Source organism: Protomyctophum parallelum (genome assembly GCF_964188405.1).
Source record: "Protomyctophum parallelum genome assembly, chromosome: 4".
Classification (NCBI taxonomy): Eukaryota; Metazoa; Chordata; class Actinopteri; order Myctophiformes; family Myctophidae; genus Protomyctophum; species Protomyctophum parallelum.
In genome coordinates, this window is record NC_139700.1 from 156990 (window position 1) to 229078 (window position 72089).

Consider the following 72089-nt stretch of genomic DNA (forward strand, 5'->3'; position numbering starts at 1 on the left):
AATTCGTTGGAAATGGGATGCAGGCTTGAACAATGTCTTCTCCAGCTGGAGAGGGACGTGTGGGGGAGAGAGTGGCCAATCAAATCGCACCAAAAACACGGCCCCCCTGACCGTTCAGCCGACTGAGTAGTAGTGATTTTTTTTCAGACTTCGTAGTGTTAAAAAGCATTGGCATATACTCTCCAGTGACCCTTCTATAGGTAAAACCTTTTCTACTCCTCCTATCTTTGCAAATAAAAGGTCTAAGAACCTAATAGACAAACTTGCTAAAAATGATATTTATGTACACAGCCTCAAAATTTCATGTCCTCACTACCCTCAGGTAACTGTCTTAACTGCAACACCATGATCAAAGGGGAGGATTTTTTACATCCTCACACAGGTAAAAAAAATAAAGTAAAAGGGAGAATCACTTGTAGAACAAAAAAAATTGTCTATCTCCTAAAATGTCCCCGTGGCTTTTGCTATGGAGGAAAAAATAAACGAGAATTAAGAACTAGAATCACTGAACATAAAAGCAATATCAGGACAAAAGAAGAAAATCCCCCCATAGCTAGACACTTCAATAGCACTGGACATGACATATGTACACTGAGGTTTCAGGGCATATAATTTATCGACCCTTTAAAGAGAGGTGGGGACAGAGATCAGGTATTATTACAACGCTAAGCATTTTGGATCCATTTCTTAAACACTATTTCCTAAAGGTCTAAATGAAGAATTGGTGTTAAACTGTTTTCTATGAATAACCTTTCTTGTAATGTGGATTCTGAAATAAGACAATGATTCCTTATAATAATATGTATGTTCACTACTATGTATGTCTTTAATAATGTGACACGGCTGTATAGTCCCTTCTAATTGAAAAAAATAAATCTATATATCTATGTCATTTCCGTTGCTACTGCCAATTTTGACACTGACGAAGGCCTGCGCGCCGAAACGCGTTTGTCTGTCTGGTATATGACTGCTGCTGCGGAGCACTATCTTTATTAATAAAGAAGTGCAGATTTAATTCATTTTCTATACTGTATAGGTTTAACTGTTGTGAGCTTGTAGATCTGCCATTTTCAGATATCCGATGCACAAAAGGGGGAAATAAAAACAACAAAAACTAATCGTATTTCGGTATCGGCTATCAGCTAAATTGGTCCTGCACGTCTGAAGGGCCACCCTTCCTGGGTCCTAGATGGGATCGAGTGACACTCCTTTTTGGGGTCTGTCTGTCGGTCGGTCGGTCAGTTCAGAAACCAGTCTGTGTCTCATAGGAGGGCTGTGGACAGTTCAGAATCCAGTCTGTGTCTCATAGGAGGGCTGTGGGCAGTTCAGAAACCAGTCTGTCTCATAGGAGGGCTGTGGGCAGTTCAGAATCCAGTCTGTGTCTCGTATGAGGGCTGTGCGCAGTTCAGAAACCAGTCTGTGTCTCATAGCAGGGCTGTGGGCAGTTCAGAAACCAGTCTGTGTCTCATATGAGGGCTGTGGGCAGTTCAGAAACCAGTCTGTGTCTCATAGGAGGGCTGTGGGCAGTTCAGAAACCTGTCCACCAGTGACATCATTGATGGGGAATCCAAGCTATAGAAACTGCTGGCTTTCTAGTCCTGAAAAGTTGCAATGCAAAAATGGAAGCCATCATTCTCACAAAAAAAGATCTGCCTAACGATGATGTCACTGGTGGACCGGTTTCTGACCTGCCTACAGCCCTCCTACAGACTGAGTAGAAGAAAAAAGGGGCCATTTTATCATGATTATTAATGAGGACCTTTTTTATGAAGATAGGTTGAAAAGTGGTGAAGTGGTCCTTTAAGTCCTCTGTAATGGAGTCAACCTACTGTAGAGCTTGTCCATAGTTTCAAATACCTTGGAGTTATTATGAACTATAATGGATCATTTAAGATTGCTATCGAAGAATTACACAAGCAGGCCTCACGTGCCATGTACTCCCTCCTTAGTAAATGTAGATCATTTGATTTACCAGAAAATGTTGCATTGGATCTCTTCGACAAATTGGTCTCACCAGTCTTGCTGTACACATGTGAAATCTGGGGGTTCGAAAAACTAGAAAAATTACATCTGAAATCTCTCAAGTATATCCTAAAAGTTAAAACAACTACCTGTAGTAATATGGTGTATGGTGAGCTGGGGAGGTACCCAATTTGTATCGCTGTTAAAAAGAGACTTATCGGGTACTGGGCCCAGTTGATCGAAGGAATGTACGACTGTCTGCTTAACCTGTTCAACACAGGTGCCCATGTGTCAACTTGGGTTGCACAGGTGAAGAAAATACTGGATGACTGTGGTATGTCTTACATTTGGTTGGCCCAGAAATGTAATAACATTGACTGGTTGAAGCGAACTGTTGAACAAAGGTTGAAAGACCAGTTTTTGCAAAAGTGGCAAAGTGAACTCAATAGTATGACATCATGTGACATCTATGTTGAATACAAACAAGAGTTCAAACTAGAAAAATACCTTCTATGTGAAAACCGTAAGTATAGACAGGCTATTTGCAACCTTAGGCTAAACAACACAAGAATCCCAAAGGTCATCGGTAGACATAAAGGATTGGAAAGAAATCAGAGGAATTGTAACCTATGTAATGAAGCCAGAATTGGAGATGAGTATCATGTTTTGTTGGAATGTAAGAATACTGGCATTATGAATTTCAGGCAAAAATACCTGTCACTTAATTTTTTTACCTACCCTTCTATGTTTAAACTAATGGCATTACTAAAATCTGAAAAACAAAAAGTAATCTATAAATTGGGTGCTTTTCTGAAAAAAAGTCTTCCACTGTATAAATAGGGAAAGCCTTCCGATATGTCTATGTATATCGTGTAATCTGTAATGTATTGTATACTTTCGATTGTATACTTTTATGAATCTGTGCTCCAAACCATGTGATCATGGTCATGAGTTAAATAAATGATGAAGTAAAGTGACAACATTCTGTAATGGTTATATTAGTAGGGGTGTAACGATATAGTAACTGCATTGGAAAACTGATTTTAATTTCAAGAATCGAAGTATATCGAAATGAAAACGGCAACATTGACTATGTATCGTATCGTTTTACAATGGAAATAATCGGTATGGAATCGTTTTGCTATGCAATTAATTGATTGTAGGCCTATCAATAGTACATTTATGTGCGTATAGTATTTTAAAATGTAATTTAATTTAAAATAATGTCAATGTATTTTAAATAGTTACTATATCGTGTGTCTGAATCACATGAGCTCAGAAACCAATATGAGACTCCGAGTCAGAATCAGAATCATCTTTATTGTCACATCACAGTTTTACAAGTTTAAAAGAAAAGTGGGAGAAATTCATTTTTGTGCATAGTTCCCATTGTGTAATTATTTTCCCGAAAAAACAAAGAGAGGGATTTGCTCATGATACATGATATGACGTAAATTCTCCATTCATTGTCAATGGCATTTTTAATGCTTCTTGCTTTTTAAAGCTCTCAATGGTCTCGCACCTTCCTACCTACTTGACTGCCTGCCTAAATATGTCCCAAACCGCCCCCTAAGGTCTTCCACCGCCGGCCTGCTCGCTTTGCCCAAAAAAATGGCAACTAAAAAATACGGGGAAGCTTCTACGGGCCGTCGGCATGGAACAAGCTCCCACTGTACCTTCGTCAGGCAGCCTCTGTAGACATTTTTAAAGCTCAGCTCAAGACCCACTTCTACAACATTGCCTTTAATTGTCTCCACCAGGCCGAAGGCATGTGGGGAGAGTATGTTTTGCACTCCGTCCGTCCGCGTGTCCGTCCGTCCGTGTGTGTGTCCGTGTGTGTGTCCGTGTGTCCGTGAACAGCTAATCTCGGCCACCGTTAACCCGGTCGATGCCATATTTTGCACACACACTCCCTGGATGCCAACGATGAACCTCTGCCCCAAACTTTCCAGAACGGCCTGTTATAGCGCCACCAGGAGGCCGCTTTGTGCAAAACAAGTTTTTGCACAGTACACCTACAGATTTTGTCCAAACATCACGCAAATTGGTACACAGTCTCTCTAGAGCCATTCAACGAAAAGGGTCTTTCAGATTTATCAGACTCCATCCTGATTGGTTAAGATTGGCTTCCAAAGTTCACAGGAGTGCTCAGTTTCAAACAAAATGCTGCAAATCATGAACACATCGCGTGATTTCCGTGAAATTGTGCACCCACATTCCCACTAGGCCGAGGACGAAATGCCACATGAACAATTTCAACTCAGCCTCAAGGTGGCGCTATAACTGGCCAAAAAGTGTTTTACCTCTAACTGCACGGATCTGTGGATAACCTGGTGGAGACCTGTGCCCGGAAGGGCACTTTTTCTAGTTTATCTTGTATTTTTTATTTTTCATCCTCACTGTACTGCATTACTGCTTGTTTTTTAATGTCGTTGCCTTGCTTTTCTTTTATTCTCCATTGTTCTGTAAAGCACTTTGAGCTGCATTTCATGTCATTTTTATTATTTTATTATTATTATTATTCAGACAACATTAATCACTATGGCTGTTTATAGGAGGGGCTAGCGCCCCTCAAAATACAAACATTAATCACTATAGCTGTTTATCAAAATACAAACATTAATCACTATAGCTGTTTAATATGGAAGCATAAAGCTGCCAAAATTCAAATGAAATGGCAAATATGAAAAGTCAATTGAAATAAGAGACATGCTTTTTCATTTTCAGGTCATTAACGCATTTCTTGGGACAAAAATAAATCTAAAATGCAATAGCATTTACATCTAATCTACAGATGTGCTCATTCTATGACACAATTCAAATTATATATTATAAAATATCATTTTGTATTTCAATTTTCAAAAAAATGCCAGCTAATTAGTGGTCAATATTAAAATTCGGTCATAGCACACTTGGAGATGAAGCAAAATCAAATCACATTGCATTTTCATTTTCGAATTGGCGTGTGTACGATTTGAAAAGGAAAATGCAATGTGATTTGCTTTTGCTTCATCTCTAGGTGTGCTCATTCTATGACCGGATGAAAAAGCAAAAGCAAATCGCATTGCATTTTCATTTTCAAATAGTACACACGCCAATTTGAAAATGCAAATGCAATGTAAATTGCTTTTGCTTTTTCATTCTGTCATAGAATGAGCACACCTGGAGATGAAATGTAAATGCTATTGCATTATATTTTCACTTAAATGTGTTCAATATCTGAAGGTTAAAAAGCATTTCTATTATTTAATTCGAATCTTCTAAATTGCATTTTCATTGTAATATTGGCCACTAATTTACGAGGCATCATAGAATGAGCACATCTGTAGATTAAATGTAAATGCTATTGCATTTTAGATTTATTTTTGTCTCATGTCTCGTTAATGACCTGACAATGAAAAAGCATTTATCTTATTTCAATTTACTTTTCGTATTTGCCATTTAATTTGAATTTTGGCAGCTTTATGTTTCCATAGTTTATAGGAGGGGCTAGCGCCCCTCAAAATACAAACATTAATCACTATAGCTGTTTATAGGAGGGGCTAGCGCCCCTCAAAATACAAAAACATCACACCCGTCTGAAGTGAGGGGTGCTCTTATCATCTTACAACATCGAGAAGGGAATTAAGCAATATTACACGAGAGGGTGTGGTTTAACGTCATTATTGTGACAATAATCACGTTAAACCAAATGCTGGGGCAGCGGTGGCCGAACGGTTTGCGGAGAGGTCTTGATACCGGAACGTCACCAGTTCGAATCCCCAGACCGGCATGTTAATATTAAGACCGCTGAAGTGCCCTTGAGCAAGGCATTGAACCCCTACCATGAAATGTTCTATGAGCAGGGAGTGGCTGTAAACAAGCATCTCAAGCTTAGTCCACTTCCCTGGGTAAACAAAGAACTTTGCTTTGCTTTGCTCAAGTGTAATATTGCAATTATACAACAGTTACCCTTAAAACTAAGAAAAAAAACATATATTTTTAATGACAGATGTAGTCACTACGACCACAAATGTCCCAAGAAACTAGCTAGCCTATAGCCACCGAGTTTGCTGCACTCTGGGAGAACAGAGCAGCTGAATTATTTGTTTTGATTAGGTGTGGAGGGGTGCTCGTTTGAACCACGGCTAGAAGGCTGTTTCAACCAATCAGATTGCTTCCTCGAAACGACCTGTTGTATAATTCGGTATAGCTTGGAGCAGCTATAAAAACAACCATCATTTCTCTTCACACGGTGAAATGAGGGGCGCTCTTATCATCGTACAACATGTTGATGTAAAACAAACATTGGGACGAAACAAACATTGAATTATCTTTGTCAATGGCGTTTTTTTAAAACAAACATTGAAATAAAAACAAAACATCAAACCTGTATATAGGAGGGGCTGGCGCCCCTCAAGAAATAAGCGTCTCTGATCTGTCTGATTGGTTTGTGGGCGTGGAGGGTATGAGGTCATAGCCACAGAAAGGTAGATGCCTCTTCCGGCTCTGGCGAATGGTCTCGAGTTCGGCGTTGTTTGGTGCTTCACAGAAGCTTCCGCCGTGCGTCACGGAGCGGATGTGCCCCTCACTACACACCAGTGTGATTTTTTCTGTATATCTATGGTAGACATACATGAGTAGTCCAGGCAAAGTAGCATTTCCAGACAGACTAATTAAAAGAGATTTTTTTTTCCACCATAGATCATCTCTATGAGGTGGCTAGAACAACATACTAAAAGTCCTAAGAAATCCTAGATGCGGAAATATGTTTAATTCTCATAAATTCAAGATGTGTGCTAATACCTCGAGAAAACTAAACACCCTAATGGGCTTTTTTCTTTCTTTTGTCCTATCACAATGAAACTTTCCACAATGAATCTTAACATGAAAACTAAACTTTTTTGTATTACAAGTTTCTCTGAAACTTAATTTGAATATGCAAATTAGCTTAATATAATATTGAATATGCCTACATTTGCATATCACGAAAATTACTTTTCCCCAAAATGTATAATATTTACATTGTTGTTTGTTAATGATATCAAACACACTGATCAGACTTTCATGAACCATTTCATCGAAATATTGTGACTTCATAGAATAACATCAAAAACACCATTCATATGTATGACAAATGTATGTATGACAAATGCATAAATCCGTCAAATCGTCCTCCAAACATCCTACTGCTAATGGTTGATGGCAATGCTGCTTTTGGACTGGCCTCTAACGTGAAACCTGCCTTGGTTGTACCTTCCGGGGGCATAACCCCACCGGTATAGTCCTCAGGGTCACAGAGGCCAGGTGACCTACCTCTGGGAGGACATCCCCTGGCTGCAGCAGTGTCTCAGTCCATTCCAGTCTTCTTGTTCCTGTACTCTGCAGACACGCCTGAAGCTGTTGCAGGCCATCTCCCACCTCCAGGTAGACTCCATCACACATCTCCCACCTCCAGGTAGACTCCATCACACATCTCCCACCTCCATGTAGACTCCATCACACAGCTCTCCCACCTCCAGGTAGACTCCATCACACAGCTCTGTCACCTCCAGGTAGACTCCATCACACAGCTCTCCCACCTCCAGGTAGACTCCATCACACAGCTCTGTCTCCTCCAGGTAGACTCCATCACACAGCTCTGTCACCTCCAGGGAATCTCCATCACACAGCTCTGTCTCCTCCAGGTAGACTCCATCACACAGCTCTGTCACCTCCAGGTAGACTCCATCACACAGCTCTGTCACCTCCAGGTAGACTCCATCACACAGCTCTGTCACCTCCAGGTAGACTCCATCACACAGCTCTCCCACCTCCAGGTAGACTCCATCACACAGCTCTGTTACCTCCCGGTAGACTCCATCACACAGCTCTGTCTCCTCCAGGTAGACTCCATCACACATCTCCCACCTCCAGGTAGACTCCATCACACAGCTCTGTCTCCTCCAGGTAGACTCCATCACACAGCTCTGTCACCTCCAGGTAGACTCCATCACACAGCTCTGTCTCCTCCAGGTAGACTCCATCACACAGCTTTGTCGCTACAATTATGTTGTGCGTTTCCTACTCCTTAAAGGTTTCACATGTGACATTAATTCATTTATTTTTAATGTCACAATCCCTTTAATGTGTTGCAAATTCATCCATCCATTCATCTTCATCCGCTCATCCGAAGTCGGGTTGCAGAGAGTTCCAGACTTCTCTTTCCTGGGCCACGTTAGCAGGGGAACCTCCCCTGTTGTTGCTACCTTGTCGTGGTGGGGAGGCTTGTGTGCCTCTGTGACCCTGAGGACTATACCGGTGGGGGTTATGCCCCCGGTAGGTACAACCAGGTTTCAGGTTAGAGGCCAGTCCAAAAGCAGCATTGCCATCAACCATTAGCAGTAGGATGGTTGGAGGAAGATTTGACGGATTTATGCATTTGTCATACATATGAATGGTGTTATTCTATGAAGTCACAATATTTCGATGAAATGGTTCATGAAAGTCTGATCAGTGTGTTTGATATCATTAACAAACAACAATGTAAATATACATTTTGGGGAAAAGTAATTTTCGCGATATGCAAATGTGTGCATATTCAATATATATTAAGCTAATTTGCATATTCAAATTAAGTTTCAGAGAAACTTGTAATACAAAAAAGTTTAGTTTTCATGTTAAGATTCATTGTGGAAAGTTTCATTGTGATAGGACAAAAGGAAAAAAAAGCCCATTAGGGTGTTTAGTTTTCTCGAGGTATTAGCACACATCTTGAATTGATGAGAATTAAACATATTTCCGCATCTAGGATTTCTTAGGACTTTTAGTATGTTATTCTAGACACCTCATAGAAATGATATCTGTTGAAAAAAATTATCTTTTAATTAGTCTGACTTTTGGGTCTAAAATGGGCTAGATTGCCTGGCCTAGAGGGGGAGATTCTTTTCTTGCTGAGCCTGGGAGTCGATGGTCGCTGAGGGGGGCGGTTGTTTTACATGTTACGGTTAGGTTTAGGCATATAGGGGCAGGGCTGCCATTTTTTACTATTTTGAAAATAAATGTAAAATAGTTCAACTAGCCGATCTACACCTACACGCTGTGAGCTTGTAGATCAGCTATTTGAACTATTTTAAAAGTTTTTTTTTAAATAGTAAAAAATGGCAAATAGGTTTAGGGATAAATTGACGCCAGTGTTGTTTTTGTCGAATAAAACGAAGAGGAAAAATGTTCGTCGACTACCTTTTTTCACTGACGAAAACTAAATGGAAACTAAATGAAAACTAAGCTATGATGTCTAAAACTAAACTAAGACTAAATATATTGACAATTTCGTCAACAGACAACAAACTAGACTAAAATGTTAGGAAGGGACATGGACAAGAGATCCAGTATAAGTCATTTTACACTTTTACGCTGAAAATAGCCGATCTACAAGCTCACAACATACAACATACAAAACACCTGGGAGTCTATTAGAGTAATGTTAACTCCCTAGACACATACAAAACACCTGGGGGTCTATTAGAGTAATGTTAACTCCATAGACACGTGAACCACGTGACCAGTCTGTTTTCTGCCCCCAACTCTTATATTAGATGGCTATATATTAGATGGCTATATTAGAGGCTGGGGAAAAAGCATTGCTTATTTTGGACCCTGGTCTTGGAATGACCTACAGTCCAGACTCAAACTGGCTACTGTGATTCCCCTAGTGAGCTTTAAAAGGATTGCCATGGGCACACTTCCCATACATTGCTCCTGCTTTGACGTATAGCAAATGTCTGCTTGCTTTTTAGTCTACTAGCAATTTCCGTTGCTTAGTTTTTATTTATTAGTCCTTATTGGTTGTGTTCCTGTTCTCCATTTGAGCTTCTTCGGTAGTGGGTACTGTATTTATGAGCATTGTATGTCTGTCCTGTTTTTTTGTTTTTTGTTACTGGCAGAGCTGTGTCACTTATTTTGCCTCTTGTCTTGGCCAGTTCACACTTGTAAAAGAGACTTCAGTCTCAATGTGGTTTTTACTGGTTAAATAAAGGTTAAATAAAAAAAATAAAGATGGCTCTGGTGGGGGACAAAAGCTGTATATAGGAGGGGCTAGCTCCCCTCTAAAAACATTTACCTTTTTCTGCTGTGCTGGCAGTTTCATGCATGCCCACTGCTCTTTGTTGTTATTATGATGATTAACTTATTATTTCACCCGGAAAATACATTTTATAAATGGGATCATTGGTTGTATTTAGTTGTGAGGATGTGAGCTGCCGTCATCATGACATCATCTCATTCCGGCCAATCACAATTTGCGTCCTCACCTTCGTCATCAGTGTTTGTGTTACGCAGTGCTTGTGTTTACACGAACACTCAAAGTTGTCCATTCATTGTCAATGGGATTTAATGTTTGTGTTAGGACAAAGTGTGTGCACCCACACCAAACGCTGGGCATATAGGAGGGGCTAGAACGGTAGAACCCCTCAAAGTCAGGACAGAAATGTGAAGACAGAAAGGTGAGGACAAAAATTGTGATTGGCCGGAATGATGAGTGATGATCATCAGGTGTGATGATGTAGGATGATAAGAGCGCCCCTCACTTCACATGAGTGTGATTATTTTTTAACATCCCCTGACTAATAATGCAGGTAATCAGTGTGTGATTTTGCAAGATGAAAACAAGCCCAAAAGAAGCATTTACTTTACATCTAGCAGATCTACAAGCTCACCACGTGTCACGACGTGGAACGTTGTGAGCTCGTAGATCTGCTATTTCCAAAACATATGCAGGCCTGGGTTAAATCTCTAAATTACTCTTTACCATAATAACGACAGAGCAGTAAGTCCTCATGAAAGTGAGATATTCCCTCTCTACTAATAAATAAATACTACTAATAAATGAATAATACTAATAAAGAAAGGACAGTAACTCCTCAAGTGAGAATTCAACCATTCAGTTATATCCCCTCACTATACGATTAACATACAGACAGACAGACAGACAGACAGACAGACAGACAGACAGTAAAATAATCCTTACAAATTCAAACAAGTGACTTTATTTTTGTACCCCTTTCTTTTTCTTTACACCAGCCTCCTCCTCTTGCAGACATTTAACCGACAGCTGCTACTGAGCTGCTATACTAAGCTCCACTTTGAACTCTCGGTAAGTTACTAACTGAGATAAAAACATGTAATGAATAAATTACTTTGCTGTTGAAGTTACCAACATAAGATCCATGACGGTAAAATGTTTAAGGCTCATACATAGTCTGGATTTTCAGTGGTTAGGTGACCACCGAACTACAACATCACGTCACAAGTCGCGGTGAAGAGCAAACCACCGCCACCGCCCCAGTCATTCTCTCTGTTTTTACTCACCAACGCTCAACATTATTTCAGCTCCGGTGGTCAGCTCACCAGCGGAGCGGTGGTCACCTCACCACCGAAAATCCAGACTATGAATAGGCCTTTACTCAGTGAAAAGTTGAGTTAATTGCACTAAACAGTGAAACAGTCATGTGTGTATTTGTGGTAGAGAGACCTGGAAGCCCGTCGGGACCCGACCAGGTCCCGTCCCAGGCTTCGTCTGTTTCTGTACCTGACCAACGGGCCCTGCAGGGTTATATTAATGTTTCTGTACCTGACCAACGGGCCCTGCAGGGTTATATTAATGTTTCTGTACCTGACCAACGGGCCCTGCAGGGTTATATTAATGTTTCTGTACCTGACCAACGGGCCCTGCAGGGTTATATTAATGTTGCACAGTGAATTTAACCCAGCCTGCCCTGGACCATTGTGGGCATGTATGAGCATGTCCGCACGCACGCACGTAGGGGTCCGTGCCTCTGCGGTAGTCTGTGTGGTCTGTGCGGTAGCATCATGATGCCATCATCCATGCATCACAACCATAGACTGCAAAAGATATGGACAAAGCGTTCCCCGGGTCTAACATGAACGTAAAATGAAGCCTGAAATTCCTTGCACTCTAATGCACTGTAAGTCGCCATCTTTCTTGATCCGTTCTGGTCCAGTTGGCTGGCCCAGACAACGAGGCGGGACTTCCCCCCTTCTTCTCAGTTGGTTTTTATTTTGACTCGAGTGGGTGGGGGATCCCGATCATAGACTGTAACGGTAGCTACGCCCGTCAGAACATGCACGACTTTATGGTCATTTCTTTTATAAATGGGACCATAATTTTCCAAAAAGAATATTATGACATTAGAAATGAGACTTTAAACTAGTGACTGGAAGCAGAAAGTATTCATGACCATGTTTATTAAGCTAATACAGTCTAGGTGAAGTTGGGCCCAAATACATGGGCCTCTATGAACTTTCAGGAAGTCCCGATTTCAAAAGAGGCTTCACGAAATATCTGGCTGACTGCCCCCCTGATCACAACCAAAACAAACTCTAGCACTACCTTTGACGGTGGCCACATTTCGTGACTGAGAGAGAAACAAGCAACCATGTCTATGAAAATGTTAACAAGTCAGAAAATCAGAAAAAGTCAGAAAATAAATGTTGTTTTAGAGCAGTGGTTCTCAAACATGTTCATGTCAAGGACCACCAATATTAAAAAAAAACCTTTACAGATAAAAAAGTCCAAAGTAGCTTATAATTACTAGACTTGGCAACACTGTGAACAGTTCCACAAGCTCACTGTTCACTGCCTTGCCCAAGGGCACATCAACAGTGTTTACCCACCCAGATGTTCCTGTTTTCACAAAAGCCAGAGTAGACCTTAAAATGACCCCCAAACGTCACTTGCGTCGGTGACAGTGAGGAAGTGGTTGTGTTGTTACCTTGGCAACCAGATGCCAGGGTCTCAGCTCAACCACTCAGCCTTCATCCATTCTCTGGACAATTAGCATATAGGCTGAGGCAGGGGTCTTCAACAGGGGGTCCTGGACCCCTATAGGGCCCTCAGAGGTACCAGGGGTCTTCAACAGGGGGTCCGGGACCCCTAGGGGCCCTCAGAGGTACCAGGGGTCTTCAACAGGGGGTCCGGGACCCCATCTTCAATAAGGGGTCCGGGACCCCTAGGGGCCCTCAGAGGTACCGTCCGTTTCAGCACAGAAAGTCTGTTTGTACCATGACCTGCAGCTGCACACACGCACGCAAGCCGCTCGTAGGCGGCCGCTTGTGTCAGCCTACCAGAGACGTATTTTTATTATATTTATATATTTTTCTCTTCTTTTTTGTAACATTAACTACAGCTTGTGATCAATATTTTCATACCCAGAGGTTTCTGTTTGTGTCAGGAATAAACCATGGATGGACTTAAGGAACGTATCTTGACAACTCTCAACGATCTGTCAAAAGAAGACTTTAAGCAGTTCCAGTGGCATCTGAAGCTTGTTGATGCTGAAGGCCTCAAGCCGCTCCAAACATGCGACCTGGAAGACGCTGACAGGATGAAGACAGTGGATCTGATCGTGCACTTGTACACTACTCATGCAACTCAGATCGTGGAGGCTGTCCTGAAGAAGGTCAAAATGACTGATCTACAGGAGAACCAAACCAAAGGTAGGTGAAGACATGGTATATATACTATAGTCAGGGGATATTAATACAATCTGGGAATACATTTCTTACCAAGAACTTTCTTCACCAATGTGTTTGTAAAGGTGTCTACTAACATATCCCACATTGGTTTATATTCAACCACCCTAGGGGAATTTTTGACAGCTGCTGAAAGTTGGTATACCATACAACCATTATAAGGCAACATTTTCTAAATTTCATCATGCTTTAAAGATGGAGTGCCGTGATTTTTTTCCACCCTAAAACATGATCATCAGGTCTTATTGTTATATAAGGAGGTATATCTTTTTTCAAAAAAGTGTATTTGTTAAAATGTTGTTTTTATGTGGGCATGTGGTGATGGGTGGTGATCCACCTGAACTGAAGCCGCACCCACAGCTGTAGTTGTATGATAAAGGGGGAGGGGTAAGGGGAGGGGCTGATAATGTGTTCAGCCTCCAGGAAGAAACCCTAAATACAATGTTAATACACCATTGCACATAAAAACGACTCCTGGGTGTCTAATGAAGTATTGTCACCTCATACACATGCAAAACTGGAAAAATGGTGGCACTCCATTTAAGTAGCATGTGACGTGTCAAACTAGGGGTTTTTCATCATTCTGAATCCATTCCAAGCATTAGTTTAGCACAAAACACTCCTTTGGCTAAAATGGCCATAGCCGTCATCACAAATGTGATGAAGTCAGCACATTTGGGCATATGTGGGCAAGTGGCTATGGCTAAACTAGGGGGTTTTCATGATTCTGAATCCATTCCACGCATTAGTTTTGCACGGAAAACACTCCTGGTGAAGAAAATTATTAGTAAGAAATGTATTCCCAGATTTGACATTATACTGATAATATTCCCTGACTAATATGCATGTTTACAAGTTACTGACAAACTTGAAGACTAAGGGCTGTATTTTGCGTGTCTTAAAAGGTAAGACAACTTTTTGAGAGGTTTGGGTTGTTTTCTTACCTTATTATGGGCAAACTATTCCATTCCATGAGTTATTTCGCTCCGTTGAGTTGAGAAATAAAAATAGTCGCTCATTGACTTCTATTGTAACGGGGAAACAGCTCTCAAAGTCACTCTTTTAGCACATAAACCAACGCAACAAAAGCTGATTCTGACAGTTTATGGAAAACTCATGCAGTTTTATTTTCATCTTTTAAGATAGATTTATAAAGTTACTACTTTAGTCGGAGATAGACTGCAGCAGTACTACGGCGAGGTTTCGTTTGTAAACAGAATTCTCCACGCTGTTTGAGATGCACCCTCGCATATATCAATCCCAGACACAGACACTTTACACACTTCTTCTAAAGTGTCTTATAAAGTATCTCCCTCAAACACGTCCATTGTGTATGTTTTTAGTGACAAGCGGACGAGATCAAATCCATTTGTTTACATCCCCGTCGTTTCCAATAAGGAAGTGGTGTACAGTTTTGGTCCAATCAGATCAGATGCGAACAGCAGTGATGTGGTCGGCGTAGGCATACCTACCGGATCTTCTTTCTACACAAATTAGTCAAAACAAGACAAAGTTGACATTTTTTATAATAAATAAAACCGCATGAGTTTCCCTGATGTCATAAACTGTCAGAATCAGCTTTTGTTGCGTTGGTTCATGTGCTAAAAGAGTGACTTTGAGAGCTGTTTCCCCGCTACAATGGACCCTATTTTTTATTTCTTAAATTGTTAACACACACACACACACACACACACACACTATTTATTTAATTAGCTGCAGCTGCGTTGCTTACAATACATCACTGTATACTTCTGTAGCATGCCATGTTTTTACCATGTTCTTGTTTTACCATGTTCTTAACCTGATAACATATAGGGTTTTATGCCACTATAATAAACAAAGTGTCAGAACAGAAATACAATTCCATGTCATTTTTTGTATCAATTCAACAAGAAACATTGACAGCTCTATGCCTAGTTTAAATAATAATTAATAAGACATCAAATGGAAGATTCAGCAGCAAGATTCATAATTCAGCATCTACAGCAGCACAGCCATTAATACGGTATAATTACCAAGTCCACTCATTTGAGGACCACATTTATCATAGCATGCACTTACTGGTGTCCTCTGTTCTTTGGTTATTTAGAAATCCTTACTCCCCAACTACTCAAGTCTTTTCTGAAGAAGAGGGGAGAGTATCTGATTGAGTGGAAACGACCTGAAGAAAACCCAGAAGAAACACCTCTGAACCAAGACTTCACAGAGGTCAATGTCACAGTGTTAGCTAGTGGAGAGGTCAACAAGGAACATGAGGTCAGCCAGATTGAAACTATGTCCAGAAAAACATCCAGGCCAGAAACATCAATCAAGTCTCTAGAAATCACTAAACCTTTACACGGGGAAGCTCAAATCAAAACAGTGTTGATGAAGGGAGTGGCTGGCTCTGGTAAAACAGCCTTAACTCAGAAGTATGCTCAGGACTGGGCAGAAGACAAAGCCAACCAGGATATCCTCTTCATGTTCCCATTCACTTTCCGAGAGCTGAATGTCAAGCAGAATGAGAAGGAATACAGCTTGATGGAACTTCTTCATGGTTATTTTGGCGAAATCAACAAGGCAGATATTTGCAGCGGAAAAGGGTCTAACGTTATGTTCATCTTCGATGGGCTGGATGAGTTTTGTACTCCTCTACGCGATCTATTCCAGAAAAGGGAGATCTGCACTGACGTAGAAAAGAAAATGTCAGTGGCCATGCTGCTGACAAATCTCATCAAGGGAAACCTGCTTCCCAATGCTCGCATCTGGATAACCACACGACCTGCAGCCGCCGATCAGATCCCTGCTATGTATGTTGACAGGGTGACAGAGTTGAGAGGGTTCACTGACGACCAGAAGGAGGAGTACTTCAAGAAGAGAATCAGTGATGAGAAAATGGCAAATAAAATCATCTCACACATCAAGACATCACGAATCCTCCACTTCATGTGTCACATCCCAGTCTTCTGTTGGATCATTGCTGTAGTTCTGAAGGACATTTTAATAAAAGGGACAGTGCTGCCAAAGACCCTGACCGAGATGTACATCCACTTCATGCTGGTTCAGTCCAAACAGAAAGAGACCAAGTATGACTGGAGTCCAGAGAAGAACACGCACGCCATTCTGGCAATGGGAAAACTGGCTTATAAACATCTGAAGAAAAGCAAGCTGATCTTCAATGAAGCAGACCTGAAAGAGTGTGGCATTGATATCAACGATGCAGCAGTGTGCTCAGGCATGTTCACACAGACGTTTAAAAAGGTGCGTGGGTTGCACAAGGTCAAGGTGTTCAGCTTTGTCCATCTGAGCGTCCAGGAGTTTCTGGCTGCTCTTTACGTCTTTCACACATTCACCAACACTGGAGTCAATGTACTGTCAACCTCCAAGTGGTCAAAGCTGTTGAAACCACAGTTAAATGACCTCTACCAGAGTGCTGTAGACCAGGCCTTAAAAAGTCCAAATGGACACCTGGACTTGTTCCTCCGTTTCTTGCTGGGCCTCTCGTCGGAGACCAATCAGACTCTCTTACAAAGTCTGCTGGAACATACAGGAAATAGGTCACAGGCCAATCAGAAAACTGTCCAGTACATCAAGAAGAAAATCAGGGAGAATCTCTCTCCAGAGAGAACAATCAATCTGTTCCACTGTCTGAATGAGTTGGGTGATCATTCTCTAGAGGAGGAGATCCAACAGTACCTGACCTCAGGGAGTCTGTCCACTGTCTCTCCTGCTCAGTGGTCAGCTCTGGCCTTCATGTTGCTGTCATCAGGAAAGGAGCTGGACGTGTTTGACCTGAAGAAATACGGTTCTTCAGAAGAGGCTCTTCTGAGGCTGCTGCCAGTGGTCAAAGCCTCCAACAGAGCTCTGTAGGTTGACTGAATACACTTAAAATATGATGTCACAGTTCTATAGGAAATAATACTAATATAATAACGTTAATGCTGTTTATCTTTCATCTTTCTTTAATAAATAATGTGATATTGATTTTACAGGAAAAGAAAAAAGAGAATACAAACAGATTTTTATCACTGCTCCTTTTTCAGGCTGAGTAGCTGTAACCTCTCAGAGCGATGCTGTGTGGAGTTAGCATCAATTATCAGCTCCAACTGCAGTCTAATAGAATTGGACATGAGCAACAACGATCTGCAGGATTTGGGCATAAAACATCTGTGTCTTGGACTGAGGAGTCCACACTGTAAACTGGAGACCCTCAGGTTTGTATAATGCCTGACAATTATCCTGGCGTAACCACATATGCCCTGATTCATTTATACTTCGCGAAGATGATTACTTCTTAGCAGTAGAACGAAGTAGAACCGAGCCTGGTACTTGCTTATACATACATACACGTACGTACGTACGTACGTACGTACGTACGTACGTACGTGCGTGTGTGCGTGCGTGCGTGTTCCCCCTCACAAGTCATGCATTCGTACTACTTAATCCTCCAAACACATTTCTGTATCTGTACGACTGCTGTCACCTTACGTGCCAGTGACTAGCACAGTGACAATGTCCGCTTCCCTCCCCCAAGCATGCACAGCTGTGTTTGTGTAGATGCTGAGTAAGCTGTATGAACCACAATGGATTAAAACCCCATGACTCTGTGATGGTGAACAGTTACTGTACCCCTCTGTCACCTGAGGGCCCAACAGAGCCCAATAACCTACTATAATAAATATGAACAGTTACTGTAACCCTCTGTCACCTGAGGGCCCAACAGAGCCCAATAACCTACTATAATAAATATGAACAGTTACTCTACCCCTCTGTCACCTGAGGGCCCAACAGAGCCCAATAACCTACTATAATAAATATGAACAGTTACTGTACCCCTCTGTCACCTGAGTGCCCAACAGAGCCAAATAACCTACTATAATATTGTAGCACAAATAATTGCTAAGTTTAAGGTATACGATCATATTCTGGGGACCTGAATGGTTATTTGTGACTCTTTTTGATACAGAGACAGTCAATGGGTTAGGGTTAGGGTTAGAAGATGAGAAAAACTTTATTAATTAATTAATTCATTCATTCATTCATTCATTCATTCATTTATTTGTATCCAAAATGGATAATAGCACAGGCAAACTCTTCACATACTAGACTAGAGATTGTCTCAAATAAATGTCAGAGGTGAAATCGAAATGCAAAAATCAAATAAATGCTTAAACAGGTGTAATGTTAGAGACCACAGAAGTGAACCTTTCAAGCCTGTTTTCGCTGTTTTCTGCTAGACATTACTTATGCCATATCTCAAAAACTGGTGGGTCAAACTGTCAATTTGAAGCTATGATTCCCTGCTTTCATATGACAAAAAAAAATCAATGACTTAGCCTCGGTCAGAAGCGGTCACATTTGAGCTTGAGGAGAGATGAGGGAAGTTCATCCTTGAGAATTGCCCTTGGTCTTTATGATCCAGTCTCGTCTACAAACCATTAAAGTGTGTGTGTGTGTGTGTGTGTGTGTGTGTGTGTGTGTGTGTGTGTGTGTGTGTGTGTGTGTGTGTGTGTGTGTGTGTGTGTGTGTGTGTGTGTGTGTGTGTGTGTGCGTGCGTGCGTGCGTGGAGTTGGATTGGAACAAATGTATATGTGATTGTAGACATGCACCTTTAATAACACAAATATTAAGAAAGCTAGTGGTAGGCTAAGCATTTTTTTGCAGATTTGCCACACATTCCTTAATTTTCCCTTATTATTTGTATATGATAACATGTTAGGTTAGAAATAAGCAATGCAGTGACACAAACATGTTTCAAAAAGTCCCAAGGTCGAATTAACCCGGAAGCTAACTTTTTGGATGTGTAGATCAAAGAACATGAATTAATCTTAAAATCTATATGTTGTTGATGATCTGGGGGATATCATAGCCTACTATAGCAACCTATAGGGCATAGCAGTGGGCGTTGTGTTTACACATTTTTCCCATAGAGAACTAACAACAATATATATATATATATATATATATATATATAATCTTTCTTAAATTATTTTATACGAAAGAAAATAAAAATAAAATCTAATTTTAGCACAATGTTTTTTCTTTAGGCTGAGTGGCTGCAACCTCTCCGAGAGATGCTGTGAGGATTTATCGTCGGTTCTCACCTCCAGCTCTAGTCTTCTAGAATTGGACTTGACTTATAACGATTTGCAGGATTTAGGAATAAAGAAGCTTTGTGTTGGACTGGCGAGTCCAAACTGTACACTGGAGACACTCAGGTTAGTATGCCTTAACCTTTTATGTAAATTACATGCATCCATAATTCCCTAATATAGGCATATTTTGATTACTTCCTGTCAAATGCAAACATACTTCCTTGTACTTGACATAAGCAAGAACTTATGAATATATCATTCTTGATTTCATTCACCTGTGTGATTCCCATAGCTGCATGTTCCTCCAACCACACCTGGTTTGAATTACAGAGCTACTCCTTTTAGTTAGAGAAAAGTAGTGAAATGTGTGGCAAATCTGCAAAAAAATGCTTACCACTAGCTTTCTTCACAAATGTGTTCATAAAGGTGTCTACTATAACCAACACAACTCCCTTGGGAAACTTTGTGACAGCTGCTGAAAGTTGGGGTACCAACCAATATAAGGCAAAATTCCCAACATTCCATTATGCTTTAAGTACCATGTGATATGTCAAATTAGGGGGTTTTCATGATGCTGAATCAATTCAAAACATTAGTTTTGCACGAAAGCATAGACATAGCCACTTGCCCAAAATGTGCCCAAATGTGCTGACCTCATCACATTTGTCATGTTTTCTGTGCAAAACTAATGCTTGCAATGGATTCCGCATCAAGAAAACCCCCTAGTTTGACACGTCACATGCTACTTAAAGTATAATAAAATTTGGAAATGTTTGCCTTATATTGGTTGTTAATGGTACCCCAATTTTCAACAGCCGTCACAACGTTTCCAAATGGAGTTGGATTGGAACAAATGTATATATACATTACATGTATATATACATTACATACATACAACACAATCACATGTATGTGATTGTGTTTATGAACACAAATATTAAGAAAGCTAGTGGTAGGCTAAGCATTCTTTTGCAGATTTGCCACACATTCCTTAATTTTCCCTTATTATTTGTATATGATAACATGTTAGGTTAGAAATAAGCAATGCAGTGACACAAACATGTTTCAAAAAGTCCCAAGGTCGAATTAACCCGGAAGCTAACTTTTTGGATGTGTAGAACAAAGAACATTAATTAATCTTAAAATCTATATGTTGTTGATGATGTGGGGGATATCATAGCCTACTATAGCAGCCTATAGGGCATAGCAGTGGGCGTTGTGGTTCCACATTCATTTTTCCCATAGAGATTTACAAAAAAAATAAATTATATCAATTATTTTAAGCCTATAATCAAGCCATCCAGAATCCTGGTATGGCGAGTCATGCACATAAAACCATTGATTTAGTGAAAAAAAAGAAAACCGCTAAACAAAGGGTATTAATTCAATTTAGTACAACATATAAATAAATATTCAATGTTTTTTTTGTCTCACACTTATTGCATGAGAGTTGACAGCTCTGTCTCAACATTTAAAAACATAACCATACTGTAATTTTCACCTGATTAATTAATTAATGTAATTAATGTATCCCTAGCCTAGCCAGATTCAGGGGTTATGCATTTTTCTCCTGTCCCGTCCCGCCACAGGAGCCAGCCCGCACCAACCTTCCCCCCAAAAATATATCAATCAACCACCCACCCGCCCAGCGGCCTGCAAAAACAAAAAGTAGCCTAGCGACCGGCTTTTCAACACCCAGCAAGTTCAGTCCATTCAATTTCAATTGCTTTCGAGAGAGAGAGAGAGAGAGAGAGAGACAGAGTGAGACAGAGTGAGAGAGAGAGGGCAAGGACGTGCAGAGGGAATTTGTAGTGCAGGATCTGGAATTTGAAAAGGCACCTTTATTTTTCATTTTCATTTCTACCCAAATTTAGAGGAATATCTAGGAAATGGAAGGAAACCCAACCAGTGCCCTGCAGCCCAAATTACTGGTTATCAAAGTAAAATGAGCATTTGCATGCTTTACTGTTATTAATATTAGCTTAAGTATGGCATAATCACATTTGCTTGATTGCCTAGGGTATAACTGACTGACTGACTGACTGACTGACAGAGAGAGAGAGAGAGAGAGAGAGAGAGAGAGAGAGGGACGGAGAGAGAGAGATGGTTCCTGCGCGAGTCATAAATTATTTGAATGAACATATAAAACATATACATAGGCTATACGTGACATGACATACTATCTGTCTCGGACCGGTTCACTTCACTCGCTTGGTTTGTGTTATCACTACAGCAGTGTAGCTCTCCGCTCGAAATGAATGAATGTCATATTCTCATTTTAGTTTTGATTCTGTACATACTTCGACTTCGTTGTGTGGCGGCGGTACCGCACCCCCAAAATACAAATAAGAAAGATTGAATGCAGATGCGCTCATTGTGCTGATGGTTCTGACTTAGAGCCTCAAGAGGGGAATTCTTTTAACGAAAAGCAACATTCCAGTTCAGGATGGAGAGGACCATTTCTCCGACAGTCAAAAAGGCAGGGGCTAAAGCCCCCTTCCATAATTATAAGATGAACAACAAAAAGAGCTCATGACCCGTCCGCCCGCCCTGCGGGACAACACGCGGGACCTGCGGGCTGCGGGCAATGGGCGGAGTTTGGGCGGAGCCTGCCCTAGAAGCACTCGGCCGGGCGCCATGTTGTTTGTTGGCTTGCTCTGAGGCTACAGTGATTAGTACAGCTAGCGACCGGTGACACCATTGACAGCTAGACTCACGACACAACAGATTCATACTCATTGGTAATAAAAAAGATGGATCGGGCAATTTATCACTATCTTATTTATGGAATTAATGTGGCAACTTTACATTTAAAGCACTCAAACTGAACCTCAACCTTTTGGGGAAGTTAACTGAACTGCTACGAGTGTCAAAATACCACCACCTTGAGTTTGTGAGTTTGCAGATCTGCCATTTTCAACTGTGCTAATAATTTGGGAAATTAGCTTAATAATTGTGTCACTGGCTGCCTGTCATTATTATCTGTAATGTTTACAGATCCTTTACAGATCCTCGTCCCATACATTTACCTTCAGTTACATGCAGACAAAATTAATTAATGTTGAATTAATTCAACATGAATGTTGAATTAATTGGTCAGTCTAGTGATGCCTTCAACTCTGTGTAATGACGGTGCTTGTAGGCAGGTTTACCTGAAAAGAACAACGTTTTGTTGCTTAGTTGTGTAACCAAAATAACAAAACAAAAGTAATCTCGAGTGCATATTATTATTATTATTATTATTATTTAGTGTATAGGGGGCATGTCTCTCGTGAACCACGTGGCCGTAACAACAACAACCCAAAAATATCGCTGATAACTTTTTATTTTAGCTAAACAACTAAAGCGTTATCTTTATTACTGATTATTATTCATGGAGGAGTCTAAGTAAACGGGACATGAGATGTCTCATGAGCAAAGCTAGGCTAGTCCAGTAGCCTTGTCGTGTAAACAAAGGCTAGAACCATGTAATATGTAAACAACAGTGTGTAGCATTAACGTTTGGATTCTAACTTACCTGTCTGAAAATGATTATTAGCCATTACGATACGATGTTTCTTTGATAACTCCGACATCTCATGTCCTTGGTTTTGCTTCCACTTTGCATTGCATCCGACACAACGCTGGACTGGCGTATGGCGTACCATATCTAAACAGTGACGTCAAAGATAGTAGAGAGATGGAAGATAAACAGTCCAAGTTGTAGTTTTTTGCTAAACGAAGATAGTATATTGATGGAAGATCATGTACACTGCCTGAGTTCAGTGCGTTCACTGCTTGCTCTGAGTGACGTTAACAAACAAGATGGTGGCGGAGTTGTCCCCGAATGTTAACACTCTCGTCACCTCGCTCTTTTCCTATAGTAGCGGTCGTCAGTCTTGAGAGACCATGACACAAGTGCACTTGCATTAGATCAGGTGGTGCTGAGGGAGCAGTGCTTTGTGTGGCTGTGCAGTCCAATTTGCGAGTGAAAGTCTCTCTGGCAGCGATTGCACTTGAATGCGTCGCCTGCTGACGCTGATTGAGGTGCTTTCCTCATTATGTTAAAATGACTCCAAACATGTTTGAAGGTGAAATATCCCTTTAATCCTGGCCCCCTGTGTATGTGTGTATGTGTGTGTGTGTGTGTGTGTGTGTGTGTGTGCGTGTGTGCGTGCGTGCGTGCGTGCGTGCGTGCGTGCGTGCGTGCGTGCGTGCGTGCGTGCGTGCGTGCGTGCGTGCGTGCGTGCATGCGTGTGTGTAGGTTGTTAGGCTGCATGGTCTCAAAGGAAGGTTGTTCTTATCTGGTCTCAGCTCTGAGATCCAACTCCCACCTGAAAGTGTTGGACTTGAGCTACAATCACCCAGGAGACCAAGAGACGCTGCCCTCTGCTGGACAACTGCAGACTATCAGGTATGGACAGACATGATGTCAGTCAGAGTAAATGTGCCTAGTTGTTGTTTAACCCATTTAGACCTGACACTAGATTCTAGTTTTCATAGTTTTCAGAAAAACCCTGTTTCTATGTCAGTGGTTCTCAAACTATTTCATGTCAAGGACCCCAAACATGATATGTATTTGGCCACCGACCCCCATCTGAAAATATGTTGTTCCAAGGACCCCCCCCCCCCCAGAAGCTAAAGCTAGTTAAAAACGTTTGTTCTGAAACAATATAGGCCTATATTCCAAATTCGGAATAAAAATCTTCACAATTTTCAAAAATAGCAGATCTGCCAGCTCGTAGCCACGCTAGAGCTTGTAGATCTGCTATTTTTCAACAGCTAAAGTATAATGCTTAACAGGGGTTGGTACAGGGTGCTGTATAGTAGCATTTCATGTTTAATGACATAATGCATTATCTATCATTCTTGTTTCTATTATCTTATCTTTGTCTCTCCTTCACCCACAGTGACCACAGTGGAGAGTGCAGGCTGAGACCAGGTGTGAGGAAGTGTAAGTGTTTATTCTGTTGTATTCATGAAATCAAAGAAGCACAACATCCTGCTATGTATGAACAGCTCATATTATACAGCATGTCACTTTCACTTAACATAACTGTAATGTGTTTATATTAACCAAAACATGCATTATATTTCCTGGGGTTTATTACTAAACACAGTTTTGAGTGAACTCTGCCTACCTATGGTGTCCACATAGGATTCTAGAATTATACACTATGGCCCTCATTTATCAACCGTGCGTACGCCAAAATATGGGTGCACGCCATTTCCGCCAAAGCTTGAAATTGAACTTGTGCCAAGACAAAAATCACGTCTGGTCGGGAGCTGTCGTACGCTTTGTCCTCATCTGTTTTTCTGTCGTAGAACAGCTGAGCAGCATTGTTTGACCAGCTGAGAGGCTGTCACAGGCATCTGAACACATGTATTCACTCCTAAAATGTTAATATAAAACTGTAGCCTAGGTATGGGCTACATGTAAAAAAAGAAAAAAAAGGGAATACATCAATGATTTGTCATATGAAATTAATAGGAGATAAAATCGCGCAATTAAAAACAATGTTGCAGAGATAAAATTGCGCAATTAAAAGCAATGTTGCAAGTTAGATGCTTAAGCCATTTAAACAGTGTTTTGCATGAGCACATACATGCGAGGATTTGGGCTGTCTGTGCTGAAATATTTCCATGACGGGGCGTTGGAGAGTATAGTGCAGTGCTGCAGCTGTGGAGAGTCCCAACGTGGGTAGCCTACTGTAGCCTAATCTACAGCAGGCCGATGTCTCTCTGTAGTTACGGTATGTGCAATCTCCTCCTCGTTTAATAAACCCGACGCGTCGCTCGAATGCCAAATGTACCGTGCCAGCACAAGTGGGAACCTCATCGGAGATAGGTAGGCTACCCAGCCAGCCCACCACCACCACCAGTGCCAGCCACATGAGGCTACGGTTTTGGCTGCACATTCATATAATGACAGTTGACAGCCCAGCCACTGACGACTGCGAGGCAATCTAAATAGACTGTCGAACGTGCATGGTCAGTTGGTCACGGACGGACCACAGTGATAGAGAGAGACAGACAGAAAGGACAGGAGGAGCACCTATGCAAAACAGCAGCGTGTGTGCCTATTTATTATTTAATTCATGGTTCACAGGTTCAGGTTTTCGTTCACTAATATATCTTGTTGTATATTAAATTAAAAATACTTTAATAATTTAATATACAACAATGAGGGCCTGAGTCCCTCATTTATCAATTGAGTGTAAAATCTGCCCCAAATTCGAGCGTCGGTTTTGTAGTACACTCACGTCGCCACAGCATTTATAAAGTGATCACAAACAGCTGATCCTACCTTAATTTCTAGCAGTGATAAATGTGACAGCTGAAAACAATCTGCCACGCCCTATGAAATGAAGCCTCGCCCTCGTTTTTGCGACATGCACAAATGCAATACGACCAAACAACTCATGGATACTATGGTTACATGATGGAAAAATAAATAAAAAGGTTTCCCCCGCTTGCCTTGCTGCCCACCTCACCCCCCCCCCCCCCCCCCCCCTCTCTCATACACACACACACACACAGACGCACGCACATGCAACTTGCAAGCCCAACTGGTGTGTTGTATCTTAAATAAATAAAGAACGAACACCTGCATGAATTAAATAACGCAAATATACAACAAGATGTATTAGTGAACGAAAACCTGAACCTGTGAACCATGAATTAAATAACAAATTGGCGCACACACACGCTGCTGTTTTGCAAATAGGTGCATCTCCTCCTCTCCTATGCCCTGTCTGTCTGTCTCTATCACTGTGGTCCGTCCATGACACCGTGACCATGCACGTTTATGACAATCTATTTAGATTACCTCGCTAGTACAGTGGCTGGGCTTTCAACTGTCAATTATATGAATATGCAGCCTAAACCAGTCTCGTGTGGCACTGGCACTGCATGGTAGTGGTGGCTGGCTGGGTTACCCTACCTATCTCCGATGCGTCCCCACTTGCGCTGGCACGGCACATTTGGCATTCAAGCAACGTGTCAGGTTTATCCTTAAACAGGAGGAGATTGCACATACCGTAACTCCAGAAAGATATCGGCCTGCTGTAGGTTAGGCTACAGTAGCCTACCCTACTTGACTGCAGAGCTGCAGTCTCCCTCAAATGCCTCTCGATTCATATCATGAGACTATTCCAGGTGGGGGGGCCAGGGGGATTCCAGCACAGGCAGCGCAAATCCTCGTATAGGCCTATAGGGTGTGCACTCATGCAAAACACTGTTTAAATGGCTTAAGCAAACTTTTTAATTGCTTGCTTGCAATATTCTATTTTTCATATGACATGCCTTTACAAAATATATTTTTTTCACATGTATTATTAGTTTTATAATTTTTTAGGAGTGAAAACATATGTTTAGATGCCTCTGACAGCCTGTCAGCAGTTCACACAATGCTGCTCCGCTTGTGTATGACAGAAAAACAGCTGAGGACAAAGCCTACGACAGCTCCCGACCTGACGTGATTTTTGTCCTGGCTCATGTTCAATTTCAAGGTTTTGCGGAAATGATAAATGCCGAAAATGTAGGTAATTATTATTTTTGCTTACGCCGCGTTGATAAATGAGGGCCTAAGTACCTACTGTGCGTCTCAAAGCTTTCAGCACTTCCTCTCTGAATGTAAACTCTCTGGCCTGTAAGAGCACACCAAACAGAAGTGATTTAGTTAAAGACAGCCTCTTTCTAATTAAACAACTATTGATGTGGGCTTAAATAGTTAAATGAACATTAACTGATTTAGTTAAAGACAGCCTCTTTCTAATTAAACAACTATTGATGTGGGCTTAAATAGTTAAATGAACATTAACTATTAGTGAGACATTTATTTAAGAGTCTCAACCACTTAAGAGGACCATATAAAATTAACTCAAACTAGTGCTGGTTGTCTGGGCTAGGCCGCAGTGGTGTCCGATTAGAACATTACCGGGATGCTGAAACTTCCAAAGCCAGTTGTAAGGCCAGATATCCTGTCTTATACGGAGTCTCTTGCAAGGAGCGTAGCAAATGCTGCTAGCTACCCTAAACCTTTCAGATTGTACTTATATAAGGTTCTTACTGGGTGCGCGTCATGATGACGATGCCAAACGTGTATCCCCATATATGAGGTTTCTACATTAGCCTGATGTCAGTGCTGGATGTCGTCGTCATCCTCATATTATGGAGCTCTAGGTGAAAGCCTCCGCTACAGCCACCCCTAAGACCTACGACGAATAGCCACAAAGCCAATTTACAAGCTCGCAACGTGTTGCATCATGACGCATTGAGAGCTTGTATATCGGCTACTTTCACCCTCTTTGGACTTTTTATAAATACAGTTGATCAGTACAACCACTGGTTTATTTACCGTAGGAGGTACAATACTCTTAAAGAGATCCATCTAAACATAATATAAGCAATCAAATACTGGGTGAATCTATGTCATCTATTGATTTAAAACAAACAGCCTTCTTTTAAATATATTTTTTATCCCATTTTGTAACCCATTTTTCACCCGTGTGTCAATCATCTAATGTGATCCTGGGCTCTACACACCCTCCACCAACCTAGTCCCCATATATGGGGGACATGGGGAGAGCAACGGACTTGAACTCATGCTTCCTTCATGCCTGAGTGTCCAAGTTGCTCCTTTACACCTGACAGGGGGGAGTTTCCCTGGTTGGATGTAGCGAGTGGAAGGAACACGTTATTCCAACCAGTTCCTTTCCCCTCCATCAGGCGCCCCGGCTGGCCAGGGGGAGGCAGTTTAGTGACCAGGATTACTGCATGTTTTTTGTGAGGGTACCTACCCTAGGGGACACGGGGAGAACATGCAAACTCCACACAGAAAGGCCCTTTCACCAACCCCGCCTTCGGGTATGGGCACTGATGACGCAGAGGAGGAAACACGCCGCCAGCACCCACAGCGTCCCGAGACAAACAGCCTTCTGAGTTCCACATTAACCCGTTTAGACCTGAGGATTATTCTACAAATGCCTTCTAAATCCTGACAGTTTTCTGAAAAACCCATGTTTCTGTCAGTCGTTCTCAAACATCTTCATGTCAAGGACCCCCAGAAATATATGTATTTGGACCCCAACCCCCAGCTGGAAATATGTTGTTCCAGGGACCCCCCAGAAGCAAAGATATGAGTTAAAACACAGACTATCTGAGGCTTTTATTTTGACTATGTCCATCTATAGCTTCCTGTCGGGGCACTGATAGCCGAGTGGTAAAGACACGTACCACATGGGCTCTGATTCCTGACAGGTCTGGGGTTCAATTCCTAATCCTGGTGACGGCTACACTGCATGTCACTCCCCAGCTCACCCCCTGTTTCCTGTCTCTGTCAGTTGTACTATCGAATAAAGGCAGAAAGTCCCCAGAAATATAGAGACAAACTATTACAAATTCACTATTATTAAATGTTTTTATAGATGTATCTGTGTGTGTGTGTGTGTGTGTGTGTGTGTGTGTGTGTGTGTGTGTGTGTGTGTGTGTGTGTGTGTGCGTGCGTGCGTGCGTGCGTGCGTGTGTGCGTGCGTGCGTGTGTGTGTGCGCGTGCATGTGTCCTCATGTTTTTATAGGTCACACATTTATTAGGTGTGTGTGTGCGTGCGTGCGTGTGTTTGTTGAAATCTTTTGTTTTGAAGTCCACCGTCTGGGAATAGTGTTTATAGCTATCTATAGCTATTGTATCTCGTGTTTGTTTATAGCAGAGTGAGGAGTCTGCTATAAACACAACACTTGCAGTTTGGGCAACTCCAAAGCAAACTCCACATGCCCCAACATTTTATTTACCCATAGTGTCAACCCTTACCTCTGTGGTGACACTAGCATATTTGCCGATACCGAGACCTGATATGACCAAATTAGGGCCGATCCGATACTTTTCCGATACAGTATCGGGACATCTCTATTAATATTACCCGCTGTCAACTTGTCATAGCACCCGTTTTAACTATCTGTCTGTGTCCCTTTTGTGCCCATACTGTATATGGAGATCTCTATATCTGTCTGTCTGCCTCTGTCTGTCTGCCTGTGCCCGAAGAGTGCAAACTGACTGGTTAACCCATTCTGACCTGAGATCAGATTAAAAAAATGTCTATTACATCCTGACAGTTTCATTATTAACCCATTCTGACCTGAGATCAGATTAAAAAAATGTCAGTCGTTCTTCGATTTTTCAAAAATAGCAGACCTACAAGCTCGTAGCGCGCCACTCGGTGGCGCGCTACGAGCTTGTAGATCTGCTATTTTTCAATAGCTAAAGCATAATATGATGCCAACACCAAAATGGGTGCCCGTTCAGAATGGGTTAAGTAATCAATTGTCAGGTGTGGGGTTGCCATGGCAATCAATTGGTTGAGGCAGAGGCTGGAAATTACACAGGTGAGGGGAGAGCCTGACCAGAGCCTTTTGTGGTGTTTCTGGACAACGGTGTGTCCCACAGACTAAAGGCTGGTCACTCCCTGTGGGGGTGTGGAACGTGTGTGTCGAATTTGAAGTCGGTGGGTCAAACGGTTCTTGAGTTACGTGCATTACAACCGCACGCACACACACGCGCACGCACGCACACACACACACACACACACACACACACACACACACACACACACACACACACACACACACACACACACACACACACACACACACACACACACACACACACACACACACACGCATTTGTAGTTAGATTGTGCATTACATTCACACACATTCATACACCTTTACATAGATTGTGCATTACATTCACCCATTCACACACCTTTACATAGATTGTGCATTACATTCACCCATTCACACACACATTCATACACCTTTACATAGATTGTGCGTTACATTCACCCATTCACACACACATGCACACACCTTTACATATTTGTGCATCACATTCACCCATTCACACACCTTTACATAGATTGTGCATTACATTCACCCATTCACACACACATTCATACACCAATGGTTGAAGATTAGGAAACCATGCAACGCACCAACCTGCACATCTGGAGCAATTTGGGTTCAGAGTCTTGCTCAAGGACACTTTGACACCAACTTTGAGGGTTCGAACTAGGAACATTGCGGTTGCCATCCGGCCACTCTACCCCTGTGTGCACGTGTGTGTGTGTGTGTGTGTGTGTGTGTGTGTGTGTGTGTGTGTGTGTGTGTGTGTGTGTGTGTGTGTGTGTGTGTGTGTGTGTGTGTGTGTGTGTGTGTGTGTGTGTGCGTGCATGCGTGTGTCCTGCATGGTGATCGAACTTGTAGATCGTATTTATTATATGCAATATATTTATTATTAATATATTTCCATTCTGGACACGTCATTATAGGTTTTACTGAAAACAGATCTACAAGCTCACACTGCATAGACCTGATTTTTTTAAAGTTGTTTCTGAACAATTTGAACCACAATGTGTTGTGATGTGAGCTTGTAGATCGAGTGCCTTCATTATTATTGATGTCTGTGTGTGTGTGTGTGTGCGTGCGTGTGTGTGTGTGTGTGTGTGTGTGTGTGTGTGTGTGTGTGTGTGTGTGTGTGTGTGAGAGAGAGAGAGAGTGTGCGTGTGTGCGTGCGTGCGTTATTGTATGTCCGCTGTATTATTGTATGTTCCTATACATAGTTAGTGCACATCCATCACCATGTGCTGTGAACTTGTAGATCTTATTATTATTGTTGTTGTTGTTGTTATTATTAACCAGATTAACTATATTCAACTATATTATACAGCAGCTGAACATCATACAGAAAATGGCAGATCTACAAGCTCACAACGCACCGCAATGCATTGTGAGCTTGTCAATACGATTTGAAGCAGTGCTCATAGTGGTTAATACGTTCAATTCTGTATATTATTATGAAGTTGTATGTGATTGTAAAGTGGTGTTGTGTTGTGTGTTGTTCTCTCATCAGATGTGTGTGAACTCACACTGGATCCAAACACAGCATACAAACGGCTCTCTCTGTCTGAGAACTACAGGAAGATGACACGTGTGGAAGATGATCAGCACTATCCAGATCACCCAGACAGATTTACCTACTGGCCACAGGTTCTGTGTAGAGAGACTCTGACTGGACGTTGTTACTCTGAGGTAGAGTGGAGTGGATGGGTTCGTATATCAGGGACAACCAGAGAAATCAAGAGGAGAGGAGGCGGTGATGACTGTGCGTTAGGATACAATAAGATGTCCTGGAGTCTGCAATGTGATGATGATGAGAACAGTTACTCTGTCCTTCACAATGGGAAGATGACTAAACTCTCTGTCCGTCGCTCTGTCCTCGGTCTCCGTCGCTCCAACAGAGTAGCAGTGTACGTGGACTGCTCTGCTGGCACTCTGTCCTTCTACAAAGTGTCCTCTAACACACTGACACACCTTCACACCTTCCAGACCACTTCCACTGAACCACTCTGTGTTGGGTTCTGGTGCTATGGGTATGGTTCCTCCTCAGTGTCTCTGTGTCAGATCTAGGAGGAACAGTAACACCATGTGACCTGGATGCCCTGCTGCTTACGCAGGACAGGACAGGCTTCAGACGCCCCTCCATAGCAGACCAGTGTTGTTTTTACACCCTGATACCCCGACCAGGACAGGCTTCAGACGCCCCTCCATAGCAGACCAGTGTTGTTTTTGGGCAGCATATTTAGATTTTAGTTTTAGTCATAGTCTTCAATAGTTTTCATTTAGTTTCAGTCACATTTCAGTCACCTGGAATGTTTTAGTGTTAGTCTAGTTTTAGTCGACTAAATATCATAAGATTTTAGTCGGCTAAATCTACAGTTGATTTAGTCAACTAAAATGTATTTTGGCGGGCCTTGATGGCGTCATTTTTACACTTTCTGAAAATAGACGATCTACAAGCTCACAACGCGTCGCAGCGCGTCGCAGCGTGATGCGTTGTGAGCTTGTAGATCTGCTATTTTCAGCATGTAACCTAGTGTAAAATGACTTATACTGGATATCTTCCTCACATTTTAGTCTATTTTGTATTTGTTCAGTACATTTAGTCTTAGTTTTAGTCATCTGGCCATCTCTGAAGATCACAACCTCACCTCACCCTGGATAACCATACATGGAGAAGACTTCACCTAGATCTGCATATATGGAGCCGGCCAGCAACTCTACATCTGACCTCAAACCTCAAACTCTTAGATCTCCATATATGGAGCTGACCTGTTCTGACATACTGTACCATATGTTGATCCTTCCCTACCAACCCTTCCTGTTCTGACATTCCATATGTTGATCTGACCTCATCAAACCCTGTACACTCAAGAGACGCTCCATATATGGCCAGTACAGAATTCATTCCATATCTTGATCCGACCCCCCATGCCAAAGGCTTCTCGCCCTCAGGGCGTCTTACTGTGTATATATTAAACAGTGTAATTGAGTATATTTACTATGCAAATATTCTCATCACATATCAATTGATATGTAATGTTGTATTTTTTAATTATGATAAAATGTAGTCGTGAAAAATATGTTCCTATCCGAACTGCTGCAGATAATTGATTTTATTCATTTTTCTCAATGGAAGAGATGTCTTTCTTTCTTCCTTCCACACAGTACTGTATCATACTGTGTAACCTTTTCAATGAAAAGTTATTTTTGCTATAAATATTTCACAGCATGTTTCCCAATAACCATTCTATGTGGGTTTTTTTGTTTGTTTTTTGGAACTTCTCTAAACTCTATTTTGAACCAGACTGCCTGCCTGACACACCAACATTATATTAAATTAAATTCAGATTGTTGACGTCCCTATTTCCTTGTCTTTATTCTAAGCCATTGGCGCACAGCTCCACTATTCGTGACGATAGTTGAAGCCCAGCATACATTTCACACAAGCGTCTTAAGTTTCTTCTTCTCAGATATTTGAGCTTGCAGCTGCGGTCCCACTTTCTAGACGTGATAAAGCATAGTCTTATACCAATATTGTGTATTATGCATACTTATTGGAGGTATTATGATGCCTTGTGTTTTGATGATTGCTTGCCATTGACACCATTCAGCTTGTGGGTCATATCCATAGAGTTATATATCTATAGAGAAGACACCCGTGTTCTCCTCCCATCCACTTGCATTAAGTTGCTCAAAAGCGCATGAGGCGGATTCACTCCTCCTTCCTGGTAGGAACAGAGTGCATTCTGGGATTGATTGGTTACAAACACATGAACGCGCTGCCGTTGACTATCATTGTGCCGTTTGTGCGCGTTCACGTATGAAACATTCGTTCACGTGTCATGGCCCCAATCACATGAACGTGCGCAATGATAGTCAACGGAGCAGCGCTGGCTCGAGCTGCACTACCAAATCCGGCCACTATGTCCATTTCGCCTCAAGATTTCCTCTGGGTGCCTTCTCTAGAAATATATACTCTAAGGTCATATCAGTCTTCTGCAGGGAGGTGCACACATAGACATCAAAGGGGGCTTCATCCCCTGCCCTTTTACCCGTCTGTAGAACAAGTGCCCTTTCCAGACCACGAATACAGCATTTACTATGGTGAAAGAAATGCAAATGGAACTCCTTTCCATGTCATGCCGGAAGGCAGCATTCAGGAGAATTGCTTTTGAAATCCATGTCGTTACACCGCATCTCCACTAGCTAAAGAGCGCTGGGTTGTGCCCCGAAAATAGCTGATCTACAAGCTCTCAATAGCTCTCAATAGCTCTCAATAGCGGAAATATTTTAGCTATTGTTGTCCAAAAGTGCCCTCTTACAGGATTTTAGCCCTCTGCACGTCCCTGCTCTTGTGAGTCTTGTCCTTTCCTTGCTGTGATTCTGTTCATTGACTTTCAATATTACCACCGGTTCAGACGAGCGGAGACGCATCTGAATTAGTTAGATTGTATTGCTTTTTCATATATGCCTCCTCTCCATTTGACATGATTTCATTACAAATATGTCAATACATCAATAATTAAGACTTGCATTATTTTGTAGTAAAACATTATTTGTTTAATTGTATTCAAGTGGGACGGTTCGTGACACTTAGACTAAGTACATTTATATTATTATTATTATTGTTGTTGTTATTATCATCATTATTATTATTATTATTATTATTATTATTATTATTATTATTATTATTATTGTTATTATACGAGTTGGCTGACCTAACACAGAAAAGGAGACTCTAAATCTGATCTGGAGCAGCTAGACAGGGATTGGTGATTTCACACTGGTCAGCTCATCTCGTTTCAAAAGGCACATGACCCATTCAATATCAACATTTACTTCTTTGAGCTGCTTGGAATCTGGCCTCAAATCCTAAGCCTTTGGCGCCCTCTAGCTGTAGCAGAAAAACACATACAGAGATAGATAGATGGATGGATGGATGGATGGATGGATGGATGCGCTGCGCTCTGATGCCCTCTCCACGCCGCGCACCGTGGCGCATGAACAACAACAACTCCACGTGGACCCCCGACGACCCACGTATGAATTAGATAGTTTATAAGAAATGGCACGGCGGCCATCCCTCCATCCTTGCAGGCAGTGACAGTAACAGAATGAGAATCCTGTACGCCAGGGCTACTCAACCTTTGATGGCTCAGGGGCCACTCAGCAAAATACCAAAAGTCCAAGGGCCGCAAGTCCAAATAATGTCGTTTCTATATTTTTGTCCGTGATTTTCTAACACATTATGAGTTGTCTAAAAATTGAGGAAACACACAGAAAACGGACGACATTTCCATCTAGGAAAGGCCAAATATTGTCATGACATGGAATGATTATTAATCAAATTAAGTTACAAAATGAGGCTTTTATTCACAAAATGTGATGAGAACATGAACAGACTACTGTTGCATATAAATCAAATATCAGAGATAACCAAGAGGCCAATACTACTGAAATTAATAAGCCATATCACAGTCTCATGGACTGGTACAAATAATAACATACCTATAAATTACAGTTTTGGAAACAAACATATGTTTCCTACTTAATGGGTTCAGGCTCACTGGATATAATGATAAGGCTCTCTGGACATACTTGATTCCAAATCAAGAATCAGGCTTCATTCACCAAATGTGAATTAGTAACCGTGCAACAATGTAATAAGTACAATAAGTCATTGGCTGATTGGCTTCAGTCAGTGGCTGACAAAGACAAAAGAGAATCATGAATATCTTCCAGTGACATTCATTCACACTTTTCTTTACTAATTCTGGGTGCCTGCCATGCAATGGCAGAAACACAGGTTGAAATCCGCAACACATACTTAATCGCAGCAATAATAATCAAGACACGAAACTTTGACGTCTATGGCCGGCCGCACGGTTTACCAAAGCCCCACAATATATACATCGAAACGTGCGGCTCGGCCGGGAATGGTGTGCTTGTGCCTTTCTTTCCGTTTCGGGTTACCGTGCCGACGTAATTCGCAATAAACGACGCGGAAAATGCCCCATGCAAAGTCAATGGGGAAACGCGGGTAAAAACAGAAAACGACACGTTACTTTGGAGCCACATTGCTCTGGCATACTGTTACGTAGAAACACGATTTAAACCTCAAATAGCACACGAGGCCATCGACTTTGTTGTGGTTCAGACGGAATTCGAATACGTTGCACGGTTTGCCTGCTATCGCAGTTCAAAGTGTGTTTGGTCTGAGCAAAAATCTCGATTTAGAGTGTCGCACGGCCAGAGAGAGAGCGGGTCAGAGGGACAAGACATTGTGAAGACTGTAGCGAAATTCTCCGAACAAATCGTCCTCACGGCCAAAATATTAACTTTACACGCATGGGTTTCGGTAATTTAGTAGCCACACTCGTCCTCTTTCACCCAATGTCACAAGCACAGCCCAGATTCATACGGTACGTGAACTACAGCCCTGAAAGCGACAGGTGTACCATCATAATGTGTCATACAACTCCATGTTAAATGCCGGAATGAGTCAGCAATTTTTTCATCACAAACACAATTTCTTAACTCGCTCTCATAACCACGTTTTTTATCGTACCAATACCACGATCGCACACGGCGTACCTCAATGTCTCGGGTCACTCACGGCGAAAACAAAAATCGCATTTGATGTTTACTTTTTGCGATAGAGCAATTTGTTCGGACATATGTTCTCTCACTGAGTCAGTGTGGTTTTAACTTTCAATAGTGTTTGCATTCGCATAGACTAGCCCTAGCCCAGGTGAAATTGATACTTTGTTAATGATTCAAGGTCAAGTTGACCACCTCTCAAACACGCGCACACACGAACGCACATGCACACATGTGCACGCACACACACAGATTGAAAGTCAATGGAGAAAATCGGGGAAACACGTAACTCTGTCATTTCTCGACCGTTTCAGAAGCAGGGCGGCTCGCCGGAACCGGGCCGCCCCCCTGAACGAAACCAAATGGACCCTTACAGCTCAGACATCTTAGCATTAGCATGTTAGCATGATAGCATTAGCATGTTAGCATTAGCATGTTAGCATGATAGCATTAGCATGTTAGCATTAGCATGTTAGCATGTTAGCATTAGCATGTTAGCTTTAGCATGTTAGCATGTTAGCATATTAGCATGTTAGCATTAGCATGTTAGCTTTAGCATGTTAGCATATTAGCATTAGCATGTTAGCATTAGCATGTTAGCATGATAGCATTAGCATGTTAACATTAGCATGTTAGCATGTTAGCATGATACCATTAGCATGTTAGCATGTTAGCATTAGCATGTTAGCATGTTACCATGTTAGCATTAGCATGTTAGCATTAGCATGTTAGCGTGATAGCATTAGCATGTTAGCATTAGCATGTTAGCATGATAGCATGTTAGCATGATAGCATTAGCATGTTAGCATGTTAGCATTAGCATGTTAGCATTAGCATGTTAGCATGTTAGCATGATAGAAATGAGCATGATAGCATTAGCATGTTAGCATGTTAGCATTAGAATCTTAGCATGATGGCATTAACATGTTAGCATGATAGCATTAGCATGTTAGCATTAACATGTTTGCATGATAGCATTAGCATGTTAGCATGATAGCATTAGCATGTTAGCATTAGCATTAGCATGTTAGCATGATAGCATTAGCATGTTAGCATTAGCATGTTAGCATGATAGCATTAGCATGTTAGCATTAGCATGTTAGCATGATAGCATTAGCATGTTAGCATTAGCATGTTAGCATTAGCATGTTAGCATGATAGCATGTTATCATTAGCATGTTAGCATTAGCATGTTAGCATGTTAGCATGATAGCATTAGCATGTTAACATTAGCATGTTAGCATGTTAGCATGATAGCATTAGCATGTAAGCATTAGCATATTTGCATGATATCATTAGCATGATAGCATCAGCATATTTGCATGATATCATTAGCATGATAGCATCAGCATGTTAGCATTAGCATGTTAGCATGTTAGCATTAGCATGTTAGCATGATAGCATTAGCATGTTAGCATTAGCATGTTAGCATGTTAGCATTAGCATGTTAGCATTAGCATGTTAGCATGTTAGCATGATTGCATTAGCATGTTAACATTAGCATGTTAGCATGTTAGCATGATAGCATTAGCATGTAAGCATTAGCATATTTGCATGATATCATTAGCATGATAGCATCAGCATGTTAGCATTAGCATGTTAGCATGTTAGCATGTTAGCATGATAGCATTAGCATGTTAGCATTAGCATGTTAGCATGTTAGCATTAGCATGTTAGCATATTAGCATGTTAACATTAGCATGTTAGCATTAGCATGTTAGCATGATAGCATTAGCATGTTAACATTAGCATGTTAGCATGATAGCATTAGCATGTTAGCATGTTAGCATTAGCATGTTAGCATGTTAACATTAACATGTTAGCATTAGCACGTTAGCATTAGCATGTTAGCATGTTAGCATGATAGCATTAGCATGTTAGCATTAGCATGATAGCATTAGCATGTTAGCATGATAACATTAGCATGATAGCATTAGCATGTTAGCATTAGAATGTTAGCATGATAGCATTAACATGTTAGCATGTTAGCATTAGCATGTTTGCATGATAGCATTAGCATGTTAGCATGTTAGCATTAGCATGTTAGCATGATAACATTAGCATGTTAGCATGATAGCATTAGCATGTGAGCAGCATGTTAGCATTTTAGCTTGATATCATGTTAGCATTAACATGTTAGCATTAGCATGTTAGCATTAAAATGTTAGCATGTTAGCATGTTAGTATTAGCATGTTAGCATTAGAATGTTGGTGGCAACGCAATAAACTAAGACAAAATACCCCATTGGAAGTCAATGGGGAGACCTCCTGGCTCACATGTAACCAAATGGACCCTTCTGAGAGGCTAAATGTCATCAAATGGTGGTCCGTGGCTCAAATGCTGCACAGACTTGGCGAGCTTCAGGCACCCAGTAAAATTTCTTGAAATTTTGTTTCTAGTTACAAATGAAATACGAATAGTTTCATAAATCAGGTTTGATTTGGGCGACATCTGTTAAAGGACAACTTAATTTTTTTTCAACCAAGGTTCATGTTTTAGGTTGTTATTAGAGAAAGTAAAAGATGAGTCTTATTTTTTTTTCATTTGCTGCTTTCTTTCGTTTTAGGGATTTTAGCTCTTTTTGCCCCATGCATTCGAGCATGGGGCTAAATATGTATTTTTTTACAACATTTTATGGTGATTTATTTTTGAATTATTTACTATAGTCCTAATAAACCCCAGGAAATTACATCTGGCCACAGCAGATCACAGGATCTACTGAATGTGAAGGTAGCCTACTGGGGGAAGGCTTATACTGTGTGTATAGGCTCAATATGTCAGTTTGTCACATTCAATCATACGAGGTTTCCACTGGAAACACACTGTTCTGATTAACCCATTCTGACCTGAGATCAGATTCTAAAAATGTCAGTCGTTCTTCGATTTTTCAAAAATAGCAGACCTACAAGCTCATAGCGCGCCACTCGGTGGCACGCTATGAGCTTGTAGATCTGCTATTTTTCAATAGCTAAAGCATAACATGATGCTAACACCAAAATGGGTTCCCGTTCAGAATGGGTTAAAAATATAGTTGGGAGCACCTGTGCGGCTGTCCATAATTTCTGTGGTGCATGTCAAGAGTGTGGTTGCCGCAGTGGCTTACATATGCCCCTCCCACTAGTATTGCCAGCCAATTACAATTTCAAGTCACGCCTTAGATCATGCGTAAGTAATTCGGAGGGGATTTAACCCCCGAAATTCATGTTTTTGCGACAAACGGTTACATTTCTTGCATTTGCGGCGCCCCCTATGGATGAAAATGGAATTGCTTTTAGAACTTGGTTGATTGAACCACCCCGGACATGTGATTGAAATTTGGGATGGATTCAACATTCCGTTCGTGATTTATGGCATTTTTTGTGATATAGGCCCCTCCTACTAACTTCGGAAGACGATTACGGCCGAACGATACGCACTTTCAAAATTCTTTTGAAATTGGATGGGTCCAGAGATCACGTGTGCCGATTTCTGTGAGATTTGGACGAAATCTGTAGGAGGAAAAGCACAAAGTGTGTTTTGGACAAAATTCAAAATGGCGGAAAATCTATCATGGCGGAAATGGGCGTGGCCTGTATGGGGAGATGCGCCATGACCCAAGGAATCCAGGGAAAAATAATTTTGATTTTACGACCTACGGTTCAAGAGTTATAAGCCAAAAGGTAAAGTGGGCTGTTATAGCGCCACCATGAGGCCGACCGATAAAATTTTAGGGTTAAATAATTTTAGGGATAATGTTGAATTATCCCTAAAAGTTTTGTAACTGTAGTGATTACAGTCTCCGACGAACAAATACTTTTATGTGAATTTTTGCCTTTTCCCATTCATGTCAATGGGGAAATTTAATTCACTAATAAATTCATATCAATTAAACTATACAACATTTCTCTTAACAAAATACAAGCACACGATTCCCGATTTTTCCGGTCAATTTGACATATGGCTCAAGTGCGTACAGCGTACAGTGTGGGAGGTATAAAGCGTCAAAATAAAGACTACTCCTGTGAAAAAATAACTAGAAAATTCGCAATTTAAAAAAATTGCAGAGTGTGGTTGCCGCAGTGGCTTACATATGCCCCTCCCACTAGTATTGCCAGCCCCAATTACAATTTCAAGTCACGCCTTAGATCATGCGTAAGTAATTCGGAGGGGATTTAACCCCCGAAATTCATGTTTTTGCGACAAACGGTTACATTTCTCGCTTTTAGAACTTGGTTGATTGAACCACCCCGGACATGTGATTGAAATTTGGGATGGATTGGACATTCCGTTCGTGATTTATGGCATTTTTTGTGATATAGGCCCCTCCTACTAACTTCGGAAGACGATTACGGCCGAACGATACGCACTTTCAAAATTCTGCGGCTCAGTTTTAATTGGATGGGTCCAGAGATCACGTGTGCCGATTTCTGTGAGATTTGGACAAAATCTGTAGGAGGAAAAGCAAAAAGTGTGTTTTGGACAAAATTCAAAATGGCGGAAAATCTATCATGGCGGAAATGGGCGTGGCCTATATGGGGAGATGCGTCATGACCCAAGGAATCCAGGGAAAACATTTTTTTGATTTTACGACCTACGGTTCAAGAGTTATAAGCCAAAAGGTAAAGTGGGCTGTTATAGCGCCACCATGAGGCCGACCGATAAAATTTTAGGGTTAAATAATTTTAGGGATAATGTTGAATTATCCCTAAAAGTTTTGTAACTATAGTGATTACAGTCTCCGACGAACAAATACTTTTATGTGAATTTTTGCCTTTTCCCATTCATGTCAATGGGGAAATTTAATTCACTAATAAATTCATATCAATTAAACTATACAACATTTCTCTTAACAAAATACAAGCACACGATTCCCGATTTTTCCGGTCAATTTGACATATGGCTCAAGTGCGTACAGCGTACAGTGTGGGAGGTATAAAGCGTCAAAATAAAGACTACTAATAAAGACCACACTAACAAATAACACTAGAAAATTCGCAATTTAAAAAAATTGCAGAGTGTGGTTGCCGCAGTGTCTTACATATGCCCCTCCCACTAGTATTGCCAGCCAATTACAATTTCAAGTCACGCCTTAGATCATGCGTAAGTAATTCGGAGGGGATTTAACCCCCGAAATTCATGTTTTTGCGACAAACGGTTACATTTCTCGCATTTGCGGCGCCCCCTATGGATGAAAATGGAATTGCTATTAGAACTTGGTTGATTGAACCACCCCGGACATGTGATTGAAATTTGGGATGGATTGGACATTCCGTTCGTGATTTATGGCATTTTTTGTGATATAGGCCCCTCCTACTAACTTCGGAAGACTGCGGGGAAGATTGCGGCCGAACGATATGCACTTTCAAAATTCTGCGGCTCAGTTTTAATTGGATGGGTCCAGAGATCACGTGTGCCGATTTCTGTGAGATTTGGACAAAATCTGTAGGAGGAAAAGCAAAAAGTGTGTTTTGGACAAAATTCAAAATGGCGGAAAATCTATCATGGCGGAAATGGGCGTGGCCTATATGGGGAGATGCGTCATGACCCAAGGAATCCAGGGAAAACATAATTTAGATTTTACGACCTACGGTTCAAGAGTTATAAGCCAAAAGGTAAAGTGGGCTGTTATAGCGCCACCATGAGGCCGACCGATAAAATTTTAGGGTTAAATAATTTTAGGGATAATGTTGAATTATCCCTAAAGGTTTTGTAACTATAGTGATTACAGTCTCCGAGGAACAAATACTTTTATGTGAATTTTTGCCTTTTCCCATTCATGTCAATGGGGAAATTTAATTCACTAATAAATTCATATCAATTAAACTATACAACATTTCTCTTAACAAAATACAAGCACACGATTCCCGATTTTTCCGGTCAATTTGACATATGGCTCAAGTGCGTACAGCGTACAGTGTGGGAGGTATAAAGCGTCAAAATAAAGACTACTCCAGTGAAAAAATAATAATAATAAAGTGTCACAGTTACAAGAGTCTGGTTGCCCATTCGGGCAACCACACTAATAATAAGTATAAAGTGTCACAGTTACAAGAGTCTGGTTGCCCATTCGGGCAACCACACTAACTATGGGTCCTTGAAATTATCTTATCTTTTCAAAAAAGGTATTATAAAAGTTAAAATGACCGGGGGGCAAGTGGCCATGGCCTGAGAGGCCGTAGAACATGACCTGTACTTGCCTGATGGACAAGTGCCTCTGAGACCTTCATTAGTGTCTTAGTGTAATAGCTTGTTTTAGTGTCAACCCCTGTAATAGCTTGTTTTCGGTATTCATGAACATGTATGACCATTCTCCGTCACCATGGATGGAACTACACTATTATTTTGTTCAGGTATTGTACAGTATTCCTCATGGTAAGCTGCAGCAAATGAAAGTATAAAGTTTGCTGTATTTCCATGTTGGTCCAGTGGTGGCCATTGTGTGGTGACACAGAATCAAACATTTGATTCATTGTCTTTTCTTCTTCTTTTTTTCAGACACTGAGCATAGACATGGTAACGCCCCGCCTGCCTATGATTGGCCTACAGACACTGCCCGTCTCGACTGTCCACTGAGGTGGATATAGAGACACGGGGACTACAAATTCCACGCCCCCAAATGAGACAGCGGCCCCACTTCTGGTCCGTTAGAACGGTGTACTGCAGGCCAGCCCATAGAAGCCCATTGCAATTCAACTGTAGTTAGCCTACTTTTAAAATAATATGAAATGACTATATTGATATGAATAAAATTCCAAACGTATATGAAGTGTCTTTGTCAACAAATATATTGTTTTCTCAATAGAGGATGTATTTCACATTTAATTTACCACTTGAATGAGTTACCCATAATGTTAACAGAGCCGAGGGGAGACGGCAGACAGAGAACCTGTCGCTTTTAAGGGACGTCCCTGCCTTTACGAGGCTACGAGCACCGACTTTGAACAGTGGAATTCTCAATAATACATCCCGATCCCGACTGACTTTGTTATTCATGTCTATATTTTGAACATGTCACAGGCTTACTAATATGTTCTACCTACCACGGAGCTCAGACGGTGGGTTTTACCGCTGTCAACTGCTGTTGTATAATTAACTAGGCTGAATAGTATTAATAACTAGTCTTGCAAGATGCTGTTTAGATCATTTTCAACAAATACATAGCATATAAAACGAAATACAACAAATATATCTGGGTGTTGAAAACCTCAAACCGATGGAGTATATTATAGTACATTGTGGGATGTATATTGAGATGGCAGGTATGTGACATTGAAAAGGACAAATCAAACATATGGGACACTTTATTGGAACACAAAAATAAATGCTACAGCCTCAGTAATGAACCAGTGAAATGATGGTATTTTATGATGCCTCTCATAGGGATTGCATTGACAGCTGCAGTACACCGTTCTAACAGACCAGATGTGGGGCCGCTGTCTCATTTGGGGGCGTGGAATTTGTAGTCCCCGTGTCTCTATAGACGAATTCAGAAACGGGTCTCATGGTCGCAGCTTACGTATTTCCTGTAGGCGGACTCGACGTACAGTAGCTGCTGGGTTTAAACCCTCACCAGGCGCATCTCTTCTACTACAGTGAACGGTAGAGTTAGTCTGCCTCAGACGTTATACTCTTTTACCTGCTTTTTACTAACACTAACATTACAAAGATGCCCAGAACATTGAGATGAACCTGTGTAGTTTATGGCTGCTCCAACAGTCGTGGCAACATTCCCAAAAATAAATAAACGGAATGTCAAAATATCCACCGCGGTAGCTGAGAGCAGAGCCAGGGGCGGAGCTACCGGGGGTGTAGGAGGGGTGGTCACACCCCGGCCCGGACCTCCTGAGGGCCCGGGCTGTCAGATGATCGATGGACGATTGATAAAACCAAGAAAAAGAAAAAGAAAAAGAAGAAAGCGACGGGCCCCCGCTGGTCGCTTTCTTCTTTTTCTTTTTTTCTCTGATGTAAAGAGAAGTTTGTGGCAGCGCGAGCTGCGCGACGCCGCGACCCATGCTGCTGCGGCCCGTGCCACATCGCAATTTAGTTTTTTTCTGCTGCTGCAGTTTGAATTAAAGAATGACAAATAAAGCAATCTTGAATCTTGAATTAACCAGATACAGAGCCTATATAGTCTATAATAGCCTACACTTTAACAAAATATCATGTCTGTCTGATGAGAATTTACCGCGCTGCCGAGAGAGAGTCGCCGCCAGGGCTACAAAAGTGGCAAGACCTGTCACTCATTAGTAGGCTAATCACTGTGTGATTCCACAACGGACTGTTTCGATTCTAAACCCCTTCTTGTTGCTTTTCCCTGTGTGCGATCACTCAGCAAAGGTAAAACAGAACACAAAGATGAGTAGTAGCCTATTTATTTTTTTAACACGCAGCACCTCTCTCTCTCTACATCTCTCTCTCTCTACGTCTCTCTCTCTCTACGTCTCTCTCTCTCTCTCTCTCTCTCTCTCGTGTGCACTGCTGCGCAATGACACAGACGCGATCAATAATATATATAGCATAAATAACAGGCAAAATCTAACACTTTCCCTCTATCTGTGACTGTGATCATCTCCTCACACACAACTCCTCTCTCGTTCATGCACGCCTGCTCAAATTAGCAGCAACTGTTAGAGCGTAAATGTTCTTTTTTTCCCGATCGGGGGGGGGGGGGGGGGGTGCTGTTGGGAGTCATGTTCGGTGACGCCCGGTCGTGCTGTCTCACACCCCGGCCCGGCCCAGTGTTGTTCCGCCACTGAGCAGAGCCATGGAGTAATGGTTGAGACGAAGCAGTGAAAGGTCCTGAAACATACATAACGTCAGTCTTACCCAATACCCAATATTTGTATTGGCTGCCTGTACTTCATACTTTAAATGCTTAGTATCAGCTACCGCGTGGATATTTTGACATTCCGTTTTTTGTTTTTTTGGAATGTTGCCACACTGTTGGAGCAGCCATGAACTACACAGGTTCATCTCGATGTTCTGGGCATCTTTGTAATGTTAGTGTTAGTAAAAAGCAGGTAAAGAGTAACGTTTGAGGCAGACTAACATCAGTCATACTCTACTGTTCACTGTAGTAGAAGAGATGCGCCTGGTGAGGGTTTAAACCCGCAGCTACGTCGAGTCCGCCTACAAGAAATACGTAAGCTGCGACCATGAGACCGGTTTTTAAATTTGTCTATAGATATGCTGGATACTTGGATAGTCTGATTCGAAAATAATACAAGTAGTACGGTATGATACAAGAGAACTGCCTGTAACTTGTACGTTTTATTTGTAGAAGAGGAAAACTAATATTGTTTATGCCGTTTGCTTTGATGGAATAATTGATTGAACACGTATGCTGTACTATGATTTGATTTGGGTGTGTTCTAAATAAAGTGTTTGTGTTGATTATTGTGTCATATTTGTACGTGTAAACGTGAAACATTGTACTGTAAAAAGGTCTCTTTCCCTTCACCTTTATCCTTTTTAGTATAATAGTATTAGTTTAGTTAAACACCCAAATCAAATCATAGTACATTGTACATGTGTGTTCAATCAATTATTCAAGCAAAGCAAACGGCATAAACAATATTAGTTTGGCTCTTCTACAAAAATAAAACGTACAAGTTAGTTACAAGGCTGCATTCTGTCGTGAGTGCCAAGCTGTCGTTCTCTTGTATTAATGCCCCACCATGGAGTAATCTCGCATCTCGGAGGACAGTCGAGTCGGTAGGCCAATCAGAGGCAAGCGGGGCGTTACCATGTCTATGCTCAGACGCACACTATACGCTGTGTAGCCTAGGGATATTTCTCACGTTATTTTAACAGGCTTAAAAACACATCTTGCAGGAAAAGAGACAATGAGAGAGCTTTATATCAGAAAGCCAACTATTAGGGGACTAACTAGTATGGCATTTGAACACTGATGCCTGTCAGTCACAATGTGGGACAGGGTCTCAATGTGAACTCTGATGTCTGTCAGTCACAATGTGGGACAGGGTCTCAATGTGAACTCTGATGTCTGTCAGTCACAATGTGGGACAGGGTCTCAATGTGAACTCTGATGCCTGTCAGTCACAATGTGGGACAGGGTCTCAATGTGAACTCTGATGCCTGTCAGTCACAATGTGGGACAGACAGGGTCTCAATTTGAACACTGATGCCTGTCAGTCACAATGTGGGACAGACAGGGTCTCAATTTGAACACTGATGCCTGTCAGTCACAATGTGGGACAGACAGGGTCTCATTTTGAACACTGATGCCTGTCAGTCACAATGTAGGACAGGGTCTCAATTAGTGGGACACCTGAAAAGTTTTTAAAATAAGCTGTCCCACACAAAAGGGGACTTCTGTAGGTCACCCTACCCAGGCCTGGATTAACAATGGAATTGAGTGGAGCTTAAGCCCCAGGGCCCGCAGTTTGCAGGGCCCGGTACGAGACTATAGGTACAGCTATTGCTTCTGTCGGACAATATAACGCAACACAGGAACCCCCGCTAGTGTTTTTGGTTGTCCGACAGTTTCTGTAGCAGTTGATTTTCACTTGGTCGGTTTGGGGGGGTTCCTGACGGCTGTGCGTCGCTTCCTCCTCAGTCACTGACAGAGGGGAAGAGAGTAAGTGACGCCGTCAGAAGCCCCCTCGCTCAGGAAGGCCCCCTCTCTCAGACCAACATTGTTGCGACAACATACAGCCTATATGGCAAAACTTCATATTTACCCTATAAACCAACAAAAGTGTGTTCTTACATCCTCCATTTCACGATTTCAGCACTCGTGAGTAAATTAATTGAATTGCTATTATGAAGGTTTTCAGTGACGTTGCACCCACATGGTTGCATTGTCGTCAATAATAATCTGTCTTTAAAACGTTCTAATATTAATATAGCATATTGGCATTGTCTGTTGGACCACAACATGGTCAACAGCACTGTTTTCAAATGTACATTCAAATGCTACATTTGGCCACAAAGACAATTTAGACAAAATATGCTGCTGCCTGCTAATGGAGCTTGTAGATATAGGCAAATATTTTTTCTGGAAAATTGCAGTGTTGTTGAGTGGACCAGTTCCATGCCAGCCCATTTACCTGTCTAAATACTTCCTTAATGTAAACAAGGTCAACACCCACAACACCAGAGTGAGTGCAACAAACCATGTACAACCCAGATTCGGCACAAACAAGGGACGAAATTATTTTCGCTCCTATGCCACCAAAATGTGGAACGCCCTACCAACAGTCATTAAGACATGTGAATCCCTTGACTCCTTCAAAACTTGACACCTACGGACGGCTGCAATTCGAAACTGGCCCCTGTAAAATCTGAATCCCCCCCACCGCCCCCCCCCCCCCTTTCCCCCTCATTGTATATGTATCTTTTCCCCTTTTGCTTCCTTTATGATGAATTCCTGTTCTGTTGTTTAACTATATAGAAGTGTCTATTTGTACGTCTCTAAATGTTTTGATGAATTGAACAAGGTGGACCCTGTTGTAAACAAGTGTAATGCTTAATTGGGTCATCCACTCACAGTTAACAGTCTTTGTATTGAGTTTGTGCTTGAAATGTACTGTAATTCTACAAACTGTTAATACATATTTCAATCAATCAATCAATCAGTCTTGCCAGAACAGAGCTGGTGACTTTAGTATATCTGAAAAAAACGATATTAACACCAGAAGTGGAGCTTCAAAGTCTTTCTCCAGGACCTGAATAGCTTTTTTCAGGAAGGTATGATATGTGTGGTGCATCAATCAGCTGTTTGGCTGTTGAATACAGTATAAGAAAATACACGGCATAGTTTTTTCCCCCATCTCATCATTGCCATGCATGTTTCTTGTTAATGACTGTATTAATAACCATAACGTAATCTCCTAGTCCTTACATAATAGTTTAGCAGAGACTGAAGTTGGAAAGGCTGTGCCCAGCGCATGGCTGTGTCTTGTGTATCAGCAGGCAGCGCAGGCAGTGGTGGATATGCGCTGAACGCATGCATGTTAATTAATTCATTAATTAATTGGCTGAATATGTAGGGCCTTTTGATTTGGTGAAGTGCCAGGGCCTTGAGAGGGGTTGATCCCTCACTGACCCTACCCCAAAGCCATGTGATCTTTGTTTTACTTGTCGATCCAGGGGGGTGCCCTGGATCAACATGTTTTCAGATGGGGGGGTCAGTGACCAAATACAGATAATTCTGGGGGTCCTTGACGTGAAAAAGGTTGAGCACCACTGACACAGAAAGAGGTTTTTCATAAAACCGTCAGGATTTAGAAGACATTTGTAGAATCGTTCTCAGGTCTAAATGGGTTAAGTATTGGAATGTGGCCGTCAGTCAGTCCAACCTGCTCAATTCCTCCAGACTTTCGTCTAATTCTCACCTCCTCGCTCAGAGGCGGGACTAGGGTGCAAGTGGAGGACGCAGGAGACTTGATTGATCGCCGTAAAGGGTGTTTATAGCTTTTAATTATACAAATAAGTCCAGTAACAGTCTCAAGGCAAAAAGGAGGACTGACCCTGACTAAAATTATTTTGGTTGAGAAACAGTACATTGTTCTTGTTTTAAAACTTCTTTGTCTTTCCATTGTATTTGTACAAAGTTCATCTGAAGTCTATATGCACAGAACGAACTGTGCTATGACACTCAAGGAACACTAGAGGGAGCCAGAGGGCAATACATAAATAATTTACAGCATTACTAGTAGTTGGAGTTTTACTTAATGTCAATAATTCTAAATGCTTTAGCTTGCAATTCCCCAAATTGGTGATTGCAAGAATTGCAATTAGATTGCAAGGTCTATATTCATGCATAGTGTGTACATATATATGTACAGTATGTTCATATAAATTAAGTTGGTTGGCATTCCTTAAAAACATGCATACAACTAAACTTTAATAAATTAATGATTTAACTGTGATTTTGCCACTGCATATTATACAAAGGTATAATAACTGAAAATAACGCACTATGGTAAACTAGGCTAATTACCAATAATTGCAAACTAAAAAGGTTCTACTGCTATTGTATTCCTCATGGTAAGCTGCAGCAAATGAAATCATTTTTAAATAGGCTGCCCATTTGATCTTTATTTGGATATTGCTGTATTTCCAGGTTGGTCCTTTGAGTGCCAGTGTGTGTGATACTGTACTACCAATGCCATGTATTACACTGAAAATAGCTGATCTACAAGTGCAAGCTCACTACGGCTATTTTCAGTAAAATAGAGGAAGTCATGTTGACTAGTATAGAATCCAAATTACTGGAATCAGTCGTGGCGACTAATAACTTGAATCCATGTATGGCGGGCGGTGCCGAAATGAACTAAGCCTTCAACCCTCCCTCCTGCCTTTTCTTTTCGCAGATAAGTAAGCCTGGGACCGAGGCTACGTCAAAGGCCAGCTAGAGTACCCTGGCACGCCAAGTAGGGCAAACTCGAAATCTGATCTGAACCTGTCGATCTCTATATCGCTCCCATTCAATTCTACAGCAAGGGCCCTCAGTGGTGATCCTGCAGGCCTCGCAGTAGAGAATTTTACCCAGAGACAACACAAGGAAATAATCTCATTGGTTAAAAGAAACAAGCACTGTTGTACCTGCACAGCATGGAAGCAGCGCATCCAGCCTTCCTCCCTGTCTGAATTAGAGACATGCAGTGCAATGATAGCAGCAAAATAAATACAATATATTTTCTAAAAATAAATATTTATTATAAAATATGAATTTCTGCATCAGGTACAGGGCCAGCAGAGAAGGCCTTGCTGGCCTGGTGTTTGTGTGTCTGGCTACCAGTGTTGTTTTTGGCAGCAAATTTTGATTTTAGTTTTGTGTGAGTGTGAGTGAGAGTGAGAGAGAGTGTGTGTGTGTGTGTGTGTGTGTGTGTGTGTGTGTGTGTGTGTGTGTGTGTGTGTGTGTGTGTGTGTGTGTGTGTGTGTGTGTTACCTGCTGCAGTGTGTACTTCGTTCGTGTTGAGAAATCCGTCTCCCTGCTGCACTGCATTCTGGAGCATGGACACAAAACACACAGACGTTTGTATTACTACTTTTTTATTTATTTTATTTTTACAAATAGGCAATAGCCTATCTACAAGCTCACAACGCATCGCGGCACGACACACTGAGCTGGTAGATTAGCCATTTTATTTTAGGACGTATGTGCCATCCCCTTCAGGGGTGGTTCTGGTCATAATAGAAGGCGGCAGTTAGTTAACTTAGCTGCCGAAACATTGGCTTCTTTTTGCATCCAGAATAAAGTATTGGCACTTTGGCTACCAGTGTGTGCGTGACTGAGTGGCCCACTTTGTCTCTTGAAGACTACTATTTACATGATTCTTTACGTGGGCCGGCTCCACTACAAGGACTTTGGTGAGGGTAACTCGTGCATAGTTTAGGCAGGGCTTTTACGCAGAGCCTCAGTTTCGATGGGCGCTGATGGGACGCTTGTTTTACAGCGCCGGCTACTACTAGTAGGGCGGTGTTATATGGGTGCATGCTTCCCGACATACCATTGGCCCGAACTACAACCTATAGCTCAAACCCCAACCTAACCATAAACGCAAGCACAGAGCAGCGCATCCCTCACCAACCTTAATCCGGTCCTTTCAATGGGCCCCTCGCCAACCTTAATCCGGTCGCCTGTAAAACACTGTTTTAGTGTTAGTCTAGTTGTTTTTAGGCGACTAAATATACGATTTTAGTCGACTAAATATACAGCCTTGATGCCGTCGTAATGCTTGATTTTACACGTTTACACGCGTTGTGAGCTTGTAGATCTGCTATTTTCAGCAAGTGTACAAGCAATGACTTATACAGGATCTCTTGTCCACTAGTCCCTTCCTAACATTTTAGTCTAGTTTGTATCTAGTTTGAAATTGTCAATATATTTAGTCTTAGTATGGGGGGGGGGGGGGGGGGTTCACAGGAGAATTATTTAAATACTGGAGTTGAGAAATAATAAATGGTGGCATTAACAGCTTCTCTTAATAAACCACACAAGTATAATGTACAAGAATAAATACATTGAATTTTCACCCGAAAGAAAAAGGACAACAGAAAACAAAACAAACAAACCTTAAATACAATATCAATAAGAGTTGAAAAATAAAAGGCAGACTAAAACAGTACAAGACATCGACAAACAATTACAAGTACATGATGCATCCATAATCCGCATTACATCACAGCAGTCCAATCACAGTATACTTTTAAATCAAAAGTCCAGCAGACCTCACACATCCTCAAGCAGAGACGGATTCAATTTCTGAATGAATTTAAAGAATGGACCCCATTATCCTCCCAAATGTATCAGAATAACCATTTAAGCAGAGTCTAATCTTCTCCAGTTTTACACAGTCCAAGGTGTCCCTTAAGGGGAAGTGGGCGATTTACAGTTGATCAAGATTAGTCTCCTAGCTAACAGAATGACAAAAGCCAAAACATCCCTCTCTGGTTAAGAGAGTGACGGTACAGAGGGGAAAACAGCACACAGTGTCAGAGCCCCCAGAGGTGTGGGCTAGCTTAGTTTTAATTTAGTTTCCATTTAGTTTGTCATGTGAAAAAGGTAGTCGGTGAACAGGCACAATCATTACTACATCTACAGCTTAATCATAATTATTTTGCATAATATAATCATCATATGATTATGACCTAGGCCTATAGGTTTCATCCTGGAGGCAAATCTTTCCGGTGATAAAATGGCCACCAACGTAATCAAAAAAGTCAACCATTTCTATACAGGATCTCCTCACTGGTCAACAAAAACACCTTGAAGACCACGACAGGAGCCCTCGTACAAGGTTTCTACGATTATGCATGCACCTCTTGGTACCACAGCACCTCAAAGGCCCTAAAAACAAGGCTCCAGACTTCCCAAAACAAACTGGTCAGGCTACTACTTGGCCTCACCCCCATGCCCACTTTGACAGGCTGGAATGGCTTAGGGTTGACGACATAGTACAGCACCTTGCAATGGGTCTGGTCCACAAGATTCGATACACCACCAAGATACACATGTACCTGTCTAAATACTTCCTTAATGTCAATGAACTCCACACCCACAACACCAGAGGGAGTTCAACAGACCATGTGCAACTCAGATTCGGCACAAACAAAGGACTAAATTAATTTCGCTCCTATGCCACAAAAATGTGGAACGCCCTACCAACTGTCATTAAGACATGTGAATCGATTGACTCCTTCAAAACCGCTCTCAAAGGGCACCACGGACGGTTGCAATTCAAAACTGGCCCCCGTAAAATCTGAATCCCCCACCCACCCCTTTTCACTGCATGTTTTTTCCCCCTACTTACCTCCTTTATGATGATTTCCTGTTTTTGGCTATATAGAAGAGTATATTTGTACGTCTCTAAATGTTATGATGAATTGAACATGGTGGGCCCTATTGTAAACAAGTGTAATGCTTTATGGCGTCACAGTTAACAGTTTGTATTGAGTTGTACTTGAAATGTACTGTAATTCTGCAAACTATTTCAATCAATCAATAATAGGCCTAATCATTTCCATGGTGAAAACTGTTCATACATTTTCAAATGTACTGTAGACCTTGGACTGTGTAAAACTGGAGAAGATTAGACTCTCATTAAATGGTTATTCTGATACATTTGGGAGGATAATGGGGTCCATTCTTTAAATTCATTCAGAAATTGAATCCGTCTCTGCTTGAGGATGTGTCAGGTCTGCTGGACTTTTGATTTAAAAGTATACTGTGATTGGACTGCTGTGATGTAATGCGGATTATGGATGCATCATGTACTTGTAATTGTTTGTCGATGTCTTGTACTGTTTTAGTCTGCCTTTTATTTTTCAACTTTTATTGATATTGTATTTAAGGTTTGTTTGTTTTGTTTTCTGTTGTCCTTTTTCTTTGGGGTGAAAATTCAATGTTGTACATTATACTTGTGGGGTTTATTAAGAGAAGCTGTTAATGCCACCATTTATTATTTCTCAACTCCAGTATTTAAATAATGCTCCTGGGGAAAAAAAAGAAAAGCTATGATGATTAAAACTAAGACTAAATATATTGACAATTTCATCAACAAATATAAACTAGACTAAAATGTTAGGAAGGGACTGAGATCCTGTATAAGTCATCTCTTGTACACTTGCTGAAAATAGCAGATCTACAAGCTCACAACGCGTGTAAACGTGTAAAATCAAGCATAAATTTGCTGCAGAAAACAGGCCTAGTTCTGGGCTTAGTTAGTTTTAAATGTTTGTTCACGTTCCTGGTGAATCTTGGCCATAAAACATTTAAATCTGTGTCAAACATATTTGAATATTTAATTATATTATATATACTATTGTTACTTAATAGTTTAATGTTTTCACACTGAATCAAATGTTTTATGGCTAGCTGGCTGGAGGCTAGCAAGTACTTAAGGTCTTTCTTTATTTTAATGCTACAGAGTATACAATTATTGGTTAGACTATATGTTATAACTTGGGTCTATAATGCATTATAAGTGTATTTATACATACATTATAATAAAACACTTAATGAATAAGAACGTTTAACAATGTTTATAACGTATTATAAGTGCTGGTGAAAATGCATAAGCTCAGTGGAAACTCGCTTATAAAAATGTGCTGTTCCACTATAGACCGATTCCGTAGCGGGTCTCATGGTCGCAGCCTACGTATTTCCTGTAGGCGGACTCGACGTAGCTGCGGGGGTAAAACCCTCACCAGGCGCACCTCTTCCACTACAGTGAACGGCAGAGTGACTGATGTTAGTTTGCCTCAAACTTTACTCCTTTACCTGCTTTTTAACTAACACTAACATTACAAAGATGCCCAGAACATCGAGATGAACCTGTGTAGTTTATGGCTGCTCCAACAGTAGTGGCAACATAAAAATTAAATAAAAACGGAATGTCTAATATCCACCGCGGTGGCGGAGACCAGAGCCATTGAGCAATGGTTGAGACAAAGCAGTGAAAGATACATAACGCCAGTCTTACCCAATACCAAATATTTCTGTTTTATTAACACAAGGCTGCTGTACTTTATACCTCATACTTTAAATGCTTAGTATGAGGTATAAAATACAGCAGCCTTGTGTTCATAAAACAGAAAGATTGGGTATTGGGTAAGACTGAAATTATGTATCTTGCAGGATTCTTCACTGATTTGTCTCAACCATTACTCAATGGCTCTGGTCTCAGCCATTGCGGTGGATATTAGACATTCCGTTTTATTTTATTTGTTATGTTGCCACTACTGTTGGAGCAGCCATAAACTACACAGGTTCATCTCGATGTTCTGGGCATCTTTGTAATGTTAGTGTTAGTAAAAAAGCAGGTAAAGGAGTAAAGTTTAAGGCAAACTAACATCAGTCACTCTGCCGTTCACTGTAGTGGAAGAGGTGCGCCTGGTGAGGGTTTTACCCCCGCAGCTACGTCGAGTCCGCCTACAGGAAATACGTAGGCTGCGACCATGAAACCGGTACGGAATCGGTCTATAGTCTATATATTTATTGTTACCATAAAACCACAATTTTTTGTTTGATTGATTTAAGTAGCCTAGTTATTAACCGTTTGCAGAATGAGTACATTTCACATGAAAGCACAACTCAATACAAAGACTGTTACTGAATAAAGCATTACACTTGTTTACAACAGGGTCCACCATTTTCAATTCATCAGTGAGGACCAGCAAATGGCCCTTAAGTAGGTACTTGCTAGCCTGCAGCCAGTTGGTAGAGGTGCATGGTCTTCGTGTTTAGGCTATACTTCTCCGTCGTCCCAGGCACTCAGTCAGTGCTGCACCGTCTCCTCTCTAGTAGACCAGGCACTCAGTCAGTACTGCACCGTCTCCTCTCTAGTAGACCAGGCACTCAGTCAGTGCTGCACCGTCTCCTCTCTAGTAGACCAGGCACTCAGTCAGTGCTGCACCGTCTCCTCTCTAGTAGACCAGGCACTCAGTCAGTGCTGCACCATCTCCTCTCTAGTAGACCAGGCACTCAGTCAGTGCTGCACCGTCTCCTCTCTAGTAGACCAGGCACTCAGTCAGTGCTGCACCGTCTCCTCTCTAGTAGACCAGGCACTCAGTCAGTGCTGCACCGTCTCCTCTCCAGCATCACCGTACGTGCATGCGTGCGTGACACACATGCCCACACACATGTGTCTGTGTGTGTGTGTGTGTGTGTGTGTGTGTGTGTGTTTGTTTGGGGGGCGGGGCTACCAGCCTCCAGCATGACATGTGCGCATGATCGCATCCCCCCCTCTCACTGAGTCTCACTCAATTCAATTTAAATTAGTTTTATTGGCATGAGAAAACATATAAGGCCTATCATGTTTACATTGCCAAAGCAATTAAGTGTCAAAATATAAAAACATTTGAAAATGGGGAAAGTATAGCCTATATCCTATATGCAGTTGGAGGGGGTGGTAGAGCATCTTGTAAACAGAGCTATGTCACATTGCATCACTATATCTTGATTGTATATTTATTTACAATCAGGGGTGGGAGACTTTGATGGAGAGGGCCATATAGTTCCACACTCGCTCCAGAGGGCCACATTGCATATTACTGTCGTAGCAAAAAATGTCTGATCTACAAGCTCAGTGCGCAGTGCACGTTTTGAGCTTGTAGATCAGCAATGTTTTGCTATTATTTAAATTGAAATCCTGAATTATGTTTTGCTATTTTTCAACTGGAACCCTGAAAAGCAACATTTTTATTTAATTCCAAATGTCTTTATTTACAGTTATGTTAACTGCAGGCCTATAAACTAAATACAAATACATTGCATAACTAGACAAAGTGCCAATCGGCACAGGTCTCCACCTTAGAGTATATATTTCTAGAGAAGGCACCCAGAGGAAACCCTGAGGCGAAATGGACATAGTGGCCGGATTTGGTAGTGCAGCTCGAGCCAGCGCTGCTCCGTTGACTATCATTGCGCACGTTCATGTGATTGGGGCCATGACACGTGAACGAATGTTTCATACGTGAACGCGCACAAACGGCACAATGATAGTCAACGGCAGCGCGTTCATGTGTTTGTAACCAATCAATCCCAGAATGCACTCTGTTCCTACCAGGAAGGAGGAGTGAATCCGCCTCATGCGCTTTTGAGCAACTTAATGCAAGTGGATGGGAGGAGAACTCGGGTGTCTTCTCTATAGATATATAACTCTATGGTCTCCACCAGGGCAGGTCAGGTTGTGGCCTCATGGTGGCGCTATAACAGGCTGTTGAGGAAGATTTGGGCCGGAGGTTCGTGTTGGAGGGATGCAGGTACAATGTTTTTCCATGTGTGCATACATAAGTTGTATACAGATCGATGCAGTTATAGCTAAAAACAGGAATTGGCCTGTTATAGCACCACCGTGAGGCTGATTTTGAGGAAAAAATTGTGGCATGTCGTCCTCGGCCTAGTGAAAATTTGCGTGTATAATTTAACGGAAATTGCACACTGTGTTTGTGATTTGTGGCCTTTTTTCGAAATGGACGAATCGTGTGAGCTTTGGAAGCCAATCTTAGCCAATCAGGATGGAAGATGGGAAATGGTGGCGCTCCGTGTTGATCACATGACTATGGAGATAGTGTATACCGATTTGCGTGAAATTTTGATAAAATCTGAAGGAGTAATAATAGAAAATGTGTTTTACATATGTGGGCCTCCTGGTGGCGCTATAAAGAGCAGATGTGAAAAATTCCAGGCAAAGGTTTTTCCTTGGCCTCTAGGGAGTTGGCATACAAAGGTATCCACAGATCCGTGCAGTTAGAGGTAAAAACACTTTTCGGCCAGTTATAGCGCCACCTTGAGTCTGAGTTGAAATTGTTCATGTGGCATTTCGTCCTCGGCCTAGTGGGAATGTGGGTGCACAATTTCACGGAAATCACGCGATGTGTTCATGATTTGCAGCATTTTGTTTGAAACTGAGCACTCCTGTGAACTTTGGAAGCCAATCTTAACCATTAAGGATGGAGTCTGAGAAATCTGAAAGACCCGTTTCGTTGAATGGCTCTAGAGAGACTGTGTACCAATTTGCGTGATGTTTGGACAAAATCTGTAGGTGTACTGTGCAAAAACTTGTTTTGCACAAAGCGGCCTCCTGGTAGCGCTATAACAGGCCGTTCTGGAAAGTTTGGGGCAGAGGTTCATCGTTGGCATCCAGGGAGTGTGTGTGCAAAATTTGGCATCGACCGGGTTAACGGTGGCCGAGATTAGCTGCTCACGGACACACGGACGGACACACGGACGGACGGACACACGGACGGACACACGGACGGACGGAGTGCAAAACATACTCTCCCCCTAGGCCTTCGGCCTGGTGGAGACAATAAGACAATAACATAGCTACTAATTTAGACTCAGTATTGATATTAACCTGAGGGCCACATTAAGTGATTGTGTTTTTCATTCATTGTCATGCCTACAATTTACAATTTACAATTTAGGCATTTAGCAGACGCTCTTAATCCAGAGCGATTTACATTAAGCAAGAACAAAAAAGCATGGGAATACATCACATATATAAAAAGCATTTATCATGAAACATAATAAAATAATAATAATAGCTCAAATTTATATAGCGCTTTTCTAAATAGGAACACTAGGAACAGATTTTAATAAGAAAAAAAAACAAAGAAAAACATAACAGATACAACAACAGTACAGGGTTAAAAAGATAAAAGGATAAACGAGGCCTCAGCTGGGGAAAGCTATCCTGAAGAGGTGGGTTTTGAGTGAGGTTTTGAAGGAGAGGAGAGAGAGAGGGAGCAGCTCTGAGATGGTTAGGGAGTTCATTCCAGAGTTTGGGGGCCGAAACATAGAAGGCCCTGTCTGTCCCCCCAGGTGTCCCCCCAGGTGTTTGTCCCCCCAGGTGTTTATCCCCCCAGGTGTCCCCCCAGGTGTTTGTCCCCCCAGGTGTTTGTCCCCCCAGGTGTCTCTCTCTCTCTCTCTCTCTCATTAGCAGGCAACAGTACCTATATGATTTTATATGCATAACTGTTTCTAGATTGTATTGTCTAAAGCACTTTGGTTAATCTCAATTGTTTTAAATGTGCTATATATAAAAGCTTGATTTGATTTGTATTTTCTATTAAGTCAGTTGACCTTGTAGCTTTACATGCACTTCAAAAAGGTCGATAATTTCCTTTTCATCTAACTATACTTGAACCCTATATATACTCCATTTTAAGTCAAATAAAGAAAATAATAGCCAATACAATATTCAATACAATATCACAATGTATCGCAACATGGCACTCTGTCTAATAACTGATCTTTTGACCAGTGTTGTTTTTGGCAGCAGATTTCTACTTTAGTTTAGTCATAGTCTTTGGACTAAAACTTCATTTTGTTTTAGTCACATTTTAGTCACCTCGGAATGTCTTAGTGTTAGTCTAGTTTTAGTCGACTAAATGTCATGCGATTTTAGTCGACTAAATCTACAGTTGATTTAGTCGACTAAAATGTATTTTGGCGGACTTGATGCCGTCGTAATGGCTGATTTTACACTTGCTGAAAATAGCTGATCTACAAGCTCACAACCCGTCGCGCTGCGACGCGTTGTGAGCTTGTAGATCAGCTATTTTCAGTATGCAACCAAGTGTAAAATGACTTATACTGGATCTCTTGTCCACTAGTCCCTTCGTAACATTTTAGTCTAGTTTTTATTTGTTGAAGAACTTGTCAGTATATTTAGTCTTAGTTTTAGTCATCGTAGCTTAGTTTCCATTTAGTTTCGTCAGTGAAAATAGGTAGTCGACGAACATTTTTCGTAGACGAAAACAACACTGCTTTTGACATGGCAGTGGTTCATGTTGTAAGGACAGTTTTTTTTCTCCACAGTCAATTCCTTCCCAAACATCCAGTTAGTTCAGTTAAGAATTGGTCATACTGAATAGAGCGCCGAAGTCCTGATGTCACTCGCTCATCCCCTGGTAATTCTGCCCGGTTCACGGAAGTAATTTCTCTATGTAGAATAACATGCAGGGGTCATCTTAAAATTGTCTCACATAAGCATTGTGGTCCAAAAATAAACAAGCTGTCTCATGCGTTATATTGTTGGGGAGGTGTCTCTGTATCGTTTACTGTAATATGATACAGTCTGTTTCTAGAGAAGATGTAACGAATTCAGCAGCAGTAACAATAGCGTTTTCTCTCAGTCAGTTGATTCTTCATCATATCCATATGAGTGAAACAAATAATAACTAGAAAAAGTGCCCTTCTGGGCACAGGTCTCCACCAGGAGGATAGGAATATTTAGGAGTAATATAAACATGTTTTTTGTTTGTTTGTTCCAATCTTTGCCAATCAGGATGGAATATGGGAAATGGTGCAGATCCGTGTTGATGGCACGCATGCACAATCCACCTGTTGGTGGCGCTATAACAGGGCAATGTGAAATGGGTGGGCTATATTCCTCAGCCTAGTAGGAAAGTGCGTGAAAGATTTCACGTGAAATTGCACGCTGCGTTCATGATTTGAGGTTTTTTGTTCAAAACAGGCCAATCCTGCAAAATTTGAAAGCCAATGTTAGCCAATTAGGATGGAATATGAAATATCAGACACATCCGTCTTGAGCACATGACTATGGAGATACTGTGTAACGATTTGCGGGATTTTTGGACAAAATCTGTAGGTGTACTGTGCAAAAACTTGTTTTGCACAAAGCGGCCTCCTGGTGGCGCTATAACAGGCCGTTCTGGAAATTTTGGGGCAGAGGTTCATCGGTTCAGGGAGTGTGTGTGCAAAATGTGGCATCGACGGGGTTAACGGTGGCCGAGATTAGCTTCTAACGGACGGACGGACACACGGACACACGGACGGACGGAGTGCAAAACATACTCTCTCCCCATGCCTTCGGCCTGGTGGAGACAATAATAATAATAAATAAAGATAGCAGTGAATGTGATACTGCCTGCCCAGGAGTGTGTGAGTCAGTCCCACTAGCTGTCTCTGGTTGTTGGAGTCAGGATGATAGCAGGCAGGCTCCCCACAGAGAGAGGCCCATTGTTTTGCTGCCCATGTGACCAAGAGGCCAAGAGTTCAACTTCACACCTTTTCATGGTGTGTTTTGCTCGCAGCTCACTTAATATCACTGGTGGAAAGTAACTATATAGTGGTGGAAGAAACACATTAATTGCATTTTTTTGCATTTGTATAGCGCTTTTCCAACTAAGTAACTATAAGTGCATACATACGTAAGTAGGCCTACTTCTCAAGCCCTTAAGGGACAACTTTCGTTTTTTTCAACCAAGGTTCATCTTTTAGGTTGTTATTAGAGAAAGTAAAAGATGAGTGTTAATTTTTTTCATTTGCTGCTTTCTTTCGTTTTAGGGATTTCAGCTCTTTTTGACAGGGGGCGGGGGCATTCGAGCATGGGGCTAAATATGTATTTTTTTTTACCAAATTTTATGGCCATTTATTTTTGTATTATTTACTATAGTCCTAATAAACCCCAGGAAATTACATCTGGCTACAGAAGATCACAGGATCTATTGATTGTGAAGGTAGCCTACTGGGGGAAGGCTGTGTGCATATGTCAGTTTGTCACCTTCAATAGATCCTTTGATCTTTTGTGGTCAGATGTAATTTCTTGGGGTTTATTAGGACTATAGTAAATAATAAATAATATTTTGTAAAAATAATACATGTTTAGCCCCATGCTCGAATGCCCCCGCCCCCCTGTCAAAAACAGCTAACATCCCTAAAACGAAAGAAAGCAGCAAATGAAAGAAAATGAACACTCATCTTTTACTTTCTCTAATAACAACCTAAAACATGAACCTTGGTTGAAAAAAACTAAAGTTGTCTTTTTTAATTCTTGCCCTAATTGGTTCTCAAGCCATGTTTAGTTTCAGTTCAGTTCAGTTTGTTTGAAGCAGTTTGTTTGAAGCTGCTGATGTTTAGGTCGAGATAGTTTTGCATTATTTTGTGAAGTTGTATTTAATACAAATTGTTGGTGCTGGGGGCTATATATATGTTTGTAATATCATGTGTTTAGGTTTACTGTCAGCTAGGGCCCAGCTGCATGTCTGGGAGAAAGTGTGCAGGAGATCAAGTTGCTGTTGTAAACTCTCTTTCTCTCTCTCTCTCTCTCTCACTCTCACTCTCACACACACACACACACACACACACACACACACACACACACACACACACACACACACAGTACCCGGCTCCCATGTGATGTAGCTCTCTGTTTTGATTGATTGATTGAAATATGTATTAACAGTTTGCAGAATTACAGTACATTTCAAGCACAAACTCAATACAAAGACTGTTAACTGTGAGTGGACGACCCAATTAAGCATTACACTTGTTTGCAACAGGGTCCACCTTGTTCAATTCATCAAAACATTTAGAGACATACAAATAGACACTTCTATGTAGTTAAAGAACAGAACAGGAATTCATCATATAGGAAGCACAAAGGGAAAAGATACATATACAGTGAGGGGAAAGGGGGGGGGGGGGGGATTCAGATTTTACAGAGGCCACTTTCGAATTGCAGCCATCCGTAGGTGCCCTTTGAGAGCGGTTTTGAAGGAGTCAAGGGATTCACATGTCTTAATGACTGTTGGTAGGGCGTTCCACATTTTGGTGGCATAGGAGCGAAAATAATTTGGTTTTTACATGGTTTGTTGCACTCCCTCTGGTGTTGTGGGTGTGGACTTTGTTTACATTAAGGAAGTATTTAGACAGGTACATGGGTATCTTGGTGGTGTATCGAATCTTGTGGACCAGACCCATTGCAAGATGGTCGTCGACCCTAAGCCATCCCAGCCTGTCAAAGTGGGCAGGGGTGAGGTGGGTTCGGGGGGTGAGGCCAAGAAGGAGCCTGACCAGTTTGTTTTGGGAGGTCTGGAGCCTTGTTTTAAGGGCCTTTGAGGTGCTGTGGTACCAAGAGGTGGATGCATAGTCAAATAAACCTTGTACGAGGGCTCCTGTTAAGGTCTTCAAGGTGTTTTTGTTGACCAGTGAGGAGATCCTGTAAAGGAATCTTGTTCTTTGATTGACTTTTTTGATTACGTTGGTGGCCATTTTATCACCGGAAAGATTGGCCTCCAGGATGGAACCTAGGTAGGTAATTTGATTTTAGCGTGTGATAATATTGTCATCCACTCTAACCAAGAAGCCATCTGCCTTGCTGAGACTACTATTTGATCCGAAGAGAATGGATTCAGTTTTTCCCAGGTGTAAGGATAGTTTGTTATCAGCGAGCCAGGTGCAGATTCTACCGAGTTCAGAGCTGAGGGTCTTTTCTGTACAGTTGGAGAGCATCTTGTAAACAGAGCGGTGTCACATTGCATCCTATATCTTGATTGTGTATTCATTTGTATGGTATGTTTCTCCTTGTGTTGCATTGTGTTTTTATTTAGTTATGCCTACAATTTACAATTTTTTCAGGTAAAAATTCAGGTAAAAAAAATACAGCACAAACAACATACATTATAACAATGATATCAAGGTTCGGGGAAAGATGCTTCATACAGATGTAACAGTTTTTCTTTTTTTTGGCTTTTAACTATAACATTTTGGGCAGGCTCATTTTCATGTTATCCATTGACAGACAGCTAATAAATATAGATGACATTAACAGGCATGGTTATAAAAACTATATGCATTTATTTATGTATCGGGTGTGTAAGTGTGTGTGTGTGTGTGTGTGTGTGTGTGTGTGTGTGTGTGTGTGTGTGTGTGTGTGCGCGCTCTCACCCAGAGCATCAAACTGATCCACTGCAGCGACCAAATCTTCATCCTGTGGATCCATGACAAGTGATGGCGATCGTGCTTGGAAAAAACACAAATAACAATTAGCAATGTACAACTTAGGCATTTAGCAGACACTCTTAATACAGAGCACCTTACGATAAGCAATGACAACATAAGATAATCACATGGTAATACATGACAGTAGACCTACTGACCGACTGACTGACTGACTGACTAACTCAATCTACAGTTACTTCCTTAAAGTATTGGAAAACGTTTGATTATTATTCAAGTATTTTTATTGAAGTTTTTAAGTGGTGCAACCACTTCTACATCCAGCTTACAATGTCCGTGTGCCTGTGTGTGTGTGTGTGTGTGTGTGTGTGTGTGTGTGTACCCCTGTGTGAGCATGGAACGAGATAAGTATGTGACATGGCTGCCACCTGCTGGACGCAAACGATACAGAGAAGAAATTGAAACGATACAGAGAAGAAATTGGAATGATACAAATTGGAACGATACAGAGAACCAATAGATGGGAGTTGCACCACTTGGTTCACACTGGTGTGATTCTTTTTAACATAAGACATGCAGGACAGACAACAGGTACAAGACAGATACAGGACAAACCAACAGCACCAGTACTCAACATTCATGTAAAAAATATAAAAGACTGAAATACAATGTAATGCAAAACCCTACAAATTGTACATTTATGACATCAACAATAACTGAAATAAAATATAATTATAGAAAAAAAATACAAAACAAGTGGGTAAATAAAAATGAAAAAGGGGGGGGGGGGTGATGGCCAATGTTTATGTAGAAAATACTACAGCAAAGTAGGTTAGGAACGGTTGCCAAACTCTGGTATATTTCTGAGTGGAGCCCCTGATTGTATATTTAAGTTCTTCGAGCTTGAGATGTGACATAACATCCTCCACCCAGCATTTGTGAGATGGCGGCGCTGCCTTTTTCCAATTAAATAGTATCAGGCGTCTGGCAAGCAAAGAGGAGAACGCTATAGCTTCAGCCTGATGAGTTGGTATTTGTATTCCCTCCGGAGGGGCACCAAACAGCGCCGTTATTGGATTGGGATCTATAGTTGAGTTACAAATATACGAGAAGGTATTAAATATCTCTGTCCAAAATGTAGTCAATCTGGGACACGACCAAAACATGTGGCTAAGCGTAGCAGACTCCTGGCCACACCTGGCACAGGCTGGATCTGAGTCTGGATAGAATGTGGCTAGTCTGCCAGGGGATAAATGTAGTCTATGTAAAACCTTAAATTGTAACAAACCATGTCTAATGCATATTGAGGATGAGTGTACCAGTGAGACTGCCATCTGCCAGGTCAAATCTGGTAAGTCCATACCCAACTCCTCCTCCCATGCCCCCTTGACACGTTCAAGTGACGGGGAAGCCACCCTCTGAATGCAGTCATATAGCCTAGAAATTATGCCCCTGTCAACCGGATCCCAACTCAAACACTCGTCTACCCAAGTGCTTGGTGGAGTTGTCAAAGAGAAATACTTTCCAACAAAGCTACGTACTTACAAATACCTAAAGAAGTTTGGCTGTGAAATATTAAAAACCCGTTTCATTTGCTCAAAAGAAAGGAAGTGCCCATCCTTGAATAGATCTTTCACACATTTAATTCCCTTTCCATGCCACTGCTGAAATGAAGGGTCTGGCAGAGATGGAACAAAATTGCAGTTTGCCCGAATGGTGGAGGTGACAAGTGCTTTTTAAAGTTTGAAGTGGGTTCTGAACTGAGACCAAAACATGTTTGATTAAACGGTGGCACGTCGTGAGCTGGTGATCTGCTATTTCTGAAGTCTATTGTAGGTCCAATTTGGTTTCAATGACCTTGTCGAACGCCCCCTGTTCCATGAGCCACCTGACTCTGCCCTTCCGGTGCATGTCTGATAGAGTGCAGTAGAAATCACCCTTGAAGTAGGCATGGCATGGCCACATTCTACGCAGGGGTCACCGGCCTTCTGCCCTCCGTTGGAATGCTACTGAGCGAGGACTGCCCTGTCCTTCTCCTCCCGTTTTTTTCTTCTGTAGACGGTGCATCTGGTGGGGAGAGCAGAGGAGGAGGAGGAGGAATGTGCCAGTGACGGACCAGCCTGTGATGGACCAGCCTCTTCGTTGGTGGGTGAGGCAGGGGGGCAGGTGGCAGGTGAGGCAGGGGGCAGGTGAGGCAGGGGGGCAGGTGGCTGGGTGAGGCAGGGGGGCAGGTGAGGCAGGGGGCAGGTGAGGCAGGGGGCAGGTGAGGCAGGGGGCAGGTGAGGCAGGGGGGCAGGTGAGGCAGGGGGCAGGTGAGGCAGGGGGGCAGGTGAGGCAGGGGGCAGGTGAGGCAGGGGGGCAGGTGAGGCAGGGGGCAGGTGAGGCAGGGGGGCAGGTGAGGCAGGGGGGCAGCGGAGAGACGGGAGATGCGTCCTCTTGAGTAGAGAGATGACAATAAGATTACATAATGCTAAAATAAAATATACTTTGAGTCATCAGCACTTTGTTCTGACTGAGTGAAATACAAATAAACTCATTTACTTCTGTCAAATCAATTTCTGTCAACTTCATTCACAGCTTGACGGTGGGTGAAGGGCAGGGCGTGAGGCTCCAGGGGGACATGGGGGGGAATCTGCACGCTCTGGCGTCTAACTCGGGTCTCCCAAATGAGAAAGTACGGATGACTGGTCCGAATCGGACTCCGCTACAGGAGAGAATTAAAATGCTTTTAGGCTCATTAACAAGAGACAATAAGAAATGTGTTGCCTGTCTGCTAACACACACACAGACACACCGCTCTACAACCCTTTTAATTGGAGTGAGTGAGTGAGTGAGTGTCTGAGTGAGTGAACCTGGAGGAGCTGGTTGAGGTGGAGTCGTTGTCATACCCATAGCAAAGCAAAATCGTGAATGAGACCTCAGTTATGTATCATTTATAACTCCTAGATAAAAATGAGCACCAGTCGAGACCAATGTGTAGTTTCTCATCCTTCTCAATTATGACTCCTGAGAAATAGACACTGTTTAGTCTCACAGTGAGAACAAATTGAGTTGATTGGTGAGTTCTCAAAATGGTCTTATCATTTCTCTTTTAAATGTGATCACTGTTTGAGTTCTCAAAATGGTCTTACCGGATTCTCTTTTTTAGAGTCTCAGCAGGAGAGCAATGCAAGCTCTCAGAAGTGTCTCAATATGATATCAACAGTTTTGACTCACTACCTCAGTTATGTCTCAGTGAGAGATATACCTGGGTCACATTGGTCAGTCTCACAGTGACCCCTATGTGACTCACTACCTCAGTTATGTCTCAGTGAGAGATATACCTGGGTCACATTGGTCAGTCTCACAGTGATCCCTATGTGACGCACTACCTCAGTTATGTCTCAGTGAGAGATATACCTGGGTCACATTGGTCAGTCTCACAGTGATCCCTATGTGAGTTCTCCAAATTATCTTAAAGGTATATTCAGTGATTTCACTTAATTCAAATATCACTTATTTTTTTGTTTTGTTGTGATAATCCTCTCTACTATAGAGTGTGCTGACCATATAAGGAGTTCCTCCCTGTCCCCAGTTAACCCCTGGGGGTCAAAAAACCTTAGGTTTCGTTTTTGACTCTCTATCCTGATTGGACGAAAGGCTGGGTCCCAGGCCAAAAACGAAACCTAAGGTTTTTTGAGTGAAATCACTGAATATACCTTTAAAGGCGTCTCGCTTGTATAATCTCAGTACAAGCTCTCGAATGAGTGTCAAATGATACCATGTTTCAGTTTATCGCAGACCAATCTAATGCCTATTTAAGAATGTTAAAAGCAATCAATTCAGGCAAATGTATCAGCTATACTTTATTTCAACCGTAGGTCGCAGATTACTATGAAAACCTGCAAAACGTGTCAGTCCGTCCGTCAACCCGTCACGCCACCGCAAACGGTGCATTTATATTGCGCCTTTATCCAAGGCGATTTACATAGATTGTGCATTACATTCACCCATTCACACACTAATTGCGGCGGAAGCCATGCAAGGCACCAACCAGCACATCAGGAGCATTTTGGGGTTCAGTGTCTTGCCCAAGGACACTTCGATATGTAGACAGGAGGAGCCGGGTTTCGAACCGCCAACCCATGGACCATTGGATGACCTGCTCTACCTCCAGGGCCACAGTCACCCCACCATATATGGTTGTCAGTCTGTCACGCCTTGTGACACGCTCCATATATGGTCATCTCCATATATGAAGATCACAACACTGACCTCATGAAACCCTGGATAGCCATACATGGAGAAGACTGGATCATCACCTAGATCTACATATATGGAGCCTCCCAGCAACTCTAAATCTGACCTCAAACCTTTGATCATATATGGAGCTGACCTGTTCTGACATTCCATATTGTATGTTGATCCTACCTCACCCGTCCTTCCTATTCGATGTCTCCCTTTTGACTGATACCTGTCCATTCAAACTCTAGACGGGCCCAAAGTTATTAGTGCGTGCAGCCGCACCCGTCAGCTGGCGCCTAGTGAAAACTAGAGTTCTCAACCTGCCCGAAAGGCCCAGACCTACCTGGGCCCTCATCAAACCCTGTACACTCAAGACACTGCCTCCGCTGCCACCCTTAGATCTCCATATGGAGCTGACCTGTTCTGACATTCCATAATGTTGATCTGACCTCATCAAACCCTAGCTGTACACTCAAGACACTGCCCTTAAATCTCCATATATGGAGCTGACCTGTTCTGGCCAGTAGCTACAGAATTCATTCCATAAAGCGCCAGCACTCACCCAGAAGTCCGCCACCACCCCGTGCACACAACCTCAGGGTGTCTTTACACACTACTCTTACTGGTTAAGAAGATAATATAACTTAGTGAAACTTTAGCTAATGAACACAAAATGCTTTCACAGTCTGCAGCTAAATCCAGTGCTAATTTGGGAGAGAACCTGTGTGTGTGTGTGTGTGTGTGTGTGTGTGTGTGTGTGTGTGTGAGAGAGAGAGAGAGAGAGAGAGAGAGAGAGAGAGAGAGACACACATGCATGTAAGTATGCTTAGACGTATGCGTGTGGGTACTGATATTTGGAAGCCTGGGCCACATCAGCGCTGGAAGGGGGGTGCGGAGGGTGCTCCAGCACCCCCTGCTGGTGGAGAGGAGAATTGTTTGACATGTCTATCAGAGCGTGCTGAATGCAGAATGCACAGCGAGTGAGTTGACAGATAGACACAACATGACGAGACAGCAAAAACCTATTGTAGTTTAACTTTCACCTGCACCAGGTTTAAAGAAATCTAACCCAAACAACAACACAATAAGAGTCACATACTGTTATTATGATTAACTCGGTTAACTAGGTCCTAAATAAGTCATTATTAGGCCAATTATACCCGAATAAGACCCCAAATTTCTCACGGCCTCGCTACGCTCGGCCGTAATTTCCCTCCCACCCTTCAGCCCCCCCTGGTATAAATACCTTCCAGCGCCCCTGCTGGGCCATGTACATAAACTGACCACCAGTGACCTAACTGTGGCTCAGGAGGTAGAGCAGGTCGTCCAATGATCCATGGGTCGGCGGTTCGAATCCCAGCTCCTCCTCCTGTCTACATGTCGAAGTGTCCTTGGCCAAGACACTGAACCCCACATTGCTCCCGATGTGCTGGTTGGTACCTTGCATGGCTTCCGCTGCAATCGGTGAATGAATGTGTGTGGGAATGGGTGAATGTAATGCACAATCTATGTAAAGTGCCTTGGATAAAGGCGCTATACAAAAATTAACCATTTTTGCAGCATGTTACATTTCTGTGTTTTCAATGAAGTTGTGTTTTGACTTGCCAGTGAGGAGCCCCCACCAGAAGGACGCATAGAGCCTCCGTCCGTCCTACTCCTCCTGCCCAAAACTCCCATGTAGTGACAAATATGACAGTCACTTTACCACTGGTCCACCGAGAGACCCTTAACTTTCCTAAGCCAGGATGCATGGACAAGCTGTTTCTTAGGGGACTGCCCATAAGTCTGACCTCCCGTTAGTCCGACCTACGTGGCCGGTTAAGACTGAGGTTAGGGTTAGTGACCTACGTGGCCGGTTAAGACTGAGGTTAGGGTTAGTGACCTATGTGGCCGGTTAAGACTGAGGTTAGGGATAGTGACCTACGTGGCCGGTTAAGACTGAGGTTAGGGATAGTGACCTACGTGGCCGGTTAAGACTGAGGTTAGGGTTAGTGACCTACGTGGCCGGTTAAGACTGAGGTTAGGGTTAGCGACCTACGTGGCCGGTTAAGACTGAGGTTAGGGTTTGGAAAAGTTTAGTAATCCGTCGGACTAACGGGAGGTCAGAACAATGACATGAATGGTAAATTTATACAGTGCCTTTATCCAAGGTGCTTTAGATAGATTGTGCATTACATTCACACACACATGCATACACCGATTGTGGCGGAAGCCATGCAAGGTATCAACCAGCACATCGAGAGCAATTTGGGGTTCAGTGTCTTGCCCAAGGACACTTCAACATGTAGACAGGAGGAGCCGGGATTCGAACCGCCGACCCATGGATCATTGGATGACCTGCTCTACCTCTTGAGCCACAGTCGCCCCCGAGCCACAGTCGGTAACATGTTATGTTACCGTTTCTTAAGCTACAACAGTGTCTGGTGTGCATTCTGCGTAAGCATTCAGTTAGCGTAAGCAATCATCTATGAGTCTGGCCCTCTCTTGGCAAGGAGTCAGGACCATGCTTAATTGCTATAGTGAATATCTAGCAAGCCTGAGCAATCCGTGAGGACTACAGCCACAACAAAAGATAGGCCGCAACTGTGTGTGTGTGTGTGTGCGCGTGTGCACACACAGTACATACAGTACAGAATATGATGCGTATCCTATACCTACAGTATAGCTTACCATTTCGCTCGTCAAAAGGTGTTATTTTGCTGCACAGCAGCATGCAGCATACTGCATACGTACAGTACTGTCCCCTTCGTCTGTACCAGGCTGACACCTAGAGGTACCTATAGGTTTTTAAAAGTACCTAGGTACCTATGGAAGCCACACCTCTGATGGGTGTGGTTTAGTCTTAAGGGGTGTGTTTTTTCACCCACTGTGTAATATAATAAACGGACAGTAGGTGGCAGTAGGACAGTAGGACAGAGGCCAGAGCAACTATACAGCTTGCAAATTAACCAAGTAATACAAATTTGAAAAGATATGCCAGGGACCCCCCATTTGAAAATATATGCCAGGGACCCCCATTTAAAGAGATATGCCAGGGACCCCCATTTGAAGAGATATGCCAGGGACCCCCCATTTGAAAAGATATGCCAGGGACCCCCATTTGAAAAGATATGCCAGGGACCCCCATAAGAGAAGGTTTTTACAGCTATAGCAGTGACTCTCAACCCGTTTAATTTCAAGGACCCCCAGTTTGACATGCATTAGTCTATGGAGTATGGAGGGGGGGGGGGGTCCCTGGCATATCTCTTCAAATGGGGGTCCCTGGCATATCTCTTTAATCTGAATATTGTCTTGATGATTATTGATGAAATGTTTGCAATTAAACCCTTTTTGTACTTTTGGTAAACACGCTTCTGCCCACTTTTTTATATAATTATGTATTTAGTTACATCATAACCCCTGTTCTGAGGACCCCCATTTGAAAAGATATGCCAGGGACCCCCGTTTTAAAAGATATGCCAGGGACCCCCCATTTGAAGAGATATGCCAGGGACCTCCCATTAGAAGAGATATGCCCAGGGACCCCCATTTGAAAAGATATGCCAGGGACCCCCATTACCCCCAGTTACTTTGTAGATTTTTGATCACATCACAAACACTTTAGCCATATACCGTAGCTACACAAGCTTGTGAGCTTGTAGATCTGCTATTTTCTAAAAATTATATATATTTGAAAATTTGCAATGATACATTATGCATAAAGTGTCATTTCTACTTTTGTACTTTTACTCAAGTAAATGTTGCATTACGAACTTTTACTTGTAATTACCAAAGTAGTACCTTTAGTACTTTTTCCAGGGGTATTTGTTTTCTCTTTAAAACAATTCTGGGGTCTACTCAAGTTTTTGAGTGAAGCCCATACAGTTGCTCGAGTTAATTATTAAGGTGCTAAATGAAAGAATAATTACATGTCTTTCTTGCAAGGCAGTTCGTAATCCCCCGCCCCCCACCAAACAAAAGATATGCCAGGATGAGGTGTGAAGATACGAGATCTGCTCCCAGGGCTTTTCAGTGTTTGTCCAGAAAGAGAGAGAGAGAGATGAACAAGGTTCCTTTTCAAGCAAAAAAGTAAAAAGACTTTCACTAATGCTTATTGTAGAACTTTACACAAATTTAATGTAATTATTCTTCAGTGGTACAAATGTTTTACTTGAGTAAAAGTATCAATACTGCAATGTAGAACAATTTTGTTACAAGTAAAAGTTCATAATTCACCATTAATTTGAGTAAAAGTAAAAAGTATAAAAATGATTATAATAATTAAAAGTACAGCAGCAGTCTGGGGACACATGGTCCAGCCAGAGGTGCCTGCATGGTAGGAGTGGGGAAATGTTTTTTTATTTTATTTTCTATCAACTACAAATTAACACTGGCATAAAATAAACTACAAACACAATTGCTCACTCTTCACCAAAGATGGCAAATTCTCCCTCTCTCTCTCTCTCGGCTGGAGACTGGCTGTGTACTTAATTTCTTGCTGAGAGAGACAGGGGCACTTAAAATGTTTGCCTGAGAGATGTAGTAAAAATGTTAACTCAGTAAATGCATAGTTACTTCAGTTCTCACCACTGAAATAAAAGGAAAAAACATTTCCCCACCCCCACCAGATTGCTGCATTCCCCAGGTTCTATGTTCCCCACTTAGAATAAACCTAAACCAGAAACCTAACCTAGTAATT

At 41.9% G+C, this 72089-nt stretch overlaps 1 protein-coding gene across 1 annotated transcript; it reads left to right on the forward strand.

The window, feature by feature from the left end:
* Positions 1-14314: 14314 nt before the first annotated feature.
* LOC310858009 (NACHT, LRR and PYD domains-containing protein 3-like) lies at positions 14315-31991 on the forward strand (the record flags this gene model as incomplete). Its single annotated transcript, XM_083764056.1, has 7 exons — positions 14315-14378; positions 15563-17318; positions 17496-17666; positions 19500-19670; positions 23791-23940; positions 24437-24480; positions 31435-31991. The coding sequence occupies 7 exons, from the start codon at positions 14315-14317 to the stop codon at positions 31989-31991; spliced, it is 2913 nt and encodes a 970-aa protein (XP_083620182.1).
* Positions 31992-72089: the final 40098 nt, after the last annotated feature.